This window comes from Pelophylax lessonae, assembly GCF_965119305.1.
Source record: "Pelophylax lessonae genome assembly, chromosome: 4".
NCBI classification, from domain to species: domain Eukaryota; kingdom Metazoa; phylum Chordata; class Amphibia; order Anura; family Ranidae; genus Pelophylax; species Pelophylax lessonae.
The window spans coordinates 549,402,689-549,474,777 of NC_138771.1; positions in this window are offsets into that span (position 1 = coordinate 549,402,689).

A 72,089-nucleotide genomic window follows, 5' to 3' on the forward strand; every position below is an offset into this window, starting at 1 on the left:
CATATTTGTTGTGTTGATTCTGTATCTGTTGCCTTCAAATTAATCCAGGAAACAGTTACACTGGTATATAAGTGTCAAGAGTATTACTATTCTAATATGTCTGAACCTGTAGTGCCCAACGGGTCGGAGATGTCTCAGGGTCTAGGGAGTGCAGAGGAGGTGCTATTACCAAGCAGCCCTCATGGGAGTCGTGCTACATTTGGGGGCTCATCCAGGATCCTCTGTGCCACTCCAGCCCTGAGCGTACCCCCCTATGAGCCAGTCCCTGGGAGGGCTATGAACCTGACCCTCGCCAGAGCTTGGGGCCATTTCCAAGGAGCCCAACTAGACCGGAGCATTGCATTAGAAGTCACTGGAAGTGAGTGTACTGAGACGGAGATTTGAAGATGGGTGAAAGCCTTAGCTCCTGACCAGAGGACCTACCTACTGAAAGCCCGTGCTGATTATGAGTTGGATGTTGTCCAAGTGCTCATGGAATAGCGAGAAATTGTGCCTGAATGCTTCCAGGTGAATGATATAATGTTGGATGGGAAAATCCCAGCTCGGGTGTTCTTCCCATTGGAGAAGAAAGAAGTAGTGGATGGAGGATCACCATCACTGCCAGTTAGTCCTAGCTCTGCGAAAAGGAATGTTGATGGGGCGGGAGCTCCCCCTGCTTCATTCTATGCGGATATGAGCCGATTATTTGACAGCCTGGTGCAAAACGGATCCAATGGTGCTGGACAGAGCTATCGGAGATTACGGTTCTTCTCAGGCTAGCTGCCCACCCTGTTGGGGGAAGAAGACTTTGAGAGCTGGATGAGCCAAGCCACCCAGGCAGTTGATGAATGGAGTGTACCTGAAGCAGTGAAGAGACAGAGGCTCAGTGAGAGTTTAAGGGGCCCTGCGGATAAAGTAATCAGAAATTTTCGAATGGGCAATAAGAACTGTACTGCTCAAGACTATTTGGATGCTCTGTTTGATGAGTGGAGAAAACCACAGATTTATTGTATAAGTTCAATCATACCCATCAGCAACGGGGGAAAAGACTCACAGAATATATCTCCCGAGTAGACAAGATGCTGCATCAAATCCTGTTGAAGAAGGGTATTGACCCTAAGGAGGCCGATCGGGTATGGTTAGATAGGGTGTTGCAAGGGGCCCAGCCCAACCACCCCATTGTTCTGAAGTTGCTGCTGAAAGGGGTCCGAAACACCCCTACGTATCCTGAGCTCATGAGAGAAGTGAGAGAAGAGGAAGCCCTCCTTGAAGAGAAGAGTCAAGGAGTTAGGGAACTACTGAACAACGAAGGTCGGAAGGAAAGGGCTGTGGCCCATTTGGTCCGAGTTGAGCATAGCCTCCCAGATGATGAAAGTGAGATGGAGATCAATGTGGGTCACCATGAGGATTCGCAGGAAAATAAGAAATCCGACGAAAACACAAATCCCACTGACCTAATGCTCAAAGTGGCAGGCTCAAACTCAGATGTGTCAGACTTTGATGCAAGTCATGGAAGCCCAAGGGAAGATTTCAGAGCCAAAAAGGAACTTTAAAGGACTGAATCTCCCCCCTCTTCGAAATAGAGGGTGTTTTGAATGTGGGGAAATGGGACTTTTCCAAGCTAAATGTCCGAAGTGAGGCTTGAGTCCTGAAGTGTTAGAAGAGTTGTTGAAACCCCCTGCAGAAGTTCTTCTTTGCAAAGAAGGCTGAAAACGTCAGGGGACCTCAGTGAAGGAGCCAATTGAGTGTCAAATGTTCAATCAGAGCTCCAGCAATAGTGAAATTGGTCACGGTAAATGCAGGGTGGGGATCAACCCTCCTCTTGTATCTCAGCCAGTCTATAGGGGTTGTGTGGGTTGGGGGAAGAGACACGGGAGGTCAGTACATCCTCTCCACCCAGGAAGAAGAAAAGGATTTGGTCCCCAGAAATGAGGTAGGTGGAGGTACAGATTGCTGTGTTGCCCGGGAGGAGCATCCCGAAAAGTGAGACAAGGCCCAAGCCCAATGCACGACAGAAATTGTTTACCTCTAATGAGAAGCAAATGCCTAAGAAGCTAGTGGGGCCGTCCCCTATAGTACCACATCAAGTGGAAGGTATTTACACCAAGGCCCTGTTAGATACCGGAGCTCAAGTGACATTGTTATGCTGAGAAATCTTACCACAAGTATCTAAAGCATATCCTGCTTTGTAAATTGGAAGAGTTGAAGATCTGGAGCCTTGGACCTCAGAAGTTTCCTTACGATGGATATATTCCAGTGAAAATTTCCTTCCATCCTGCAATGGTAGAGAAGATAGAGGTGTTTGACACTTTAGCTGTAGTGTGTCCACAAGCTCCTGTGCAAAGCAGAACTCTCTAATTATTGGAACTAATACTGATTTGGTGAGAAGGATGCTCACTCCTTTGGCTCTGAAAGGCTCACCTGCAGAAGAAGTGCACCCGCAGAGTACTTCAGGAACAGAAGGCCCCTGCCGAGGGGGTAGGGAAACTGTGGTGGTTGGACACTCGGGAGCGGATGTTGCAGCCAGGAGAAAGGGCATGCATGAAGGCCACTGTAAAATTGTTTTGGGACCAACCGGGTCCCTTTGTGATGTTGGAAGGTGATCTGCTGGGAGAAGATAGCGGATTAGAGCTGGTCCCAGAAATAGTCCCTACCATGGCCTTGTGGCGAAATAGCGGAAGAGTTCCTGTCAGTGTTCGCAATGTTACTGAACAGCCAGTCAGTGTGAAGCCCCGAATGGTGTTGCCACCCCTATATCTCCAAAGGAACTGGTTCAGAAGGGAAGTGGGGTGGAGGAAGCAGAAGACCCCCAAACCTGGCGCCCGGCTGTCTCATTCAAGTGGGGGGAGCGGGTGAAGAGCCAGCTATCCAGGTGGGAGAAGCTGTTCTCTAAGAATGACTATGATGTGGGTTGCGCTAAGAGTGCCTAGCACCGAATTCGGCTCAGTGAAGACAAACCCTTTCGGGAGAGAGCCAGGAGGATACCATTAAGTGATCTGGAGGATCATAGAGAAGAGAATTGTCTGAATTGAAGAAGTCTGGTGTTATCTGGGAGTCTCGTAGTCCTTATGCTTCCCCTATAGTGGCGGTCCGCAAGAAGAATGGGACCAACCGAATGTGCATTGATTATCGCACTCTGAATCGCAGGACTATTCCAGATCAGTATACTGCTACCAGGATAGAAGATGCGCTGCAGTGCCTATCTGGAGCCAAGTGGTTCAGCATACTGGATCTGAAGAGTGGTTACTACCACCCTGATGATAGGGAGAAGACTGCCTTCATTAGACCATTGGGTTTCTATGAGTTTGACCGAATGCCTCAAGGGTTGGCGGGAGCCAAAGCCACTTTTCAATGCCTAATGGAAAACACTGTGGGTGATTTGAATCTAATCAAAGTCCTTGTGTATTTAGATGATATCATCGTGTTTGGGAAAACATTGGAATAGCATGAAGCTCGTCTGGAGAAGGTTTTTCAGAGGCTTTATGAAGGATTGAAGCTGTCTATGGAGAAGTGTCAGTTCTACCAGACATCAGTCACCTATTTGGGCAATTTTGTATCGACTGCAGGAGTGGTTACCGACCCTAAGAAGCTTGACACTGTCACTACTTGGCCAAGGCCTAGAACAGTCACTGAACTAAGGTCATTTCTGGGATTCTGCTCCTATTATAAAAGATTTGTCAGGAATTTTGCTCAAATAGCCAGACCTTTGAATGAGTTGTTGCCGAAGGAGAAAGGAGAAGGGGAATCACAATCAAAAGTCAAGGAAATACCCCAGAAGGGGCCTCGAGGATCAAGGGAGTCCATTCAAGCTCAGTGGAACCCTAAGTGGGAACACCTGTGTTGACCTATGTGGATCCCACAAAACCGTACGAATTGCATGTCGATGCTAGTCAGGATGGGCTAGGTGGGGTGCTGTACCAGGAGAATGAGGGGAGATTGCGCCCTATCGCATATGTGAGTCGCAGTCTAACTCCTTTAGAGAAGAACTATCCTATACACAAATCGGAGTTCCTAGCCCTTAGGTGGGCAGTAGTGGATAAATTATGAGACTATCTCTATGGGGCCTACTTCGTAGTCAAGACTGATAACAATCCACTAACTTACCTGTTGACCACTGCAGAGCTGAATGCTACTGGACACCGGTGGTTGGCTGCCTTATCTGAATTTCAGTTTAGTCTGAAGTACCGGCCTGGAAGAGGGAATCTGGATGCTGATGCATGGTCTAGGCGCCCTCATCCCACTGACAAAGGAGAACATGAGTGGGTGCATTTGACCTCAGAAGGAGTGCAGGCTATCTGTCAAGGGGTGGAGTATCGCCTGAAGGGAGCTCCGGGAGCTGAAATGGTGGGGGTCTCCCCCTCAGTAGTGCCACGATGTTACTGTGATCTGACTCAAGTAAGGAGTTCGGAACTCCCTCAGCTGACAAAGGAAGATTTGAGGAGGTAACAAAAGGAGGATCCCTTGAGTGCTCTGGTGAAGAAAGTCTTGAGTCAAGGAGACCCTAAAATCTTATTGGAGCGTTCCATTATAGGGGCTAAAGTGATCCACAAAGGTTGTGAGAAGATGAAAATGAATGAGAGGATCATTTATCGTGTCAATCCGGTGGAAGAGTCCGACTGAGTTTGCCAGTTGCTGTTGCCTGAGAAGCATCGACTGACTGTCTTAGCCTCTCTCCATGATTCCTATGGACATCTGGCACACGACAGAACCTTCCAATTAGTTAGAAATTGATTTTACTGGCCTTTCATGAGGAAGGAAGTAGAAACTTGTTGCCATTCCTGCATTCGATGCATTCAGAGGAAGAATTTACAAAACAGAGCTGCTCAGGGGTAAAGTCCTGGGAAAAAAAGTGTGGGAACTCACCCAAGATCGCCCCCCCCCCCCCCACTGACATTGCAAAAAAGTACCTAAAATGCCAGTATTCTGCGCTAAACAGTGCAAATATCAATATTTAAACTATAAACATGTAGATAGTGCTATAAGCAATGTGTTAGACCCGTTCACACTATGTCGGATCCGACTTCGGGGCAACCTGTGAAGTCGCGTGCAGCGCGACTTCGGCGCGACTTGTACGGACTTCATAAAATGAATGTCTATGCAAGTCGCTCCAGGTCTCCCCGAAGTAGTACAGGAACCTTTTTGTCGCTCCTATTAGAACCGTTCCTGTACTACACTATGGGACGCGACGGACCGCGACTTGTAGGATTAGTGTGATTGGGCTGTTAAAGTCAAAAGCCATATTTCTCCATTTACTTAAAGGTCAGATTAATATAACCCAGCCAGCACGGAGTCCCTCCTTACATCAGAGTCTGCAGAATTCCGTCTTACAGTGCAAGGGAACTCTGACATAAAGGGGAATTCTGCAGATCATGCTCTAAAAGAGAACTCTGATACAAGGGAAGGGCTCTGGTGACCAGAGACCACCTTGTATCAGAGTCCACAGTGTTCACCTTTGCATCAGAGTTCCCACTTACTTTAAGGTCTGCAGCGTTGCCCTTTACATCAGAGTTCCTCTTCACATCAGCGTCCACAGAGTTCCCTTTTGCACTATAAGGGGAATCCTGCAGACTAATGTAAAGGGGAATGTCGATAACTCTGATGTAGGGAGGACTCTGGTCACCAGAGACTACCTTCAGCAGAGTGAATGCACTAAGGAAGGGGTGGGTCCTGATATATGGGGGAACCTTTATATCAGGACCCCCTAGCTGGCTCCACTGACTTGGACTTACCTGGCAGGGGGGCACTAATGTGGGCACCTGGGCGATTGCCCTATATCTCTATCAACTGTTTAGCAGCCAGCATCTCATTGATTTTGGGTGGGGTGGGGGGGGTTTATCAACAGGATACTGTATGTCCTAGGGGGACTTTGGAAGGAGAGATGACTTGTGCTGGGGGTGGGGGGGATGGGGGTGGACTGATTTCATATCCAACCCCCCTCCCCCAGCAAAAGTCATCTCTTCTTCCAAATCCCGCCTAGGACATACAGTATCCTGTTTGAACTTAGAACCCCCCCACACACACACACCTCATTCCCTGCAAGTATTCATTTTTAGCTTGTCTCCCTCACTCTCCTTCCTTGAGTTTTATCTTCCAATCCAAATCCCTCTGACCCCCCCCCCCCCCCTGCAAGTGTCACGTATAGTGTGTGTGTGTCTGCTCTGTAATAATCACAGACCCGAGATCCGCACGGAACATGCACAGCGATCTCTTCCTCCCAAGCTCTTCCTGTCTGTACTGTATACATCAGAGCCGAGGGAGGAGGGGGCAGGTTCAGTGACAGTCTGCTCTACAAGTGTAAAAGGCGGCTGGGGGAGGCGGATGCTGGGGTGCCGTACAGAGCAGAGATTGTAGAGTGTGGGACATCAAACATCCCGCAAAAGCTACGAGGAAACCAAACTTCTCTGGCTTCTCCGGGCACTGGGTCTGCCTGCAGGATGCGGCTGCTAATGGGAACGGCGTTCCTGCTGTGGAAAAAGAGGAGGAACGTCGTTCCCATGCGTTCCTGCAGGACTCGAGCCCTGGAGCTGCTGCTATGGGCTATTTGCGAAGCTAAGGACCCATAGAGTTGGTGTGTATTGACTTCCTGTGTCTTGAACCTGATCTGGGTGGGCGTAATAATGTCTTAGTTGTGACAGACCATTACACTAGGTACGCTCAGGCTTTCCCCATGTGAGACCAGAAGGCTAGCACAGTTGCTAAACTCTTAGTTGAAAAGTTCTTTGTCCATTATGGTCTACCACGTTTGCACTCTGATCAAGGCCAGGATTTTGAAAGCAAATTGATCAAGAAATTGTGTGAGTTATTAAGCATACAAAAGTCAAGGACCACCCCGTATCACCCCCCCAAGGGGACCCTCAGCCTAAAAGGTTCAACCGCACCCTGTTGAATACACTGGGGACATTACCAATAGAGAAGACACAACATTGGAGTGAACATATTGCTACGATAGTGTATGCTTACAACAGCACAGTGAATGATTCTACTAGGTACTCCCCTTACAAGTTTATGTTCGGAAGGGAAGCCCATTTGCCTGTAGACCTGGCTTTTGGAACATCCCCTGATCACAGAATTCCTATAAGGGCTATGTTGATAGACTCGGAAAAAATCTGAAGCAGGCCTATGAAGAGGCTATGGAGGCCTCTGCAACTAGAGAACAAAGGAATAAGAGGAATTTTGATCTGAAAGTGAGAATGCAGGATTTACAGCCTGGTGATAGAGTCTTGTTGAGGAATCTGGGGTACCAGGTAAGCATAAGCTAGCTGACCAGTGGCGCCCGCAACCTTTCATCATCCATAAGAAACTGCAAGGTTTACCTGTGTATCAGATTTATCCAGAGGGAAAAGTTGGGCCCATGCAAACATGGCACTGAAATCACTTGTTGCCCATCACCAATGCTGTTAGGGTACCAGCTGTATCTAATGAGAATGTCCCGAGAACCCCCAAATACACGGTCTAAAACACAGCGGGCCTCTAAGTCTTTGAGTCTGTTAGAGGAAGGAGAAGACAGTGAGGATAAGGTAGTCATTTTTGATTGGTGGTGGCCTTCTCCAGCAGGGGACTCTGTTCAGAATAATCACGTTCCTACAGAAGATTGGGATTTACTACCCTTACCTGAAAGGAAGAAACCTCCTGTTATAGTAGAGGAGGAGAAGAGACCTGAAATTGAGATTGATAAATATCTGAGTGCCCCAATATGTGAAGATACCTCAGTTGCTTCCCCATCCTTTAACTCGGAGGTGTTACCTAACGAAGATCTGAGTTCCCCACTTATAGAGAATATGGGAACTATCCCGGTACATGAAGACTCAGCTTTTCAGATAGCTGGAGACTCAGAGAGTGCCCCTGAGGAATCAAGGGAACCTCAGCCAGGCTGCAGTTCATGGGGACTGGAAGCTGAACCTGAACCCAATGAGGGGATATCTTTGAGACTCAGGAGAGAGATTCATCCTCGGAAAAGACTGACCTGTGATACTCAGGGAGACACTTCCGAGGAAGAGATCATAACAAACCCAACATCCTACTCAAGCAATAACCTCTTCCATTGGAGTTTCAGTGGAAGAAGACCCTGTTCCCCCCCGCTGACACTATTAGGTAGGCCAATGATTTGTTGTTGGCCTATTGTGAGAGTGACTTGGTTCTTTCCAATGGCTTGCATAGTCAGCTATTGGAAGGTTACTTTTTTGATCAATGATCAACTGTTTTGAATTCTACACATGACTGTTGCTAGTTCATTCTATGGTGTTATATAACTTTGTAAATTGTTCTCGCGAAGAGTCCCTTCATCTTTGGGGACCAAAGACATTCAAGTGTGGGGAGGAGGTAGCCAGGTTGAAATATGGCATTATAGTATTGACTTGCGATTTAAGCTTGGATTAGTTACTCCTTTAAAAACTGTGGAAAAGAAGATGGGTCTCTCCCAGGGAGCGGTGAACTGGATTATGGGGGATGTAGTTTGAAAGAAGGCGGAGACCATGCATTGATGGATTGACTGGACCACACTCCCAGGGAGCCTTGAGAGATCTGCGGAGGATCATGGGAGGAGAGATAAATTAAGGGCGGGGCGGGATGCATGATCTCTTGCCTCGAAGGACTCCTGGAGGCCTAACTTGTGGAGAGAGCACATCCAGAGAGAGAAGAACAGTGGAAGTCACGGTGAGGTGACCGGTCCAGTGCAGGGAATTGAAAGGACAGAGAGCGGTGTGGAGGTAGAGAGAGGCCTACACACTGAGAGTGCTGAAGTTGCCTGTGACGCAGAATCAGGGAGAGAAAGAATCCTGTGAAGGGCTGTGACGATCACTGCTGGACACTGTTGCTACAGTAAAGTGCCTGGTGATCTGTGGAAAATCACAAGTATATCTACAGTATATCTGCAAACAGCATACATTTACATTAGGATCTGGATAACACCTATACCCCTTTTGTGGATTACAAATATCAATTAACTAAGTGATTAGAGCTCCAACTGCCAGAGAAGAACCGCAAGGCCTTGCTAGGGTAGTGACTCCATTCATTAATCCTTAAAGGGGGCCCCCATATTTCAGAGTGTTTATGCCAGTAGTTTAGATTTAATCTTTTTGACCTAGATGACATAACAGTTATTGCTGAGTGTATAGAGTTCAATTTGCTTAATAGTGAATAATACATTATTGCATCATAGTCACTCTCACTTACTACATATATATGATAAAATATATATTGTTAATTATCTGATTTGAGTTGGAGTTTGTGTCTCAAGTCCCACATTCATTATTGGGACTTGGGAGATCAAACTCTCCCTAATTCCTGATTGCATATTTGTTGTGTTGATTCTGTATCTGTTGCCTTCAAATTACTCGAGTAAACAGTTAGACTGGTAATGGTAGAATAGTATTACTATTTTAATATGTCTGAATCTGTAGTGCCCAGCGGGTCAGAGATGTCTCAGGGTCAAGGGAGTGTAGAGGAGGTGCTATTACCAAGCAGCCCCCATGGGGGTCGTGCTACAAAAAAAATTGTGACAAAAAATTACAAGTTCAAAAAACGTGCCATGCCTTTTACCTTAGACTATCTACTTTCCAAAAAGAGGTAATTTTGGGGGTATTGCTACTATCCTGGCATTGTAGAGGCTCAAGAACTGAGACAGACAGTCAGTACATTAGTATTGATCAATTTTTAAATAAATATACCATAGTTTGTAGACTCTATAACTTGCACACATACTAAATACTATACACTGATTTGGGTTATTTGTACCACAAAAATGTAGCAGAATACATTTTTGCCTAAATTTATGAAGAAAAATTATGTATTTCCTAAATTATATAACAAAAACTAAGAAAAATATGATTTTTTTTCAAAAATGTTCTATATTTTCTTCTTTATATAATAAAAAATAAAAAACCCAGTAGTGATTAAATACCACCAAAAAAAGGCTCTATCTGTCTTAACCACTTCAGCCTCGGAACGTTTTACTCCCTTCCTGACCAGGCCCTATTTTGCAATTCGGCACTGCGTTAGTTTAACGGACAATTGCGCAGTCGTGCAACGCTGTACCCAATTAAAATTGATGTCCTTTTTTTCCCACAAATAGAGCTTTGTTTTGGGGGTATATGATCACCTGTGCAATTTTTATTTTTTGTGCTATAAACAAAAAAAGAGCGACAATTTTGAAAAAATAAATCGCAATAAGCGAATTTTGATTAGTTTGCGCAAAAGTTATTGCGTCTAATAACTACGGGAAAGATTTATGTCACTTTTTTTTTTACTAGTAATGGCGGCAATCTGAGATTTTTTGCGGGACTGCGACCTTGTGGCGGACAGATCAGACCCCTGTTTGACATTTTTTGACACTTTTGGGGGACCAGTGACATTACTACAGTAATCAGTGCTAAAAATATGCACTGTTCCTGTAATAATGACACTGGTAGGGAAGGGGTTAACATTATGGGTGATCAAGGGGTTAACTGTGAGCCTAGGGGAGTGATTATAACTGTGGGGGGGGCGAGGCTTGTGAAATGATCATAGAGACCTTTAATCCTATTTACTGTAGAAGGATCACATGGGCTCTATGATCATTCCAGGAAGAAGAACGGTCAGCTGTGTTTACAACAGCTGACTGTTCTTCTCTCTCAGCGGGGAACGATCACGGGTGTCAGGCGGCAATCGGAGCCACCTGCCCGCTGCGTCGGCTTCCCCGCTGACGAGCGGTGGCGGGAGCGCGCCGGCGGCGGCGCGTGCTCACCCCCTGGCCTCCCGAGAGCGTGCGCCGTACATGTATGGCCAATTGCCTGGGAGCGGCTGCCTGCCCCAGTACATCTGCGGTGGGTGGTCGTAAACTGGTTAAAAAGGATAAAAAAATGTCATTTGGGTACAGTGTTGCATGACTGAGTAATTGTCATTCAAAGTGTGACTGTGCTGGAAACTTTAAAATGGCCTGGGCAGGAAGGGGATGAAAGTGTCGGTACTGAAGTGGTTCAATTGAATTTTCAGCTTGTGGTGCTCAAGTACAGTTTAGATCCACTTTAAATGTTCTTTACATTTCAGGGATATACTCTGTTCATTTTCTTTGTTCACAGGAAACAACATGCACACTTCCAGTGTCACCACAAAATCCCCTTTCAGTCAGCTGCTACTATGCTGCACTGTCAGTACATCTTGTATGTATGGATGATAACTGCTGAGTGACAAGCAACAAACAAAATCGGAGTTTACTGACAGAGAGAGAATGAACATAAGGTGACTTTAAAGTGAAACTCCACTTTTGTTGAAAAAAAAACATTCCCCTCTGAGTGATCCCTGTACATTGCAGGGATTGTAACAAACTTTGTTGCAGATTCCTTTTAGTATTCTGAAGAAATCCTTGTGTGTTTGTCTGCGTCCATGTAGAAAGTGAATCTAATGGGAGCGGTTTCATAATTATCAACCAGCTGCTGCGCTTGTGCTGATAAAGGATGAATCAAAAAAAATCAGTGTGATATATAAAATAATAGTGGCTGGTGCTCTGTGCAGTTAGAAGTTAAATACCTAGATAATTATAAAGTGACCAGTGCTAGGTGGGGGTTAAAAAGTGTAAAAACTAGTATAACTATAAAAAATATAGTATGACTATAAGAAATTAAAAGTGACCAGTGCAAATGACCATTAGCGATGTCATATGACAAAAGATATTGATAAATATATTGCACAAAGGCCATTGCAGCTGAAGACGTCGATGACGAAATGCGTACGGCGTGATTACGTCACTTCCTATTCCGGATACTCCGTGGAACGCAGAGCGTTCCAGCACCTACGAGAGCTGCTGGCTCACTAGACGTTCCCTTTACATGCTGTATAACGCCTAACAATATGTGAGTACCCTATATTATCTACAAAATAAAGCTTACATAAACAGGATTGCGCTATATGTCCCCCTCTTGTCTATTCCCTGTATACTGTGGCTGGAGTTACACCTATCATACAACACTAAGGCGAGGATATACATCCACCTCCTCCCCCGGTTACTATTCATAAGAACACAGGGATTCAGGATCACTTGAGACCTCCAGGAGAACCATCCCATACTGTGGTTACAGTTATTTGACCCCTGCCTAACACCCCTGTGTGGGGTTAGGCACTCTGGTGAGTGCACTCTTAATTAGAGCCACCTTGAGCACCCACCGTTTTTTGGCACGTTTACTGCATGCAATTAAGTTGGAGCACCATTTGAAGATTTCTCCACTTTTAAATACGGTCTATTATCTCTTATACACATAATACCTGGGACTACATTGTGCAATATATTTATCAATATTTTTTGTCATATGACATAATTAATGGTCATTTGCACTGGTCACTTTTAATTTCTTATAGTCATACTATATTTTTTACAGTTATATTAGTTTTTACACTTTTTTAACCCCCACCTAGCACTGGTCACTTTATAATTATCTAGGTTTTCAACTTCTAACTGCACAGAGCACCAGCCACTATTATATTATGGATTCATCCTTTATCAGCACAATCTATATTTATTTATATATATGTTATGTAATCAATATTTATTCAATTGCATTATTTATCACTCAGTCACCTTACTAGGCCATTCACTGGGCCTAGATCACATCACTCAATCACTTTATCTATACATGCATGGAATGCTTCGAGTATATATTTATTGATTTATATTGGTCAATTTTATATGTATGAATCACTCAGAGTTTATGGTTTATAATTTTATTGATTTGCATTACATGTCTATTGATTTATACCATTTATAAAGTTGCACCACCAGTCAACACATATCTATTATATTTTCCACCTATTTACAGGCAGCGCCACTTCCCTTCCCCTTTAATTTTTGCAATAGGACTTGTGTCGCAATTGTACATGCTATATATATACAGTGGGGGTTGAAAGTGTGGGCACCCCAGGTAAAAAATTGTATTAATGTGCATAAGGAAGCCAAGGAAAGATGGAAAAATCTCCAAAAGGCATCAAATTACAGATTAGACATTCTTATATGTCAACAAAAGTTAGATTTTATTTCCATCATTGACACTTTCAAAATTACAGAAAACAAAAAATGGCGTGTGCAAAAGTTTGGGCACCCTGCAGAATTTATAGCATGCACTGCCCCCTTTGCAAGGCTGAGACCTGCCAGTGTAATGGATTGTTCTCAATCATCGTCTGGGAAGACCAGGTGATGTAAATCTCAAAGGTTTTAAGTGCCCAGACTCATCTGACCTTGCCCCAACAATCAGCACCATGGGATCTTCTAAGCAGTTTTCTAGAAAACTGAAACTGAAAATAGTTGACGCTCACAAAGCTGGAGAAGGCTAAAAGATAGCAAAGCATTTTCTGATGTCAATATCCTCTGTTCGGAATGTAATTAAGAAATGGCAGTCATCAGGAACAGTGGAAGTTAAAGCAAGATCTGGAAGACCAAGAAAAATATCAGACAGAACAGCTCGCAGGATTGTGAGAAAAACAATTAAAAACCCACGTTTGACTGCACGATCCCTCCAGAAAGATCTGGCAGACACTGGAGTTGTGCTACACTATTCCACTATAAAGAGATACTTGTACAAATATGGTCTTCATGAAAGAGTCATCAGAAGTTAACCTCTTCTACGTCCTCACCACAAAAATCAGCGTTTGAACTTTGAAAATGCACATATAGACAAGCCTGATGCATTTTGGAAACAAGTTCTGTGGACCGATGAGGTTAAAATTGAACTTTTTGGCCGGAATGAGCAAAGGTACGTTTGGAGAAGAAGGGGCACATAATTTAATGAAAAGAACCTCTGTCCAACTGTTAAGCATGGGGGTGGATCAATCATGCTTTGGGGTTGTTTTGCAGCCAGTGGCACAGGGAACATCTCACGAGTAGAAGGAAAAATGGATTCAATACAATTTCAGCAAATTGTGGATGGTAACTTGATGCCATCTGTGAAAAAGCTAAAGTTAAAGAGAGGCTTCTACAAATGGATAATGATCCTAAACACACCTCGAAATCCACGGGGGATTACATCAAGAGGCGTAAACTGAAGGTTTTGCCATGGCCTTCACAATCTCCTGACCTCAACATAATTGAAAATCTATGGATAGACCTTAAAAGAGCAGTGCACGACAGACAGCCCAGAAATCTCAAAGAACTGGAAGACTTTTGTAAGGAAGAATGGGCAAAGATACCACAAACAAGAATTGAAAGACTCTTGGCTGGCTACAAAAAGCGTTTACAAGCTGTGATACTTGCCAAAGGGGGCAGTACAAGATATTAACTCTGCAGGGTGCCCAAACTTTTGCAGACACCATTTTTTTGTTTTCTGTTATTTTGAAAGTGTAAATGATGGATATAAAATCTAACTTTTGTTGACATATTATAAGAATGTCTAATCTGTAATTTGATGCCTTTTGGAGATTTTTCTATCTTTCCTTGGCTTCTTTATGCACATTAATACACATTTTTACCTGTGGTGCCCAAACTTTAGATCCCCACTGTATATATTTTTTTGCTATTTTATTCCCTACGAAAGTGGAGTTACCCTTTAACCTCTTCTGGACCATCCGCCGCCTCTTTACTGCAGCAGGGCGGCCCTCCTGGGCAAACCGACGTAGACCTTCGCGGGGAAGCCAATGCACAGGGCAGGTGGCTCCGATTGCCACCTGACACCCGCGATCGCTCCCCGCCGAGAGAGAAGAACGGTAAGCTGTTAAACACAGCAAACCGTTCTTCTCCCTGGAATGATCATAGAGCCCCTGTGATCATTCTATATAGGATCACAGGTCTCTATGATCATTTCACAAGCTCCGCCCCCCACAGTTAGAATCACTCCCCTAGGCTCACATTTAACCCCTTGATCACCCACAATGTTAACCCCTCCCCTGCCAGTGTCATTATTACAGTAACAGTGCATATTTTAGTAAGTAATGTCACTGGTCCCCCCAAAAGTGTAAAAAATGTCAGTTAGGGGTTTGATCTGTCCGCCACAATGTCGCAGTCCCACTAAAAATCGCAGATCGCTGCCATTACTAGTAAAAAAAATAAAAAACCAATAAAAATTACATAAATCTTTCCCGTATTTAGTAGACGTGATAACTTTTGCGCAAACCAATCAAAATACACTTATTGTGATTTTTTTTTACCAAAAATATGTAGCAGAAAACAAATTGGCCTAAAGTGTAAAAAAAATTTTGATTTTTAAATATATTTGTTTTTTTTAAGAATGTTATATAGCAGAATGCGAAAAATATATATATTTTTTCTGAACTGTCGCTCTTTTTCTGTTTATAGCGCAAAAAATAAAAATCACAGAGGTGATCAAATGCCACCAGAAGAAAGCTCTATTTGTGGGAAAAAAAAGGACATCAATTTTATTTGGGTACAGCGTCGCACGACCGCGCAATTGTCCATTAAAATAAAGCAGTGCAAAATCGCAAAATATGGCTTGGTCATTAAGATGGAAAATCTTTCAGTCCAGAAGTGGTTAAACAATATGTATCAAGCTGCAAATATAGAACTGCAAAGCAAGCAATTTAAATTTTACCAAAAAAAGTTTTCATTTGTTTACTTTCCTGTAAATTAGAATGTAAGCAATGCATCAAGTGTTAAACAGGCATGTAATTGAATAACTTTAAACATGATGCCTACTTCCTTTGGAACGTGTGAAAATGACATCATTGTCTATCACATATTGGACTGGTTACAGAACCTTTATAATCATGTTGAGGTCAAGGACGGCATGTATCCCGTTTGGCTTTCAGAGCTAGGATGATGTTGCGAATCAGATGACGGACTGATGAAAGGAAAACAGTTTTGGTGAAAGCTTTTCTGCTAAAAACACTTGGAAGGTGTGAGAGCTCCCTTCTTCAATCAATTCCCTACTGTGAGCAGCAAACAGAAGATGAGAAGGCAGCCGTGCTGTTATTATGCCTCCTAAAGCATCACAACAAACACAGCATGCTGTTCTGCATTAGTGAATAATGCATGCTGCCAATTACTGACTGAAAAGACACTTGTCTTGGAGCAATGACCTAAAAATGTAATGCTATCTAATTAAGTTACCGTTGCATCATTGGCAAGAAAATGTTTAATTATTTACTTTGCTTGGGCTGGTGATGGCAGTTGGTTGACACAGCAAACAAGCAATTTTTGGGGATTAATGCAATTATTATTTCACTGTGTACAGAGTAGGTTCAACCACAGCAAATACTTTAAGACTTAAATACTCCATGCATTGGAAAACTTGAGCTGATGTTTTAATTTCATACGGAGAGTGGGTGGGTTGTTGCTGTAGTACATAGCCCATTTGGTGCAAAGGGAAAAATCTAGTGAGTTAAACACTTTAAGAATAGGAACTGCACTTGAAAATAATCATTTATTTTTAGTGGCAAAGCTTGATCATCAATAAGCAACCTAGGTAGAAGCCTAGACCCAGTGGAAGTTCAAGGGCTTAGCTACAACCTTTATGCTCCTGCAGTAAACCACCAATAGTAGTTGGTCAAAGCTGTGCAGCTGTCTGCCACTTCACAAGGGAGGATTTACCTGTAGTCAGTAAAGGGCCACACTATAAGATTTTCTGAAGACTTTTTCCTTCAGATTTACCTTTTCTATGTAGTGCACGGGCCTGCCAGATTGCATACAAATTGAAAGGGTTTAGGTTTGACCACATATTATATGGTTTTGGTAAGTCTAAAGGAAAAAGTCTTCAGAAAATCTTATAGTATGTATGGCCCATTAGTGTCTGATTGGGGCCAACCATGCCAACACAGACAGCTCCAATGGGCTGGATTCTCTGTGCTTATTGCAGTCCTTATTAATGTCAGTGAGAGGGATAGGGGGTGTGCAACGTTGCCACCTGCTCTAATTTATGACTATCTAGTGGTCACTTGGCATTCCAATACCACCACACACTGTATTCAACTCCAATTTAAACTAAATAAAAGATAGGCTTCAGGTCAGATCCCAGCCATGCCTCTCAGTGGTCAGTCATAACCAGTTCCAATAAGGCCAGCCATACACAGTGCAAATTTCTTTCCTGCAACCAAGGGTGGCAGGAAAAGAAATCTGATTGATTCCACTCACCGACACAGACAGTGTTAAGGCAGGAATCCACCCTATCCGGCCATTGTCTTTTCCTGCCGGTGGGGGGGGGGGGGGGGGTGGAGCCGTCCCCATGGAAAAAGACAGTTAACATCGCTAGCTGCTATAGCAGCTGCTAGCAACAAATGCAAGTGAATCTGACAGGCTGGTTGTACCCAAGTGGGTTGGTCGATCAACTTGGTAAATGCAGCCTGCCCATTAACAGTTTGAATCTTGACCGGTTACTGATGCTTAGACACTAGTTTAATGGAAATTTGAAAAGGGCTGGATCAAGTCCCCTCACTCTTGAAAATGAAAAAATACAATATTTAACTATACACATTTTAAGTGTGAAGTGTTAGCAATGCATTACTCAGTGAACAGCTCTTGTATTCTCCCTACGTCTAGTAGAACTAAAAGGCAAAACATCTTTTTCCCATTTTGGATAGAGTAAGGGAGGGTTATAACTCCTTTAAGGTTTTTTTTTTTTTTTTTGCAATCTGTATTCCATTAGGAGGATTTCCTATTACTTCCTGTACCATAGCCAAACAGGAATTGAGAGAAAATCACTCCAAAGTGAGGGAATCCCTGGTTGTCACCAGGGTCACCATTGGAAGATTTCCCTTCTATTCTTGTTCTGGGAACAACCCAAAACGTGGCATTTTCTTTACTTTCAATTTTGATGATAATGGTAAACAGGACATATAGAGAGGGTGAATCTCCCTAACAGGGACACAGACAGCAATAAAAATCTAAAACTAACAAAAACGTTTTACTTTTAGTTAAACTTTCAGTTTTTTGCATGGCCATAGAAAGGTCAATGTTTTCCAATCTGATAAAAATTTGAATAAAAAAACAGCATGCAGATGGTTACAAATATCACACTGATGCCCCAGTATGCAAACAATCACTATTCGATAATTTGTTATGATGACCCTTGATCTTTATGTGGAAGCAGTGGTCTCTCTGCAGAGGTTAGACAAGCTCAGAGTCTAGCTAGAACTCTCCAATCAGTAGGGTGTTCGAGCTTTGTAGATTGGAGAGCTATAGATCTGACAGGGCAGAGCAGGGGACCTTTGCAGAGAATTGTTTCTATACAGAGAACAAGGGTCCTTCATTGCAGCATGCTGCCAGGGGACAGGCTTTTCTTTTTAGATTTGACTGCTTTCTAAACAAAATGAACTGTGAAACTTTGAACACCTTTTGATTTGATGTACCTGAAAAATAATGATTGAAACTGAAAGTTTATAGGGACTTTAACATTCCAGTGTGTCTCCCACTAGTAGGAGGGAAACTGTGCCACCATACTGATTGCAGTTAAAACAAAAATAATGTTCACTAAACTAAGGTTGCTATTGCCCAAACTAATGAAGTAAACAAATGGACTGCAGTCATACAAAGGGGATCTAATGATCCTACAATAACAGTAAGATTTATGTACTCTGTTAACCACTTGCCGACCGCCGCACGACTATTTACTGAGGCGGTCAGCCCCTCACAGGCAAAGCGACGTAGTTTATACGTCGCTAGCCTGTGAGGGTCTCAGGAGCGAGCACGCGCCGGTCACTCGCGATCGTCGGTGGAGAGGGAGAAAGGCAGGCGGCTAATGTAAACAAGCCGTCTGTCATTCTCCCCTGTGTAGAAATAGTGATCATACGGTTCTACTATGTAGGACCGTTGATCACTGTTCCTACACCTCAAGCCACAGCCAATCACAGTTAGAATCACTCTCCTAGGGACACACATAGCCCCTCCCTCTCAAAAAAAGTTAACCCCTTCACTGCCAGTGTAATTTTACAGTAATAGTGCATATTTATAGCACTGATTACTGTAGTAATGTCACTGGTAACCCCAAAAGTGTCAAAAATGTCAGTCATGGGTCCGATCTGTCCGCTGCAATGTCGCAATACTGCAAAACTGCAAAAAAAATTGCAGATCGCCGCCATTACGCGTTAAAAAAAAACAACAAAAATTACAAAAATCTTTCCCTTTGTTAGTAAACGCGATAACTTTTGCGCAAACCAATCAAAATACGCTTTTTGCAATTTTTTTTTACCAAACATATGTAGCATAAAATAAATTGGCCGAAAATGTTAAAAAATTTTGATTTTTACATTTTTTTTGGGGAATTTCATATAAAAAAATTTGAAAAATATTGTTATTTTTGCAAAATTGACGCAGCAAAACACTGCAGCCATACAAAAGTCAGAATTTCCTGTCAATGTTTTTTCTGTTTCATTTTCAATGATTGTTATTGCGTTTGAAGGTTGGAACAAGAGAAAGGAATACAAAGCATATTGTACAGAAAACATAAGCTTCCATGGTTCCATGACAATTAAACATGGTAAAAAGGAACAAGCGTGGTATTCCTCATTCACACATAGATACCATAGTTGCCAATCGTATGACCGAATGTATCCAGATACCAGATGTGCCCTGCGATCCTTCTATCACCTGTCACCAAGGAGCCCCGGAATGGCACAGACCCCCTCCCCCCCTCCGAACTGTGAAAACCAAACATGGCGTGAAAGAAGGAAGGGGGACATTGCAGTGAAAATATTGAAGGGGTATGGCATCCCCTCCAACCACAACATTATCTAGAACAATGAGGAGAGAAGAGGGAAAAAGGAAGAAACAGTAGGAAAAAAGAAAAGTACAAGAAAGGGATAGTAGAAGAAGAAGAAAGTATCCCAGGAGAAGATGAGTGCACTCTATAAGGCTTTGTTACTGGAACCATCTCAACTTACAAGTTACAATGGGTCAGACAGGTATTTGATCCATGGTTCCCATGTCTTGTCAAACTGGGCTCTTTTGTCCAAGAGGGTAGCCGAGAGACCCTCATTGATCATGATCCATGTTAATTTGTGTTTCACCAGATCAAATGGAATGATTGGTGATGATCATGATCTGGCAATTGCCAGCCTGGCTGCTGTGAAGATAAAAGCTATAAGTTTTCTCGCTCGGTTTGGCACCCCCACAGAGGATGTTTTTCCTGTTTCAATGATTTTTATTATGTAGCTGAAATCATGAAACATTAAAATACAGTACAGTTCAAATTAAAACAAAATGGACAATGATAAAATTACAGTGGAAAAATATCACACAGCATAGAAATACTTTTGATTAAAATAAAATGTGAACGTGGAATGGTAAAATCAGCAGGTTCATGTTCAAAGGTAGCAAAAGATTTGTATATATAATCGAACCTGTGTCCAGTGTATTTGTATGCAATGTCTTATACTGTTCGCAGAAAGGTGAGAGAGCATAAATTAGGCAGAAAAGCAGAAAGTAGATGAAGACGTGAAAAATCAAGGTAGGATAAAAAGAAGGTGAGGGGGTTTATTGTCCCATTTCTTTCAGGATATTGGTCCTAGAAGCATTATATAGATAACAGAGCAGTGGGGCTTGAATCTAGGTGTAGATAAGTAAGCCAAGGAGTCCACACTTTAAAGAATGTTATCTTTTTTTCTGAGAAATCACTGCTAAATTTAATTTGATATGGTTCTGTTTATCCAGTATTCAACTTCTGTAAAACTCAGATTTGGGGATTTCCAGGAACTAGTTATTTTTTCAGTTTAATAAGACAGAAATCTATTTATTAGGTTAATGGGGAATTCATTCAAATGGTCTATCAGATAGTGACTCATCAGGGTTGTTTTGCAAGATGTGGTGAAGGCCTGAGTTACATAGTTACATAGTTGAGTTGAGTTAAGACACCAGTTTTCAGTTTTTGAGTTGAGTAAAGACACCAGGTTGAGTAAAGACACCAGTCCATCCAGTTCAAGCTGTGTGGGAATGTAGGTGTAATTTGTCTCTACCACTTCCCATATCCCTGTATCTTGTGTTCAACAAGATGCTCCATCTAAGAATTTTTTTTTAATCAGTGACATTACTCCACTAATTGTGGAAGGAAGTTCTACATCCTTACTGCTCAAATAGTAAAATACCCCTTACGCGGTTTAATCCCCTTGCGTCGGCACCTCCTGGCCCTTTAAGGGGTTTCAGATTCTGGAAGGCGGGGGTATGGTTTATGATCATGTGACCAGCATGATTGGCTGTCACAGTGGTCACATGAACGGAAAGCTCCCCCATCACAAGTAGCGATCGGGAGCTTTCCATTAGCCATCTGTAACTGTTTGGGGAGTCCGCAGGGCGCGGTCTCTCAGAACAGCTTCATTTACAATCTGGTACACAAATATGCTGCATTAAGGCCCACCCTCCTAGAGGCCGCATATTTGCGTACTGTTGATGTGCAGGGGTTAAGGTTGAACTGATTTTTGTCCAATTTCAATGAGTGGCCACTCATTTAGTGGAGTTGATAATGTTATAGACTGTGATCCAGAGGTGGCTTGCCCAAAGGCAGGACCACCAGAGGGGGGATCATGGTCCTTTTCAAGTGGCAACACTGGAAGCAGGACAGATTGAAAGAGGGCGCATATTTTGTTACTCGGGCTGATGTCAAGTACCATCTGAAGACCTTTTTATAATATATTTTCTATTTTCTAATGCTAGAATATTTAAATACTTTTTAGCTGTGGATATCTAGATATTGTCCCAGTCAGAATCTGTTAAAACGTTTCCCAGCTCCTCTTCTCATTTTATTATGTATTTAATTTGAAGAGGTAGAGAATGTAACAAGGAATAAAAAAGGGCTGCCAGGCCAGGTGTGTGAGGGCCTGTAAAGTATCTAGATTCCACTGTATGTGAGTGAGTATCAAAGATGGGGTACAGAGTTTAGGTAGAGATGTGACATAATTATCAAATTGGATATAGTTGAATATCTATTGGAATAAAGATTATGATAGTCTCTAAAATATTAAAAGGGTATGCCTCGTTTAAAGGTTAAAAATTAGCAAATTGCGTTGAAGCCTTGTCCAAGCCACCATTTAAATGCCAGAGGGTCCTCTATACCAGGAGGGAATAGCGGAAACCTCAGGATGCCAGCTAGAGGGAGGTGTGGAGAAAATACATTTCCAAAATATATTACAGAGTCCTAGAACTTCAAGGAATGGAGGAGAAAGTGGTTCAGGCGGGTCGGTCAGAGGTTTGGTGGGATCCAGATGAGAGAAGAAATTGCCACTATATTACAGTCCATAGTTTTGAGTAGAACCAATAGTAAAACCAAGGGAAGTTCAGTTTATGTATGAAAGAAGTTTGAAGCTTTGTAAAAGCCTTTTATAGCTGGTACGCCTGACCCACCTTGTAGCCAGGGCTGGTGCTACCACTAGGCAAACTAGGCAGCCGCCTAGGGCGCACTGCCACCTAGGGCGCAGCCATGGCCAGTGCCACATTCCTCTCCTGTTACCTCCTCATCCCTAGTAGATGTCACCTCTAGAGAGGGGGGGCCCTTTGTATATCAAGGGGTGTGTAGGATTAAAGAGGGGCAGTGTGTATATGAAGGGGGGTGTAGGGTTAAAGGGGGGCAGTGTGTAAAGAAAGGGGGGTGTAGGGTTAAAGGAGAGCAGTGTGCTCAGGAAGGGGATGTAGCATTAAAGAAGAGCAGTGTGTGCAGGAAGGGGGGGGCAGTGTGTACAAGAAGGGGTGTGTTGGGTTAAAGGGGAGCAGTGTGTATATGAAGGGGAGTGTAGGATTAAAAGGGGGGAGTGTGTATATGAAGGGGAGTGTAGGGTAAAGGTTGGCACTGTGCATATGAAGGGGGTGTAGGGTTAAAAGGGGGCAGTGTGTACAGGAAGGGGGGTGTAGGAATAAAGGGGGGCAGTGTATACAGGAAGGGGAGAGTAGGGTTAAAAGGTAGGCATTATGTACAGAAAGAGGGGCAATGTGTACAGTCTTTTTTTGGGGGGGGGGGGTGCAAGTAGTAGTAGTCTTGCCTAGGGTGCAAAGTAGTCTAGCACCGGCCCTGCTTGTAGCCTGTGTCTAAATAGGGTCGATTTATTCACTCTGGGCCTTACCTGGCCCCTGATTAAGTATAGTATTTTGAATAAATTGAATGGTATGAAATAAAACAACTACTGGCAAAAACCGAAAGTAACAGTAGCTTTGGAAGTAGAGGCATCTTAACTGCATTTAGTCTGCCCAGCCAGGGGATACTGAAACAGTTCCAAGGGTCAAAAAGGTTATGAATTTTGTAGAAAAGGGCAGGGAAGTTGGATTGATACAATGTGTTATATGTATGAATAGGGAATATTCACAAGTAGGGAAGTGTGTAGTCATGGTAAAATAAAGTTAGTTTCAGTATGTTGTCAGGTTTGTGATTTTAGAGACATGTCTTTGCAAAGGATTTTTTTATTTTTTGCCCTTAGAAAGCAAGATATTAATACAAAATTGCAAAACAAATGGCAAAGACATATGGGGACCAAAACATTTGATCTGTGGATAAAGCCAGTTTCTTGTCTATTCCTGTGAGCTCAATGCCATGGATACCCCTATTCTGGCAAATGTAGATTGCCAAGAATTCCATGACAAACACACAAAGTATCAGGGACAGTGGGTATCTCTGCCTGGTGCCCCTTTCTGGATCAAAAAGCTGGGATGCAAACCCCAGGCTGCAGAGTGGAGTATAGTCCAAATATGCATGAGATAAATTTCTTACTAAAACCCATTTGCTTAACACATAGAACATTTAAGGCCAGGAGATAGTATTAAATGCTTTTGGAATGCTGTCTTAGAGAAGGAAAGCCTTGCAAAGTTTTGCATGACAAGATAGATATACTGTTTTCCTTACATTTTGCCCTACTTGGCTTAAGGGTGTGAATTTATTCAGATCTCTATATGTTAATTGGCCTAAATGTTTTTTTGTCCTGGAAACTAAAATTTTGGCAAATAGTTTGACATCAATTTATAATAATGACATTGGTCTAAAGGTTGACCAAAGTTGTTTGTTTTTTTTTTTTGGGGGGGGTTGGGTGTCATAATTATGGGGGCCCTAAGCAATTCTGAAGAAAGCATTTTGTCGTCATTAAAAAGCTGGATAAGTTTGGCGCTAGCACATATCTATTTTTTGGGAGAAAAGGAAGGAGAACTCACCTGGGCGCTGCCACTTTTTAATTTTCAATTTTCAGTTTTGACAGCTTGTTTCACCTCAGTGATGTTAATATCTGCTTCTAAGATGGAATGAAAAAATCTGGGCGAATGGGTAAGTGTAATATTTTAAAAAAGTTGTTTAGGAGTGATGTACTGTATTTAGTATCTGTGGTGTGGAGTATGGTTTATCCAAAATTGTCTGACAGTTCTGTAAAATTTGGTTACTTGTGTAAGTAGTGCAAGTTTTGAGGTGTATGGATGGTTGTTTGGGATAAAGCAACTTAATTTGTTCCTGAGCAATGTATTGACCTTATTGTATAGAATGTTTGGTCCATCTTATATGCTTTTCAGCTTTGTCAGTTAAGCAGATGTTATAGGCAGTTCAAATATTTGTTTTTGAGTTGTTAAAGATTGTGGTGTCGAATTCTGTTTCAAGTTTAGTTATTAGTTAAGTTAGTAGAGCAGTTAATTTTTTTTTTTTTGAGCTGCATGCTGAATTATATGACCCTGCATGACAGTGGTTGAGAGGAGATTGAGGTACCATTTCAGAGGAAATATGCCTCAAAAGACATCAGTGAATCACAGAGAGACCATGGGGAGGGTTTAGTATGGGTTAAGAGCAGAGCGTTATAGTTATACCTACAGGGTCTTCATGATTATGGATGAGCGAGTTGGGCAAGGTAAGATTTGCAAGAGGTTCAGCGAACCAAAGCAAAAAGTCTGCTAACCTTGAACATAGCGCAAACCCTATTGGTTGTTTGTTTGCAAACAGAGATATGTGAGGACCTCTAATTTTGCAGGAGTACTGTTACAGATCCATGGCCAGTAAACACCTGTTATTTAGCAGAGGTATCGCTACCACCTCAAAATGATAGACAACTGGTTGATGCTTGTTTAAGAACAACATGGCCAGTTTGTTCAATGAACTATGAACAGCCTGGGTTTGGGTTGAACTTATGATTAGCCCAAACCCAAAACTTATCATGATCTGACCATGTTACTCCTAAGATCATAGCATGCGTATAGTCTTGGGCCAGTTTATGTATTTCCTGCCAAGGATCCAGGAATTTGCACTGTGTTAGCATAGTGTTATAAGCTTTGATGACTGGTCAAAGCATAGCATTGGTATTAGGGCTCTTTCACACGGCCGCTCCGTTTTTTTTTTCCGCTGCGGCACTTTTTTTTTTTTTTTTCGCAGACACGGATGACACTTGTGTCATCCGCTCCGTATGTCCGCATATCATCCCATCCGCTTGCGGATGATATACGGACATAATGCATGTCTATGGGGATTGCGGATGTCAGCGGATGACACCGCTGACATCCGATTTTGCTTTCTTTCCGTTTTTTAAACAGAAGAAAAATAGGTTCTGTTACGCTTCAAAAAACGGAACAGAACTGAAAGGACAAAAATCGGATGTCAGCGGATGGTCATCCGCTGACATCCGCAATCCCATTGACATGCATTATGTCCGTATTTCATCCGCAAAAAAATGGGGTGAAATACGGACATACAGAACGCCCGCGTGAAAGAGCCCTTAGGAGATTTGTTTAGTTAAGGGTTTAACACTAGTTTGGAATTTCCACACAGGATGACTCCTGGTAAGCCCCCAACAATGGCAATATAAGACATAATTTGTTTGTTTTATTGTTGGAAAGTTAAAAATTGTGCAAGCATCATTATGAGGGAAGTGATAAAGTCATTACCTTAGAGGAAGTTCTCTGGAGAAAAGTTTTTAATTCTTTGCCAGGAACTGGCTGTGTAGTTGGAGGGTTTTATCCCCACCCTAAGTCTTCTTCCCTGCAGCCCTATCGATCACTTGTTGTTACTTGTTTTACTAAATGTAAGCATCCATTAACTGAGAAAGGAGAAAATGGGGTAAGACTGGGAAGGCTCACTTTGCTCTGTGCAATGATGTTCTCTGCTTCTTGTGCAAATATAGGGGCATTATAACATACAAAAAGGAGGTTTGAAAAGCCAGTAACCTCTGGGCTGTGCAACCAGTAGAGCTGAAACCAAGAGGTCATAGAGAATCCTAGGTCCCACTGCAAAGTCTGAGGGAGACCTATAAAAGCCACATGACACATATTTTTGAAAAATCACAGTATAGGGAAAAAAACTATAATTCTACTTTAATCTGTGTCTTCTATTTACGGGACCCAAGATTCAGATGGTTCCCCCATTTATGCCTTGGCCGAGTTTGCTTGCTTAAAACCTGTAATGTGTAGCTTTTTTTATCTCTACTAGGTTTTAGTGGAGACAATCAGATTTAAATTTCCAAGAGAAGTCTGAATCTAATTAGTGGCTGTGATAAACCTGTTATCAGCTTTCTGAATGTGAGAGTCTTCAAGGAGGTTGGAGAGGCTGGGTGTGTTTAAGAATGCCTTTTTTTACATCAATGGCCTCGTTCACACCGGTGGCTGGCTGGCAGTAAAAACAGATGTTTGAGCTGTGGTTTTACTGCCCCCAACTGCCCACCTAGCTGCTAAGAGCCGCCACCATACATGATACATTCAAGTAAATACGTCTGTGCTGCAACCGCAAATCTAATTGTTGACTTGCAGGTGTGGCAAGGTATTTAATAGAAAAGTTCTGTTCAGTTGTCAAAAAAACAAACAAACCCAAAAACAGGCATTCAGAAGGTGGCAGTGTCAGTCCCTGAATACCTGGCAGCTACTGTACTACCATCTTCTGAAAAGCAATTCACCACAGATTGCTTTTAAGAGGGGTGGTAGTAACTGCCATTGGTGTACATGAACCCACAACAGGTAAGCAAAATAGGTTCCTGATCAAAAGGCAGTAAGGAGTAAGTGCACTATGCATAAATTCATGAAAAATGAATGAGTTGGTAAGCTGTGTGCCCTGTATTTACTTTAAGGCCTCATTTTCAGGTTTGACTGGACTGTACCTTTACAGTAAAATCACTAATCATATTTGATAGCATTCCCTGACAAACATTAAAGATGATAGCTGCTGTTACTTGTAACCTTGATGGGTGAAGCACATTTGTATTTACTCTATTGGTCTTGCCCTCACTTACGTTTCATTTTCCTGGCAGGTGTATTGGTCATTTCCATCCAGAGCATTAGGTAACAATGTCTTTATCGAGACTCATACTTTCATAGCATTAATGGCTGCTTTCTAATTTTAGCAGGGGGTGTCCTAAGATGAGGAAATGAGCCCTTCCTTCCTCACTCTTTGTTCCGAACACCACCAAAGATGTGATTGTTCTAGCTGCTGGAGGATGTCCCGCGTCTGCAGTGAGGAAAATTCATGCTATCAATTTTATGACATCAAAAAGCTAAGTTCCCCCAGTGTGTTTCCAGACATTTTCTTTTAATGTCTGTTATTATGGTCATTTTCAAAAAATATATTTTTGCCTGCTGAGGAAATGTAATTGTAAAAAGGGGATGTACTGTAATTCTAAAAGAGATTAAGCCTTCCTTCCTGACATTGGAGTTATTTTAAGTGTATCTTAAAGTGGTTGTTAACCCACACTGCTAAATAGATATAATCCTCTTTCTTTCTCAAAGCTAGGTGCTCCTGGAACTGTGTTTTATTAAAAAAATGCAGTTTCTACCTGTTTTCAGAGCATCAATCGGCCGTCACATGACCCGCTGCCTCTCTCCTCTTCCCGCCTGACAGCTGCAGCGGGCGGGGCTGAGATTCCCGCGCTGACGTCAGTCAGGAGAGGAGGAGAGAGCCGGCCGGTCACATGTAAAAACTCTGAAAAACAGGTAGAAATGGCATTTGTGTAACCGGTTGCCGACCGGCCAGGCAGAGGGACATAGGGGTACGTCACTCGCCTGTCACTGACTTGTGAGCCAATTGCGGGCGGGCGCGTGCCTGTCCCGGCTCGTTCACTGACAAGTCAGTGCGTGTGACCGGCAGACCCGATTGTCCACCGGTCACTCACGATCGCTCCGGTGAAGGGAGAAAGGCGGACGGCTTATGTAAACAAGCCGCCTGTCATTCTCCCTGGTGTAAAAATGAAGATCAGACGGTCCTACTATGTAGGACCGTTGATCTCTGTTTTTACACCAATAGCCATGTCCCTTTACAGTTAGAAACACGCCCCTAGGACACACTTAACCCCTCCCTCTCCAATACAGTTAACCCCTTCCCTGCCAGTGTCATTTTTGCAGTAACAGTGCATATGTATAGCAATGATTACTGCAGTAATGTCACTGGTAACCTCAAAAGTGTCAAAAATGTCAGTCAGTCAAGGGTCCGATCTGTCCGCCGCAATGTCGCAGTACCGCAAAAAAATCGCAGATCGCCGCCATTACGCGTTTAAAAAAAAACACCAAAAATGACAAAAATCTTTCCCTTTGTTAGTAAACGCGATAACTTTTGCGCAAACCAATCAAAATACGCTTTTTGCAATTTTTTTAAACAAACATATGTAGCATAAAACAAATTGGCCGAAAATGTTAAAAAATTTTGATTTTTACATTTTTTTGGGGGGGAATTTCATATAAAAAAATGTGAAAAATATTGTTATTTTTGCAAAATTTACGCACTTTTTTTGTTTATAGCGCATGATCAAAAAATCGCACAGGTGATCAAATACCACCAAAAGAAAGCTCTGTTTGTGGGAAAAAAAGGACGTCAAATTCGTTTAGGTACAGCGTCGCACGACCGCGCAATTGTCCGTTAAAGTCACGCAGTAAAAAATCGCTAAAAACCTCCTGGTCTTTTAGCAGCCAAATCCTCCGGGGCTTAAGTGGTTAATAAAACACAGTGACAGGAGCCCCTATTATTGGCAAAGAGGATGATATAAGATATGAAAAGGTTTTTCAGCAGCAGGAGGGTAGGGGGGTGGGCACCTGACACAGGAGCGGAAAGCAGGGGGTGGAGGACAGAGGGAGACAGTGGAGGACAGTCACAGGAGAGCTGCGGATGACGTTGGCACATAGATTGACCACGGTGTCAGGGCTCAGCAGCCATGATACACCGTGGTCAGTTTACAAGGGGAGGGTAGAAACTGGCAGGATCAGCCAGGTATTTTATGTGATACAGGGTGCCAAATTACACAGCACAAGCACTGTGCTGTAAATGATGTAATAAATGATGTAAATAAATACTCAAACTGATAAAAGTTCAGCACTAGTCACATCCAGCAGCGCTCAATATGTAATAACATATAAAAGATCATATAGTCCTCATAAATGAGTAAAATAGTCGCCAAACTCAGTCAATGTTCATAACATAGCCAGATAATCCATATGTCAGACAAGCTGTTCTTGCTGCTTGTCTGTGGATCCAGAAGAGAGAAGTTCTTGTGGGCAGTGAGGTCCCTAATTGGTACACGTATGTGGAGGTCATCTGATACTGGCAGAGGTATCCCGGAGTGTCAAGGGTCCAAGCAACCAATGCTTACAGGCGTATTACCATAGTGTTTCTGGTGAGTGCCCATCCTTAAGGGGTCACGTATGGTGTGGTGAAGGTGAATACCGGATTACATACATTAGGCACCGGGGATTACTAACATATGGATTATCTGGCTATGTTATGAACATTGACTGAGTTTTTGGCGACTATTTTACTCATTTATGAGGACTATATGATCTTTTATATGTTATTACATATTGAGCGCTGCTGGATGTGACTAGTGCTGAACTTTTATCAGTTTGAGTATTTATTACATCATTTACAGATTGTTTTTTATCACAGCGGCTGCGATCAGCAAGGTTTTAAACAATTTATATTTATCATTGTGTGGTTTATCCCTTGCAATAAGAAGCGCTGGGCGAGTGTTTTGGAATTTTTCTCTCTTTTTCAACCACTTTTTTACAAGCACTGTGCTGCATACTACGCATTAAAGGAACAGGATCTTTATTTTATTTTTTAGGGTAACAAAAGCGTTAACTTTTTTTGAAAAAGAAAAATAATGCTAATAATATTATGATACGCAAGAGTGTTGCACAAAAAGAGCTTCTATTCACATGGGCGCTCTCCTTACATGCAAAGGCATTGAATTATTACCAACAGAAACCAATAAGGTGCTTGTGTTGATTTCCTAACCTTTCAGACACATGTAGTATTTATGTAGACATCTTTTAATCATACTGTACTCCCTTATATACTGTGCATCCACAATGTTCCTTTCTTTCTGCTCTTCTTTAAATGATCATATATATTTTTTAGTACAATTCGTAACTTATATCTAAACCAATTTGTTTTTTTTTTTGCAGTTTTTATAGGCCAGAACTAGGGAAGGGAAGGGAAGGATTGGAACCCATGTAATAATGCACCAGTCGACCTTTCTTGATATGAGCATCTACAGATCACACTTACTATATTATCAATATTATCATATTAAGGGGAGATGCAGGCTTCAGCCCGAACTGGGTTTCCTCTTCCCACCTGGAATGCAGACAAACCAGATTTTTTTTTTTAACAGCCAGAGGTAAACTGTAATATTACTCGATGCCAGGGGTCTACAAACTTTCTACACAAAAGGACCAGTTTACTGTCCTTCAGTTTTGAAGTGATTCTTTAGGAAATAATCCAAATTAAAAAAAAACATGTTATACTTACCTGCTCCTTGCAATGGTTTTTTCCAAAGCAGCCCAGATCCTCTTCTTTTTGGGTCCCCTGCTGTTGGTCCTGGCACCTCCCCCGCAGTAAGTGCCCCCAGTAGCAATCCTCTTGCTATGGGGGCATTTAAGCAGGCTCGCTCCCCAGCCATGCTCTGTGTGTGTGGATTCACACAGAGAGCTCAACTCAGCTCTGCCCCCTGCTCTCCTCTCATTGTCTTACTGGCTGTGATTGACACCAGCAGGAGCCAATGGCTTCCGCTGTTGTGTCAGCCAATGAGGAGAGAGAGAAAGACCTGGGAGAGCCTTTGCTCTCATGCATATCGTTGGATAGAGATGGGGCTCGGGTAAGTATAGGAGGGGGGGGGGCTAGGGGGAGCTGCACCCAGAAGGTTTTTTACTTTGATGCATAGAATGCATTAGGGTAAAAAATCTTGAGCCTTTAGAACCTCTTTAAGGGGGGGCAGGGTTGTTGCCATTGGTAGTAAAAAAAGGTCCCAACATTAGTGGGATTAAAAAATGCCCCATCTTTGTGTCAGTGGGAGGAATAGTGCCCCATCATTGGTGTCAGTGGGAGGAATTGTGCCCCACCATTGGTGTCATTGGTCCCCATTGTTGGTGTCATTGGGGGGAATTGTGTCCCAATGTTGGTGTCTTAGGGAAGACGTCCGCCTCTTCATTGATATCAGTGGAGGGAATTATGTCCCATTGTTGGTATCAGTGGATGAAAAGAGTGCCCCAAGGGCCAGATTAAAGCAAGCAAAGAGTCGCATCTGGCCCCCAAGCCGCAGTTTTGAGACCACTGCACTATGCTAAAATAACCAACTGCCAAGCTCATTTTAAGCAACTCTCTAAACTCACAAAGCTGTGCTAAAAATAAAAAAAAAGCAGGTAGAGTGCAAAGAACCAATCACTATTATTGTTTGTGTTCCCCTTGTAGTTGATCTTTCCCAATATTACTGACTTACCATGTCTTGTTCTGCACAATATCTCTGTACCGGGCCGGACTGGCCTACCGGGATACCGGGAAAATTCCCGGTGGGCCGCCGGCCCTGGGACCGCTTTAAAATAGGGCCACCCGGCCCGCAGCGCCGCTTTAAGTATTGCCAGTGTTCCCACTGCTGTGATTGGGGCCGCTGCACTGCCCCGCCCCCGGCCCCTGCTGCACTCCCCTAGTCCAGAGTGACGGACGGTCCATGACCACGGGGCGGCTGCGCCTGCGTGGCGGTGCATCACCTGAGCTGATTGCCTGTGGATGCAGACTGCTGCGGACGCTGATGATCCCTTCCACTGTCCCACACAGACGAGACCTGAGACGTCACGCGCCGGCGCCACTCCAGCAGCATGTGATCGCAGGTGAGAGGGGTCTGTACTTGGAGGGGGGGCTTACTGAGGGGCTGTACTGAGAGGGGGGCTTACTGAGGGGTCTGTACTGAGAGGGGGGCTTACTGAGGGGCCTGTACTGAGAGGGGGCTTACTGAGGGGTCTGTACTGAGAGGGGGCTTACTGAGGGGTCTGTACTGAGAGGGGGGCTTACTGAGGGGTCCTTACTGAGAGGGGGCTTACTGAGGGGTCTGTGCGCTGGCAGGGGGCTTACTGAGGGGTCTGTACTGAGGGGTCTGTACTGGAAGGGGGGCTTACTGAGGGGTCTGTACTGAGAGGGAGGCTTACTGAGGGGTCTGTACTGGAAGGGGGGCTTACTGAGGGGTCTGTACTGAGAGGGGGCTTACTGAGGGGTCTGTACTGAGAGGGGGCTTATTGAGAGGTCTGTACTGGGAGGGGGGCTTACTGAGTGGTCTCTACTGGCAGGGGGGCTTACTGAGGGGTCTGTACTGGCAGGGGGGCTTACTGAGGGGTCTGTACTAGGTGGGGGGGGGCTTACTGAGGGGTCTGTACTTGGAGGGGGGCTTACTGAGGGGTTTGTTCTTGGAGGGGGGCTTACTGAGGGGTCTGTACTGAGAGGGGGCTTACTGAGGGGTCTGTACTGGGAGGGGGGCTTACTGAGGGGTCTGTACTTGGAGGGGGGCTTACTGAGGGGCTGTACTTGGAGGGGGGCTTACTGAGGGGTCTGTACTAGGTGGGGGGGCTTACTGAGGGGTCTGTACTGGCAGGGGGGCTTACTGAGGGGTCTGTACTGGCAGAGGGGGATTACTGAGGGGTCTGTACTGGCAGGGGGCTTTCTGAGGGGTCTGTACTGGGAGGGGGGCTTACTGAGGGGTCTGTACTGGCAGGGGGCTTACTGAGTGGTCTGTACTAGGTGGGGGGGCTTACTGAGGGGTCTGTACTAGGTGGGGGGCCTTAATACAATGCTGATCCCTCTCCCCCCCTAATACAATGCTGATCCGCCCCCCCTCCCCCTAATACACTGCTGTCCCCCGGCCTCCTCCCCCTAATGCAATGCTAATCCCCCAAAATTTTGGGGGGTTGGGGGGCAGCAGTGTATTAGGGGGAGGGGGATCAGCATTTTATTAAAGGGAGGGGGATCAGAATTGTATTAGGGGGAGGGGGGATCAGCATTGTATTAGGGGGAGGGACGTTGCGCTGAAAATGACGTTGCACTGGTATAATGAGGCAATGCTATGGGGCTGGTATGTCATTTTTTCCAGGGCTGGTTTTCATACCCAGTCCGGCCCTGTCTCTGTATTGAGGTGGCCATTTTGGTAGGAGCAAAAAAAAACTAAAGTTTTCAGGGCACTACTTCTATAACATTAGTAGATGTATATTAGGAGCTGCGCCAGACATATATTAAACAATCTATCACAGTAATACAGTCCATGAACAATCTAATGGAGTAGAACTGCAGGTAGAAAGAAAGGACCCGATCCAATCAGCCAATCACCAGTGAATAGTGAGAGAGATGAGTTACACCCTGTGCTGACACCTGTAGCCTCTTACCGGAACTTTTGACCCTCCTGTCACAGAGTGGTCAAACAGGCATAAGAGCAAACAGCGCTCGTCGTAAATGATGGTTCCTAGTCACATTCCTCACATTCCTTAGCAGGGAGAGAGAACTTCACAATTCACAGATGTACAATGCATTCACAGGACCTCACAGAAGTATCTTTCACATGCAGGCTCAGAAAAAAGACAGAGGGGCACATAAATGTATTAAAAAGTAATGCACTTACATAGTAGACATCATATAACAGCATCAATGTATAAAACCGCGATGACGTCAGCACAGGCTGACGAAACGTGCGTCGTCAGCGTGAGACCGTAGATTCCGCATTGGTGGAACGCTGGCGTGAAGCGGTGTTCATTCATCCAGCTACCGTGATTATTCATGACTGTACAAAGCGAATTTATCTTGGAATTGTAGTAAGTGCATTACCTCTTAATAAAAGTTTGATGGTATTAACGTACTGCACCATGAGAGCTTTTTTTGCTTTCCTATATATCCCTACTGAGATCCTGTATCTGGTCTGAATGTCTACCCCGGTGAGGGAATTTGGAGCGGAGGATCTGTATATTTATTGGATCAATATGTCTGTGTGACCCCCTATAATCAAGGGGTCATATACTTCTGGTAAGAAGTACCTTGTAAGAGCACTGGGTGAAAGTTTGGAGGTGGAGGCTTCTTATCACTTCTATCAAGTCCATGTTTTTATCAGAAAAATTGTTGCTGCTGATTATTGGACATTTTTATTGATATTTTTATTGATATTAAGCAATTTCAGAGACTATTTACACTCCTATTTATTTATTTAATTACTCTACACTAGCACTTTATTGTTTAACACATATGTGTCGAGCGCAATATACTCACTAATTTTAAATTGTCACAGCTTTTGTAGCTTTTTTGTTTGCAGCTCACAGTGGGGAAGCAATTCCTTAGAGATTAAATTCAATGTGTTTATTTATGTTCACTAATATTTATATGGCTTATTAGCCTGATTATGATTACTTAGCCATTCATTTGCGCAGTTTCATTTGGTTCACACCATTTTTTTCTATATTTATTAGAATTGCCCACACCAATGATGTCTGGTGGTACCTACATAGGCTGCAGAAGCTTCTCTCATCCTCCATCCTGCTGTATTGTGGTCTGCACACATCACCACCTAAAGAGTGGAAGAGTGGAGGACACACTTCACCTGTCTACATGCTACCCCCCGCCACACACAGTGGTTCCTTGTTCCGGCTTGTATGCCACTACAGGACAAACAAGCTGGCAAAAGGAATCACTGTGTGAGATTGGGAAAACAGGTATTCGAGTCAACCATCTGGGGAGCTGCATCTCAGTGGTGTTTTTAAACACAAGTTGGAAACCGGAGTAAGTATATAGCCTCTCCCTTCTGGAGGCATTACTATTTATTGTTTTGACTCTATTGGCACTTTTCCACTGCAAGTACCGGCTAGTACCGGCTCGGCTCTACTCGGCCCTGCTTGGCCCAGTTTGCTTTTCCACTGCGGTACCGCATGGTATAGTGTCGGAACGGTTCGGTACGGTACGGTATAGGTTTGCTTTTCCACTAAAGTAGTACTAAAGTTAAGTGGGTGGGATAACAACGGGGTGGGTGTGATTCTCTGACCAATCAGTGGCTAGTAGTGACTGCATGCAAAGGATTGTGGGATATGGTACCAGTTTGGTACCTGTTGGAACCACAATCGAGTAGGTACTGTTTTTTCAGAGCCGTACCGTACCGTACCGTTCGGTTCCATGCAGTGGAAAAGCAAACCTATACCGTACCGTACCGAACCGTTCCGACCCTATACCATGCGGTACCGCAGTGGAAAAGCACAAAAGCGTGCCGAACTGGTACGGTTCCATGCAGTGGAAAAGCGCCATATATGACTGGGTCACTTTAGGATAAAAGCCATCTTCAAGGAGAAGTATGGACAAAGCTCTTTTGACCATTCTTCTCCTATGGATCACAGGAGTGCAGTTCGTTTTGCAATCATGTGACCCGTTTTTAGCCACTCAGCCGGTCCAGGCTTGGGAAAGATCCTGACCATACAGTATGGACAATATCTACCCAGAAGCCTGGACTAGCACCTGGCTCAGCCTCTCAGCGATCTGCTGAGAGCCTGACCCAGACACTCCCTCCCCTTCCACAGCCCAGTGCTCCGTGAGCGATGGAAGGGAGAGCAGAAAGTCGGTGAATGACAGAGTGGAGAGGGAGAACTTAGCAATCAGAGGTGTTTGATCACTCAGGTCTCACTGCAGAGCCAGGGGAAGCCAGATGCAGCATCCACCTAGGTAAGGAAAAAAGTTTATTTTTTTAAATCCAAAATTCTCTTTTAAGTTAACCTTGTCAGCAATGCTGTGATAGATTTATGAGTTGGTGGGACCATCTATTTCATGCTGCAAAATATAAGTCCACTATGTGAAGAAGAGAGCAAACTTGCAATTTTATACTTTGTATTAAGAACTGCTAGCAAAAAGCTGTGTCAGGTTTGTTTACCTACATGCCATTTAGCTATTCACAAAAGCCTAATAGCATGAAGAAACTGGATAATGATATCTGCCAGCACTGTCAAGTTCAGGCAGGATTGTTATTTTCTACATGTGTTAGGGCTGTGATTATATCTCTATTCTCTGGAAAGAGGTAAACTCCTTTATTGAGATGTTCTTAAGAATTCCAGGTATGCCCAACCCTAGATTATACAGTTTGGTCTTCAACAAGCTAATGATTTTTATATATCAGAAAGGACCTGTTGACACTCTTTGTTCATTCTCACAGAGGTATCTTAATTTAAAGTACACGTAAACATTAACAGTTTGCCATCATAAAACATCATCGTATTTAAAAAACCCTTTTTTTTTTTAAATACTCTTTTTTCATCCTTGGTTGCATTTCAGGTCTCCTGCAGCCTTTTGCAACAACTTTCTGTCCACATGCATGTACTTCACTGATGGCTGCATGGCATTTCTCGATATGGGATTCCTGATGGTGACAACAGCAGACCACACCTGTGTAATGTAGTTTTAAACAGTCACTGGAAGACTTCATTGAAAAAAAAATGTCACCAGCTGACAACGCAGGAGTTTTCACACTATAACAGGAAGGATCTGAACCCTAAAAATATTGAAAATGCATTTTGAAATTATATTATTGTGTTAAAATGTATGTACATGAGATTCTTAGTGAATTTACATTTACTGAACATGATATCAATTTGATAATATCTACACTATATTGTCAAAAGTATTGGGACACCTGCTTTACTCGGACATGAACTTTAATGGCATCCCTGTCTTAGTTTGTAGGGTTCAGTATTGAGTTGGCCCATCCTTTGCAGCTATGACAGCTTCATTTCTTCTGAGAAGGTGGTCCACAAGGTTTAGGAGTGTGTTTATGAGAATGTCTAACCATTCTACAAGAAGTGCATTTTTGAGGTTAGGCACTGAAGTTGGATGAGAAGGCCTGGCTTGCAGTCTCCGCCCCAATTCATCTCAATGGTGTTCTATCGGGCTTAGTTCAGGACTCTATGCAGGCCAGTCAATTTCCTCCACCCCAAACTCGCTCATCCATGTCTCCATTAACCTTGATTTGTGCACTGGTCCAAATCATTTGGTGGAGCGGGGATTATGGTATAGGGTTTCAGGGTTTGGACTTTGCCCCTTAGTTCCAGTGAAGAGGAATCTTAAGGTGTCAGCATACCAAGACATTTTGGACAATTTAATGTTCCCAACTTTGTGGTAACAGTTTGGGGATGGCCCCTTCCTGTTCCAACATGACAGCGCACATGATGAGTGAGGCAAGACATGGATGAGTGACTTAAGGTTAAGGTTCACGTGTATGTAAAGGCAGGCGTCCCAATACTTTTAACAATCTAGTGTATATAAAATGATCTTATTCTGTATGCATTATAGGGAAGCCTAGTAAAATCCAGGGTCAGTGAATCACTTTTGCATGTACCATAGGGGATGAATAGTCTGTACGGGCCCTTTCACACGCGTGGCTAGGGGGTAGAAATAGGCAGTTGAGCCAGTTTTACCTCTTCTCGAACCGCCCACATAAATTCTACCTTTACAGCTGGATGGTGCTGTACACATGCTATGGCAATTTTAATTGATACCGCCTGCCAAACGTGCCACTGCCTATTAAAATTGATAGGAACGCACCACAACTGCCAGCCAAACACTTGGCTTGCATTTGAAGTGCAGTTTTAAAGCATGCTCCTATGAGGGATATCAAGTCATTGATCCCCTCTGAGAGTGATTGAAAGCGATATTAGACCTCCTTTGATAAGCAGTCCTGTATGGTGGTGGCTGGAGCACAAAGATTGGTGAAGGTGTCTTATCACGTTGAATTTCACAAGTGGATGACCCTTAAAGATTATTGTGGGACTTTTTTGTGGACTTGTTTATATTTAAATTTACATTTGATTTTATGATTTGGGCACACAACAGCGCAACACTTTATTTATAAGTAGTGTTGAGCGAACACGGACTGTATTATTCGTGTTCGTACCGAATAATTGGATTTTTGTTACCCGAACACGGACACGGACACTTTACTGTATGTTCGGGTAAAAAATCCACGTTCGGTCGTTTTATTTCCGGGTTTTGCATGTTTTGGCGCTCTTTTCATGGCGGGCTTTCAACAGCCAATCAACAATCGTTTAACTGGTGTGCCTTAAGCTATCCCAGCCATGCCTGCAAATGTATGAGTAGCTGTGATTGGCCGTCTGAAGCATGTGACCAAGTCTTTATAAGTTCGAGGCAGCCGCAGCGGCGTCATTCTGCTGCTTAGCTCAGGGACAGAGCACACATACGTGCTGGCTGCTGATTAGGGAAAGACAGGCAGGGAAAACGAATTGGTGTCCGGATAGAATTTAGGGTCAGGTCGGAGTGTTTAGGCAGGGCGAGTTGTAGGCATTTTAGGGATAGAGTCTGCTGAATTATAGGGTCAGTGTGTTCTACAAACTACAATAGATATTGCTGTGTGGTGTGGGATAGGAGATAGGCAGGTGTCAGTGATCCACATCCATTTTTCTGTGTGTGGGCTGCAGTGAACACAATCTTTTTGGGGTGCAGTGAACACAATCCTTTTGGGGTGCAGTGAACAAAATCTTTGTGGGGTACAGTGAACACAATCTTTGTGGGGTGCAGTGAAGACAATCCTTGTGGGGTGCATTGAAGACAATCCTTGTGGGGTACAGTGAACACAATCTTTGTGGGGTGCAGTGAAGACAATCCTTTTGGGGTGCAGTGAACACAATATTTGTGGGGTGCAGTGAACAAAATCTTTGTGGGGTACAGTGAACACAAACTTTGTGGGGTACAGTGAACAAAATCTTTGTGGGGTAAAGTGAACACAATCTTTGTGGGGTGCAGTGAAGACAATCCTTGTGGGGTGCAGTGAAGACAATCCTTGTAGGGTGCAGTGAACAAAATCTTTGGGGGGTACAGTGAACACAATCTTTGTGGGGTACAGTGAACACAATCTTTGTGGGGTGCAGTGAAGACAATCCTTGTGGGGTGCAGTGAAGACAATCCTTGTGGGGTGCAGTGAACAAAATCTTTGGGGGGTACAGTGAACACAATCTTTGTGGGGTACAGTGAACACAATCTTTGTGGGGTGCAGTGAAGACAATCCTTTTGGGGTGCAGTGAACACAATCTTTGTGGGGTACAGTGAACACAATCTTTGTGGGGTGCAGTGAAGACAATCCTTGTGGGGTGCAGTGAAGACAATCCTTGTGGGGTACAGTGAACACAATTTTTTGTGGGGTGCAGTGAAGAAAATCCTTTTGGGGTGCAGTGAACACAATCTTTGTGGGGTGCAGTGAACAAAATCTTTGTGGGGTACAGTGAACACAATCTTTGTGGGGTACAGTGAACACAATCTTTGTGGGGTGCAGTGAAGACAATCCTTGTGGGGTGCAGTGAAGACAATCCTTGTGGGGTGCAGTGAACAAAATCTTTGGGGGGTACAGTGAACACAATCTTTGTGGGGTACAGTGAACACAATCCTTGTGGGGTGCAGTGAAGACAATCCTTGTGGGGTACAGTGAACACAATCTTTGTGGGGTGCAGTGAAGACAATCCTTTTGGGGTGCAGTGAACACAATCTTTGTGGGGTGCAGTGAACAAAATCTTTGTGGGGTACAGTGAACACAATCTTTGTGGGGTACAGTGAACACAATCTTTGTGGGGTGCAGTGAAGACAATCCTTGTGGGGTACAGTGAACACAATCTTTGTGGGGTGCAGTGAAGACAATCCTTTTGGGGTGCAGTGAACACAATCCTTGTGGGGTGCAGTGAACAAAATCTTTGGGGGGTACAGTGAACACAATCTTTGTGGGGTACAGTGAACACAATCTTTGTGGGGTGCAGTGAAGACAATCCTTGTGGGGTACAGTGAACACAATCTTTGTGGGGTGCAGTGAAGACAATCCTTTTGGGGTGCAGTGAACACAATCTTTGTGGGGTGCAGTGAACAAAATCTTTGTGGGGTACAGTGAACACAATCTTTGTGGGGTACAGTGAACAAAATCTTTGTGGGGTGCAGTGAACACAATCCTTGTGGGGTGCAGTGAAGACAATCCTTGTGGGGTGCAGTGAACAAAATCTTTGGGGGGTACAGTGAACACAATCTTTGTGGGGTACAGTGAACACAATCTTTGTGGGGTGCAGTGAAGACACTCCTTGTGGGGTGCAGTGAACAAAATCTTTGGGGGGTACAGTGAACAAAATCTTTGTGGGGTACAGTGAAGACAATCCTTGTGGGGTACAGTGAACACAATCTTTGTGGGGTGCAGTGAAGACAATCCTTTTGGGGTGCAGTGAACACAATCTTTGTGGGGTGCAGTGAACAAAATCTTTGTGGGGTACAGTGAACACAATCTTTGTGGGGTACAGTGAACAAAATCTTTGTGGGGTACAGTGAACACAATCTTTGTGGGGTGCAGTGAAGACAATCCTTGTGGGGTGCAGTGAAGACAATCCTTGTGGGTGCAGTGAACAAAATCTTTGGGGGGTACAGTGAACACAATCTTTGTGGGGTACAGTGAACACAATCTTTGTGGGGTGCAGTGAACAAAATCTTTGGGGGGTACAGTGAACACAATCTTTGTGGATTACAGTGAACACAATCTTTGTGGGGTGCAGTGAAGACAATCCTTTTGGGGTGCAGTGAACACAATCTTTGTGGGGTACAGTGAACACAATCTCATACTTCTGAAGATTTGAGGGTGCTGCCTGTTTCATCCTCCTCCTCCTCATCCATCCTTTTAGGGGTACAAACAATAGTAATTGGGGCCTAGTGTGCTTCTGTACGTGTGAGATACATACACTTTTTTTGATCATATTTCCTATTCCGCTATTCAATAAAAACCTTTTGGGATCAATTAAATTGCGGGATAGTCTGTGTCGGTACGTGTGAGATCCACCTTTCCAAGTTTTTGGGGTTCATCTCATACTTCTGAAGCTTTGAGGGTGCTGCCTGTTCCATACTCCTCCTCCTCTTCCTCCATCCTTTTAGGTGTACAAACAATAGTAATTGGGGCCTAGTGTGCTTCTGTACGTGTGAGATACATACACTTTTTTTGATCATATTTCCTATTCCGCTATTCAATAAAAACCTTTGGGGATCAATTAAATTGCGGAATAGTCTGTGTCGGTACGTGTGAGATCCACCTTTCCAAGTTTTTGGGGTTCATCTCATACTTCTGAAGCTTTGAGGGTGCTGCCTGTTCCATACTCCTCCTCCTCCTCCTCCATCCTTTTAGGTGTACAAACAATAGTAATTGGGGCCTAGTGTGCTTCTGTACGTGTGAGATACATACACTTTTTTTGATCATATTTCCTATTCCGCTATTCAATAAAAACCTTTGGGGATCAATTAAATTGCGGAATAGTCTGTGTCGGTACGTGTGAGATCCACCTTTCCAAGTTTTTGGGGTTCATCTCATACTTCTGAAGCTTTGAGGGTGCTGCCTGTTCCATACTCCTCCTCCTCCTCCTCCATCCTTTTAGGTGTACAAACAATAGTAATTGGGGCCTAGTGTGCTTCTGTACATGTGAGATACATACACTTTTTTTGATCATATTTCCTATTCCGCTATTCAATAAAAACCTTTGGGGATCAATTAAATTGCGGAATAGTCTGTGTCGGTACGTGTGAGATCCACCTTTCCAAGTTTTTGGGGTTCATCTCATACTTCTGAAGCTTTGAGGGTGCTGCCTGTTCCATACTCCTCCTCCTCCTCATCCATCCTTTTAGGTGTACAAACAATAGTAATTGGGGCCTAGTGTGCTTCTGTACGTGTGAGATACATACACTTTTTTTGATCATATTTCCTATTCCGCTATTCAATAAAAACCTTTGGGGATCAATTAAATTGCGGAATAGTCTGTGTCGGTACGTGTGAGATCCACCTTTCCAAGTTTTTGGGGTTCATCTCATACTTCTGAAGCTTTGAGGGTACTGCCTGTTCCATACTCCTCCTCCTCCTCGTCCATCCTTTTAGGTGTACAAACAATAGTAATTGGGGCCTAGTGTGCTTCTGTACGTGTGAGATACATACACTTTTTTTGATCATATTTCCTATTCCGCTATTCAATAAAAACCTTTGGGGATCAATTAAATTGCTGAATAGTCTGTGTCGGTACGTGTGAGATCCACCTTTCCAAGTTTTTGGGGTTCATCTCATACTTCTGAAGCTTTGAGGGTGCTGCCTGTTCCATACTCCTCCTCCTCCTCCTCCTCCTCCATCCTTTTAGGTGTACAAACAATAGTAATTGGGGCCTAGTGTGCTTCTGTACGTGTGAGATACATACACTTTTTTTGATCATATTTCCTATTCCGCTATTCAATAAAAACCTTTGGGGATCAATTAAATTGCGGAATAGTCTGTGTCGGTACGTGTGAGATCCACCTTTCCAAGTTTTTGGGGTTCATCTCATACTTCTGAAGCTTTGAGGGTGCTGCCTGTTCCATACTCCTCCTCCTCCATCCTTTTAGGTGTACAAACAATAGTAATTGGGGCCTAGTGTGCTTCTGTACGTGTGAGATACATACACTTTTTTTGATCATATTTCCTATTCCGCTATTCAATAAAAACCTTTGGGGATCAATTAAATTGCGGAATAGTCTGTGTCGGTACGTGTGAGATCCACCTTTCCAAGTTTTTGGGGTTCATCTCATACTTCTGAAGCTTTGAGGGTGCTGCCTGTTCCATACCCCTCCTCCTCCTCATCCATCCTTTTAGGTGTACAAACAATAGTAATTGGGGCCTAGTGTGCTTCTGTACATGTGAGATACATACACTTTTTTTGATCATATTTCCTATTCCGCTATTCAATAAAAACCTTTGGGGATCAATTAAATTGCGGAATAGTCTGTGTCGGTACGTGTGAGATCCACCTTTCCAAGTTTTTGGGGTTCATCTCATACTTCTGAAGCTTTGAAGGTGCTGCCTGTTCCATACTCCTCCTCCTCCTCCTCCATCCTTTTAGGTGTACAAACAATAGTAATTGGGGCCTAGTGTGCTTCTGTACGTGTGAGATAAATACACTTTTTTGATCATATTTCCTATTCCGCTATTCAATAAAAACCTTTGGGGATCAATTAAATTGCGGAATAGTCTGTGTCGGTACGTGTGAGATCCACCTTTCCAAGTTTTTGAGGTTCATCTCATACTTCTGAAGATTTGAGGGTGCTGCCTGTTCCATACTCCTCCTCCTCCTCATCCATCCTTTTAGGTGTACAAACAATAGTAATTGGGGCCTAGTGTGCTTCTGTACGTGTGAGATACATACACTTTTTTTGATCATATTTCCTATTCCGCTATTCAATAAAAACCTTTGGGGATCAATTAAATTGCGGAATAGTCTGTGTCGGTACGTGTGAGATCCACCTTTCCAAGTTTTTGGGGTTCATCTCATACTTCTGAAGCTTTGAGGGTGCTGCCTGTTCCATACTCCTCCTCCTCCTCCTCCATCCTTTTAGGTGTACAAACAATAGTAATTGGGGCCTAGTGTGCTTCTGTACGTGTGAGATACATACACTTTTTTTGATCATATTTCCTATTCCGCTATTCAATAAAAACCTTTGGGGATCAATTAAATTGCGGAATAGTCTGTGTCGGTACGTGTGAGATCCACCTTTCCAAGTTTTTGGGGTTCATCTCATACTTCTGAAGCTTTGAGGGTGCTGCCTGTTCCATACTCCTCCTCCTCCATCCTTTTAGGTGTACAAACAATAGTAATTGGGGCCTAGTGTGCTTCTGTACGTGTGAGATAAATACACTTTTTTGATCATATTTCCTATTCCGCTATTCAATAAAAACCTTTGGGGATCAATTAAATTGCGGAATAGTCTGTGTCGGTACGTGTGAGATCCACCTTTCCAAGTTTTTGAGGTTCATCTCATACTTCTGAAGATTTGAGGGTGCTGCCTGTTCCATACTCCTCCTCCTCCTCATCCATCCTTTTAGGTGTACAAACAATAGTAATTGGGGCCTAGTGTGCTTCTGTACGTGTGAGATACATACACTTTTTTTGATCATATTTCCCATTCCGCTATTCAATAAAAACCTTTGGGGATCAATTAAATTGCGGAATAGTCTGTGTCGGTACGTGTGAGATCCACCTTTCCAAGTTTTTGAGGTTCATCTCATACTTCTGAAGATTTGAGGGTGCTGCCTGTTCCATACTCCTCTTCCTCATCCTCCATTTAGGGTAGGAAAAAATTTAATCGGGCCTAGTCTGTGTTTGTACGTGTTAGATACACAGTTTTTTATCCTATTCCGCTATTCAATACACACCCTTTTGGTGTAAAAAACATTAAATTGCGGCATAGTTTGCATATTTGACTGTGAGATACACCCGTGCGATACTGTTGTTTTTTTTGTTCTGCTATTCAATAAAGACCTTTCTAGGGCAAGATCTTAAATTTCAGAAATATGAGGAGAGCGTCAAATAGGGGCCGTGGCCGGGGTCGTGGTGCTGCTGCTATAGCTCCTGTTGCAAGGAGAGGACGTGGTCGATCTGTGCCAGCTACACGCACAAGTGAAACACCTTCCTCAAGTGTGAGTAGGCGACAGAACCTGCAGCAGTATTTGGTAGGGCATCATACGCCTCTAGAAGTGATGAGGCCAGAACACAGAGAGGCGATAGTAGATTGGTTTGCTGCTGACAGTGCCTCCAGTTCCTTCACATTGTCTCCCACCCAGTCTACTGCAGAAAGGTCAGAGTTGGCACCTGCAGCCAATGTCCAACCGTCTTTCACCTCACCCCCTTGCAAATCAGGCAAGCAGTCTGAGCCCCAAGCCATACAGCAGTCTCTTATTCTTTTTGAGGACTCTGTCAGCAGGGTTTCCCAGGGCCATCCACCTAGCCCTGCCCCAGAAGTGGAAGAGATTGAGTGCAGCGATGCCCAACCACTTATTTCTCAAGATGAGTACATGGAAGGACCATCACAGCACGTCTCCGATGATGACGAAACGCAGGTGCCAACTGCTGCGGCGTTCAGCATTGTGGAGACCGACAGGGAGGGCAGGGGTGAAGACTGGGTGGAAGATGATGTGGAGGACGATGAGGTCCTCGACCCCACATGGAATGAAGGTCATGCAGGTGACCTGAGTAGTTTGGAGGAAGAGGCGGTGGTCGCACAGAGCCACCAGCACAGCAGAAGAGGGAGCAGGGTGCAGAAGCGGAGCGGCCGTGCCCTAGACACTACGCCTGCTACTGCCCAACGCAGCAAGGGAACGAGCGCACCAAAGTCAGCTCAAAAGAGTTCTCTAGCGTGGAAGTTCTTTAGAAAATGTGCTGATGACAGGACACGAGTGGTTTGCACCCTGTGCAATCAGAGCCTGAAGCGAGGCATAAACCTTCTCAACCTGAGCACAACCTGCATGATCAGGCATCTAAGTGCAAAGCACGAGCTGCAGTGGAGTACACACCTTCAAAACCAAGAAACGTCTCTGGCTCATCCTGCTTCCTCTTCTGCTGCAGTCTCGGCCGCTCCAGCCACCTCTGTAGTCATACCGGCACCTGCCGCCCCGCAAACAGACGATCTGTCAGCAACACCACCACCTGGGTCACCAACAACCATCTCCACAATGTCCCGTGGAAGTGTTCAGCTTTCCATCTCCCAAACACTTGAGAGGAAGAGGAAGTACCCCCCTACCCACCCGCGATCCCTGGCCCTGAATGCCAGCATTTCACAATTATTGGCCTTTGAAATGCTGTCATTCCGTCTGGTGGAGACGCCCAGTTTTAAAAAGCTTATGTCAGTGGCTGTCCCACAGTACGTCGTGCCCAGCCGCCACTACTTTTCCAGGCAAGCCATCCCTTCCCTGCACAACCAAGTGGGGGAAAAAATCAGGTGTGCACTGCGCAACGCCATCTGTGCCAAGGTCCACCTAACTACCGATACGTGGACCAGTAAGCACGGTCAGGGGCGTTATATCTCCCTAACGGCACACTGGGTAAATGCAGTGGCGGATGGGCCTGAGGCGGATAGCAATTTGGCGCATGTCCTTCCACCACCGAGGATTGCAGGGCGCTTCAGTTTGCCTCCTGTTCCTAACTCATCCTACTCCGCTACCTCATCCTCTACCGCCTCCTCATCTGGACAGCGTAATACCTTCACCACCAACTTCAGCACGGCCAGGGCTAAACGACAGCAGGCAGTTTTACAACTTGCCTGTTTGGGGGACAAACCACACACCGCGCAGGAGTTGTGGAGGAGCATGAACAGCAGACAAATGAGTGGTTGCTGCCAGCGAGCCTCAAGCCCGGCCTGGTGGTGTGCGATAATGGGCGAAATCTCATAGCAGCTCTGGGCCTAGCCGGTTTGACGCACATCCCTTGCCTGGCGCATGTGCTGAATTTGGTGGTGCAGAGGTTCCTTAAAAACTACCCCGATATGTCAGAGCTGCTGCAGAAAGTGCGGGCCGTCTGTGCGCACTTTCAGCGTTCTCACCCTGCTGCTGCTCGCCTGGCAGCGCTGCAGTGTAACTTCGGCCTTCCCGCTCACCGCCTCATATGTGACGTGCCCACAAGGTGGAACTCCACCTTGCACATGCTGCAAAGACTGTGCGAGCAGCAGCAGGCCATAGTGGAGTTTCAGCTGCAGCACGCACGCGTGAGTCGCTCTGCGGAACAGCACCACTTCACCACCAATAACTGGGCCTCCATGCGAGACCTGTGTGCCTTGTTACGCTGTTTTGAGTACTCCACCAATTTGGCCAGTGGCAATGACGCCGTTCTCAGCTTAACTATCCCACTTCTATGCCTCCTTGAAAAAAAAATTCGGGCGATGATGGAAGAGGATGTGGCACAGGATGAGGAGGAGGAGGAGGAGGATGAAGAGGTAACATTTCAAAGGCTTTCAGGGCAGTCATTCGCAAGGGGCTCCGAGGGTGGGTTCCTGCACACACAAATGCCAGGGACACAATTGTCCAGCAGGGGCACAGTTCTGGAGGATGGGGAGGAGGAGGAGCTGGAGGAGGAGCTGGAGGAGGAGATGGAACCATGTTCACAGCAGGGTGGCACCCAGGCCAGCTCATGGCCATCACTGGTGCGTGGCTGGGGGGATACAGAGGACACGGACGATACACCTCCCACAGAGGACAGCCTTTCGTCGCCTCTGGGCAGCCTGGCACACATGAGCGATTACATGCTGCAGTGTCTCCACAACGACCGCCGAGTTGCCCACATTCTAACTTGTGCTGATTACTGGGTGGCCACGCTGCTGGATCCCCGTTACAAGGACAACGTACCGTCCTTAATTCACTCACTGGAGCGCGATCGCAAGATGCGCGAGTACAAGCGCACGCTGGTAGATGCGATGCTGCTGGCATTCCCATCTGACAGCGGGGCCACAGTGGAAGCACAAGGCAGAGGAGGAGGAGGAGGAGGAGGAGGAGGTCGCCAACGCAACCAGTTCACCGCCAGCACCTCAGAAGGCAGGGTTAGCATGGCCGAAATGTGGAAAAGCTTTGTCAGCACACCACAACAAACAGCAGCACCAGCAGCTCAGATGGAACGTCTTAGCAGGAGGCAGCATTTTACCAACATGGTGGAGCAGTATGTGTGCACACGCCTACATGTAGTGAATGAGGGGTCTGCCCCCTTCAACTTCTGGGTCTCCAAATTGGGCACATGGCCTGAGCTTGCCCTTTACGCCTTGGAGGTGCTGGCGTGCCCTGCAGCCAGTGTATTATCTGAACGGGTATTTAGCACGGCTGGGGGCGTTATAACAGACAAGCGCAGCCGCCTGTCCAGAGACAATGTGGACAAGCTCACGTTCATTAAAATGAACCAGGCATGGATCCCACGGGACTTTTCCGTACCTTGTGCAGAATAGCAATGGATACCGACCTTACCCACCCATTGTTCCATTTTTGCTCTTTCTCACTCTTTTGGGGTGTACCCTCATTTAAAATTTGTGAAAAGAAGCAGTGTTGGCTACCTCGTCCTCCTCCTCAGGGCCAGATTAACGTAGGGGCTATTGGAGCTGCAGCTCCAGGCCCCTACCTTTTATATAGGCCCCGGGTTGGCCATATTCACTGTGACCGCTCTTCTGTCACTTGTAAACACAGAAGTCTGGCTTCTATGCTCGCTTCCCCAGGCAGCACCCTCAGAACCTCCCCACACAGCGCGAAGGCCTGACAAGGAGGGACAGTTGCCGATGCATGGATGTGTTTATGGGCTTCAGAGACAGCATCCCATGTTGAATTAGGCATGCATGGCTGCACCCTTCCTCCTCTGGGTGCATGCCAAGGCACGGCCCTTAAGGCCCTTCAAAATCCTCAGCACCAAGACCATGATGCTCTTAATCCGGCCCTGGTCCTCCTCCACCACCGCTTCCACCTACACCGCCCATAGGTGTGCGCAGCCTATTGCATTAGGGTGTGCACCCCAAAGTTGAAATACACATGCATGTGTTTGCCTACATGTACATGGCCCCGATACATTACTCTCCCTGCTGGCAAAGAGAAATAGAGCAGAGCAGGTCCGAGGGAGATCTTTCCCATCTCCTCACTGGCAAACAGAGCGATAATGCTATGTGCCCTAGGTGATTAGGGTGTGCCCAGGTACACCCGGCACACCCTGTGCGCACGCATATGACACTGCCACATCCACCACCACCTCAACCTCCCTCCTACTCCATATGGGCCTCGTCCTTCAGAGATGAGGAACATTGTTTTATTTTTCTGTTTTTTTTTTGTTGTTTTAAGTTATTTCCCTATCCACATTTGTTTGCAGAGCACTTGCCATGCTCTTAACTACGTTTTGCTGCCATTTGCAGCACTCTAGCCCTTTCCATTGGTGTTTTAGAGCCATTTTAGTGCCTTAAAGTTCGGGTCCCCATTGACTTCAATGGGGTTCGGTGTCCGGGAAAAGTTCGGTAAAAGTCCAGGACACGGACCCGGACTTTTTTTTAAAGTTCGGCCGAACCCGTCGAACACGGACATCTAGGTGTCCGCTCAACCCTATTTATAAGATGTTCCTGGTATCACAGTATTCTGATATCCTTGAGTGCTGCTGTTTCTTCATTTTATTTATTTGTTTTGCGCTGAATTTTATTTCAACAGTAAGCACAGATTTATTTTTACTATTAACATTTATTATGATGCAGCTTGCTAATTCTTAGATGCGATGGCTGCATATGTTTTCTTTTATTTATTTTCACCTGGTGATCTGTCCAGTAAGTTTGTTGTTTTGAAGAACAAGCTGTCCTGCAGATGTAGCCGTTAGAGGGATGAGACAAACCATTTACCACTGTCAATGACCAGCTTTTATTTATTTTTGTAAAACCTTTATCCCAAAAAGAACAAAATACTGTTGCTGTAACTGCCTATAACGTGTGAGCTGGGGTTTTGTTAGTCTATCTAAATCTGCTAATACAGTTAACACTACCCTCCCCTCCAAGATTGACAATGCTGTTAAAAAATTACGGTAAGTAGCTGATAACAATTTTCCATGACTAGGGGATTAAAGATGATTTGTCTCCATACTGCTCTGACCATCACTCTCCTCCTCCATTATAAATAACCACATGACCACAGGTTGGAGTTAAATGGCCATAGCAGCCTTTTATTAACAAACTGTATACATAACAGGTAAATAACACGTTAAACCCAGTTTTTTACTGGGGCCTCAAGGTCCCGGTAGGCATCAAAGAAGGAGGTACCTGCATCCGACTTAATTAGGCCTCCAGCCGCCACAGCACCGGCTCGGAGACAACCAGTCGCAGGTACCAACATACCAACTACTGGGAGCCGTACCTCAGATGGGTCCCTACCAAGTATAAGTTTGCACCATCAGGGAGCCGTACCTCAGACGGGTCCCTACCAAGTATAAGTTTGCACCATCTGGGAGCCGTACCTCAGACGGGTCCCTACCAAGTATAAGTTTGCACCATACTAACCTACCAGGACCTTGTACCCCGCTTGCTGCCATGACAAAGAACCACGCCAAAAGAAGAAAGCCCCTGTTAAAACAAAAACAAGGGCAGTGGACCGCACAACCAAAAGTCAGAAAAAACAAGAAAATACAAGAAAATGGGAGGGAGGGTGGGAAATATTCTCCAATGCAGCTTTCCTCTGACTGAAGACTTCCTGAGGCACCTAGCTTGACCTCTCCCTGTAGCTCCACCCTTTCCTGGCCAAAACAGGAATTAAAAGTCCCACCACTTATATTTTCTATTGTACTGGGCTGAAAACTCCTCCTTGTCCCAAACCCCTTTAACCCCTGTCATGCCGGCCCTCCATCCATGTCTCTTCTCTCCTTTACTCCGGGCCTCTCTTTTTCCTGGCCCTATCTCAGCATACAATGAGATATACCTTTCAGAATACATGGGAGGGAGAACACATGAAAAGAAACACTAACAATCAAAGAAAAGCTGCTAAAGAAAAAAAAATGTACTGTATGTCTTGTCCCAAACTTTGCAGAACTTGCTGACCGAATGTCTAGCTTGTAAAGTCGAATGAAGGCGCACAAGAACTTAAGCTAGCTGTCTCACATACTGTATATCTTCCACCGAAATCCTTGTGTATCTGCCCCTAAGACTGACACCCCTCTGGTCAAATGATCTTGCACCTGTTCCAGAGCTGAAAGGCTTCCTGCATGCCAATCTAATCACCCTGGTAAACCAATAAAAAATAACTGTTGAGAACCTGATGGCAAAATGAAAAGATCGTCCACTTTCTGCATGTTGTTAGAACTGTGCAAGTACACTGTTAGCAACTTGACCGTGTGTAAGGAACTGAAGTCTTCCTGCTGTGTACTCAGTGACTCTCATGCAAATGCTTAGAGGGACAGCCCCCAGTTTTCCTGGAATCTGGATACCAACCTCTAGCGCTGATTGTAAAATTGTCCAGGATATTGGCTAAAGCTGGGAACACAGGGAGAAATCTTTTGTTGAGCAAACAAAACAAACTTTCTTCATATCCTCTCCTATGTAAAGTTCATGGATGATCTTGTGGCTTTCACCAAGGTCTGATCCACCTTGGATAGAAATCCCTGCACCTCTAGTCTGGCCGATTCAATAGCAAGGCTATTAAAAAGTAGTCTCACTGGATTAAGGGGCTGCCCTTGACATAGGCATAAAAGATCTTGTTTGACCAGAAGCAAGATTGGTGAAGCTGATGATGGGGTAGCAACAAAAAGCAAGCCCTCCTCGGCAGGTGGAAAGCACCTGTATGGCATAAACATGTTCTGTCCAAATTTTCTGAAGAATTTTTATAATCAAGGACACTGAGTCTTTGCGTTTGTACCTTGTTGCAAACACCAGAAGCTGCACATCCAGTGGACTCTCTATAAGAACTACTGCTGGAATGCCCCATAAAGCCAATAATGGTTGAAGTTAAGTACTCATTGTTGGAAAATAATCTGCCTAACTGATCCGTTAGTGAATTCTGCTTTTCCATCAAGTAGACTGCCGTTAACTGTCTGTAAGTGGATCTCCACCCAGTGAAAAGTTTCTGTTGTGAAACATAACAGAAAAAGACACTTGGTGTCCCATTGGAGGGCAATGTAGGTGTAGCCCTGCTCCCAGGGGAGTGGCTTAATGCAAGTATATCCTCTTCACTTCAGTTGCCCTGAGTCTGCTCCAACCCAAATGACAATATTGGTTCAGTCATGTTAAATGATCAAGATCACAAGAGATTGCAATAAAAGATCAAATTTACTGTTCTTTGGTTTGAAGTTAAAAAAAGTACAGATGTCTCTCACCCAATACCGGGAGCTCTGCTCCACTCTGCAACCAGGCCCCGCTCTGCTCAGTGACTCTCTCGTCCTGTCAGACGTCCTTCTGCTCGGTCACACTACCGAGATTCCTGTACCCGCACCACTCTTCTCAGCTCCAGTGTCCACTACTAGGCCTCCGGCCTACTCCTCTGCAATCCGCAGCAGCTCTTCCCCTTCTGCACATCGTGCTGTCCTCGAGGCAAGAGAGTGAAAGTTGATCCCGCCCCCCTTTATAAAGACACTCCAAGCAGGCTCCGCGAGTCACATTGCTCCCTGTGAGAAGAGTCCTTTCGCATAGCAGTCTATGGTCCTCGCTCCTCCTGGAACTACATCTCCCATAATTCAAAGGTCAGTGTCTTTGCAGAACTTTAATAACAAACAACAGTCCGAACAATACTAGCCCTGTGACCAGACTACATCGGCTACTGCTGTCTTGCTGTCAATCTTTAACTTCACTCGGGCCCCCTTAAATCAAGATCTACAGTCAGAGCATCTATATTCCACCGGGCTCCAATGACCTTGCACCTGTCTCCTCAGACTGGAGGGAGACTGGCATCTAACTTTAGAATTATTCTATCTCATGGGCTAGAAGGCACCACTGGAATCGCTGCTGTAAAATGTCACAATGGAGACAATGCAATCCCTTGCTGACATAAATGCTGTCTCCATGACTCTTCATGTGCAGATTTTCATTTTGGATACTTTTTGAAGTTTTGAAAAACCACTTGACTTATTTGGGTATTAAAAACTACTCCGAGATTCTGCGTCGATTTAGATGGGGTTAACTGCATTCCCTGTTTATTCATTAGTCAACTGAACTTGAAAAAGAACAAAATGTTTGAAAAGATTCTTGGTGCTGTGCCAATTCTAAAAATGGCAAACACCTGAACTGGAAGTGACATATGGTCACTGAAAAACTCAGATGTCTCTGGTGTTAATCACTGATCAGTACATGGAAGTATACATTGGCTAGGTTGATTGACACTAACTGGTCTTCCTGCTAAACTATCCCCATGACTGTCTGCACTGACTCCATCTTGAACCTTTTGGTGTATATGTACCCATTTGATTTCTTCAAACCCAGACAGTAGGGAAAGCTCCTGATGCCTTGGATATTAGAAAGAATGGGGAGAAACTCCCGGATTCTGTTCTTCTGGTGGCACCAGCACTATGAACTTGTTGCAATATAATTCTGTTATGTAATCTTTCAATCATTTTTTCTTCTTGAAATCTGTTGGTCATAAATTAAATGATGTTGGTGGTCAAATTCTCAATTGTACTCCCACCTAACTGTCTTCCGGACCCACTGGTCTTTGATGTTTTTCACCCAAGCCCTCTAGAAGGAGGCTATCCTGGCTCCCACTGAAAGAGATTGGTTGGGCACACCTTCAAAAGACTTTCCAGATGTCTTGCAGCCTGCTCTGGATTTGATTCTATGTAAAGAGGAACTTTGAGCTTCCTTCACTGTGATCTGGTAAATTATCTGGTAAGTCTGGCCTAAAGGATTTGGCCTCCTGAACCCTTCTGAAGTTCATCTGACTTGAGCGAAAAGACAGCTGCTTCCTCTTAGACTGTAGCTACAGTCTGGACTTTTCTCCTGTCACTCGATTGATTCTGTCATTTAGCGATTTGACAAAAAACAATCTCTGAATAGTGAGGCTTGTGTGGAAGCTTCATCCACCCTCCAGTGGTGCAACCACAAAGCTCTCATGACTAAATGTGCCAGCACTTGTACTAGGTCTATTAAAGCCTCTGCCAAAAGTCAGGTTCAACTTCTCCAGAACCATGCCCACTTCTGCAGGTTCCACTTTGAATTAAAAAACATTTCTTAATGATTTAAACATCAAATTTAGCACTGTTGCTGGTCAACAGGCAAAACCTACCACGGTATAGATTCTCACCAAGTCAGAGAGCCAGTTCACCACAATTTCTGAGTTATAGAGGTTTCTCTGATTGCACATCTTTGAAGGGTTCTGGTGCTTTTTTAATGTATTTTGCCATGTTCCAGATGCGTTGCATACAGAAAAAATGCAACTTGTTCTACTTTAGTTGACTGTACTGGAACTCCCTACACTGGTGTGAACTAGGCTATTGGAATCCATGGTAAACACTGTTCATGCGTTTTTGATGCAGAATAAAAATGCACTGGACTGCATCTAGTGTGATCCACCCCTAAGTCCAGTTTTTCTGCTTTTTTAGTGCTTTTTTAATCCATAAGATCTCTAAAGGTATTGAAAGGCAAAGACACTTGTGCACCGGACGCTGGAGGGCCCCATCCACTCCTGGAAGTATATTGCCTAAACATGCATCAGCCAGCTTCATTGGATAAAGCTTAGAAAACCTTTACTGTAAATTGGTTTTCTTATCAGGTCTCTCCCATTTTTCATCAATGAGCTTTTAACTCTGTCATTATGGGAAAAGAAGGCCCTTCCTTTTTCACATTTGTAAATATCTGCATGCTTTTTGCAGTGGTTGGGCCTGGGTAGTAAAGGGACCAATGAGATTGAAATAAAATGTATTCTCTTTTTTTTGTCTTGCCTGTGGCATGTATATTTGCCGCATACTTTCTGCTACAGCCTCCTAAATATAGGCTTTGAAATATGCACATCCGTTTCCCTATCCATTGTCACTTGAGGCTATCCATGCAAATTAATTTCCGTCAGTGCATGCAGGACCAGGGCCTTTTTTCAGCGGGAATGCGGGGGAACGCAGTTCCGGCACGTCCAGAACTGACTGTTTGTAGTCGCAAGGGGTGCTGAGGAATGCTGCAGGGTCTATTGATCGGTGGATCCATTCTAGCTGAAGGAGATCTTTTTTTGCAGGGAGGTCTATTATTGCTGATGGGGGGACCTACTGTTACTGGGGGTAGGTCTTATATTGCGGATCAGTTGTTGCTGGGAGAGATCTACTTTTGAGAGAAGGGTTTATTGTTGCTGACTAACAGAGAGTCTATTGATGCTAAGGGGAAAATATTGTTGCACGTTGTCCGTTGTTGTTAGGGGCATCTATTGTTGCTGGCAGGGGCCCTATTGTTACTGGCTGCAGGGGATCTACTTTACTGCTTTTCTTGTTATCATTACCAAAATTCTATACAAATTACTTAGCAAAACTAAATGATATGTAGTTCTGTATTCTCTAAAAGGGCAGTACTGGGAGGTGGGTAGGGGGATTGGACCTAAGGAATGGTGCTCGGAGGTGGTTGGGGGCAGAGAAAAGGGGTGACTCGAAAAGGGGGAGTTCCTGCAAATATTCTCTAAGAAAAAAAAAAACCCTGTGCAGGACCAACATTCACCCTGAGCTGGACAGAGTATTTCCAATTGCGCTGATATAAACACATGTTATGTTATTATATTTTCTGGAGTGTTTGCGTTTAGAGCTTTTGCTCCTAAAAAATGCAAAACACCATACTTTGAATTCCTTGAGCACGCTTTTAAAACATGTTCCACATTGCTCCCTAGTCTTCTGTGCCATTGACAGGTGTGGTGAGCTTATATCTGCTTTTATCCACTTATTTCAAAAGCAGTAGCAGGTGTGCCCGGGCAGCCCTTCCAGAGGCAGGCAGAAGACACAGAATCTGAGACAAAACCAGTCAGACTGTCAAACCTCCAGGAGCACACAGCACAGGTGGGGAGCAAACAGCAATATGTCTTTACCTCACAGGAGAAAACTGGCAGGACTGCAGATAGAGAGGGAGAGAAGCCAGTCCTTCTGCCTTCTTCTAAGACTGTTTACGCTGTTGCTTGGTGACTGGCGATCGCTATCCCATGCTGCCCTGTCTCCCTGCCCCCTGTGACATCATCCACCACCGCTCTCAAAATGAAAACAAAACAAGTAGAATGGTGTGACGCGCTGCCTATATAAGACAGGAAAAATCCCAATGGAGAGGCCAATGGTGACATTGCAGACCTTACTAATACCATCTACCATACCACACCTGTACAATATCCATGCTAAGCAACATTTCTCAGGACCCGGCACACAGGACACCCAGTTTCAGAAAGGTTGACTTCCAACTCCAGGAGAGGATGAACCTGGAGGGGTAGGTGCAGCAGGGGGGAAATAAAGTACTTGCAGCAACCAAAGTACTTACCAACTGCAATCAACAGGTGACCATAAACAAAAAAGAACACTTCAGTTGGGGAGGGGCTTCATTTTATTTAGCAATTAAGAGGTGGTCCTGTGGGTTCCAGAGGAGGCGTTAACCCATTGTGTGCTGACGTGAGGTAGGGCCAGGAAGAATGAAACTGACACAACTGATGCAGCCGTTCGCAATTCTTCATCGATGCAGAGAACGGCTGCATCAATTGCCGATGACGTCATCCCGGCACGCTGTGCACTGGATCTCCTAGAGTAAAACAGCAAGAGGTGGATAAAGCCTCCTTTCCTTCCTAGTTGGGTGCTTTCACAAAGGTGGAGCCGTGGGCATTAGCCAGCCCTGTTTTCTCGCCTCCCTCCGCTGACGCCACCCCTAGTTGCCGGTGTTTGGCCTGTCTTACAGTCATGGGAGCCCCAAGCATCCCGACTCTCGGACGGAACACTGGACGCTGCAGTGCTCAGTCCTCCTCCTCAGTGTGTTACAGACATCATGTACATTAACTACTAGTAGTTCCCTATGACTGAATTTAGTTTTGTGCATATGCATTCACTACATTGTGCATGGATTTGTAAATATCAAGTAGGGGAAGCTCATTTTAAATTTGTCTTAAGGCTTAATTTTTTCCAATTTTTACTCCAGATCCCTCAGGTAATTTTTTTTTTTTTTCCAAAAAGCTTTATTGAACAAAATACACATTAGAAAAGTTTACAACAGTTGAATCATTCCGATCAACATTCTCGGTGATCCAATAATAACTAAGGTATTAATAAACCACAATTACATAGTATCATAAAATTTGTATTCCTTTTGTAGTCTAAAGTATGGTTTTTTTTATATGCAACTTTAGGGCCTTAGACATAAAAAGCATTTGTTTAAGGTATGTTAGCCTAACATTGAAAGAACAAATACACTCTTTGAATCTAAGTGGCTGCCTGCAATGTTAGAGTAACAGACATTAAACAAATGCTTTTCCAATTTAAGGCACTAAAGTTGCAAATAAACGTCTCTCTGCTCTCGAGCACAGCCACCCGCCGACTGCATTGTAAGCTAAAAAACTTTTTTATCCACTTCCCGTTCGCTATATGTTTATAAATGAAGAGTGGTATCTCGGACATTGCTGCAGCTGCAGCAATGACCAAGGTATCTTTATTAGGGCCTGCGGTTCTCTACAAAAGTAAAAGTAATCCTAGATCAGCTACATTGGAGGCCAGAGGAGCGATCTGGGGTCTACTAGACCCCAAGGGGTCGTTAATCCCTTGTAATAGCATTAAAATTGATTTAAAAAAAAATTAAAAAAATAAATAAATAAAGGTACAGAGTTAAAAAAATTTTAAGAAAAAAAAAATATTTTTTTTTTTAAAGCACCCCCATTACACTGTGCTCACGCACAAATACAAAAACGGATGTAGGTCCCACACGAATATGTAAACAGTGATTGGACCACACATATGAAGTATCACCGCAAATGTCAGAGCGAGAGCAATAATTCTAGCATCAGACCTCCTGTTATATGACCGCAGAGTGGTGCGGCTCTCAATCTGAGACAACGTCATATTACGGCGCCCCAGAACGGCCTCTCTCACTAGCCCGCGGAGGCACGCAGTGCAGCTATCATGGCCGCACCGTGTTGCTAGGACACGGCGCGACCCCGATCTTGGTAAAGAGCCAATGACATGGCTCTTTACCCATGTGATTGGCTGTGTCCAATCACAGCCGGTCACATGTAAATGAGGAAGTGCCGTTTATCTGCTCTCCTTCCTCACACTGTCAGATTGTGTGGCGAGGAGAGACGATCAGCGGCTCCTTCATAAAGGGGAGTCTAGGACAGGTAATCAGGGCACTGATCATCAGTGCCCTGATTATAGAAAAGTTAAAAAACAGTACCATCAGTGCCCACAATCAGTGCCCACAATCAGTGCCCATAGTGCTGCCAGTCAGTGCCCATCAATGCCTGCTCATCTGTGCTGCCCATCAGTGTCCATCAGTGCCGCCTATCAGTGCCCATCAGTACCACCTCTCAGTGCCCATCAGTGCCACCTATCAGTGCTTATCAGTGCTGCCTATCAGTGCCACCTATCAGTGCCCATCAGTGCGGCATATTAGTTCCTCCTCATCAGTGCCACCTCATCAGTGCCCATAATCGCCCCTCACTAGTGCCCATAAGTGCCACCTCATCAGTGCCCATCAGTGCAGCCTCATCAGCGCACATCAGTGAAGGAGAAAAATTACTTATTTTCAAAATTTACTGACAGGAAATAAGAAAATATATATATATTTTTTTTTAATTTTCTGTCTTTTTTCTTTTTTTTTTAGTAAGAAATAAAAAATCCAGCGGTGATTAAATACCACCAAAAGAAAGCTCTATTTGTGTGAAAAAAATTATAAAAATGTAATATAGGTACAGTGTAGCATTGTGCAATTGTCATTCAATTGTGACAGCACTGAAAGCTGAAAATTGGCCTGGGCAGGAAGGGTGTGAAAGGGCACTGTATTGAAGTGGTTTAAAAAAATGCTGCGTAAATATCGTGTGACATAAAAATATGTAATGCCCACCATTTTATTCTCTATGGCCTCTGCAAAAAAAATTAATAAATATATATATATATATATATATATATATATATATATATATATATATATATATATACACAGTATATATATACAGTGCCTTGCGAAAGTATTAGGCCCCGTTGAACTTTGCGACCTTTTGCCACATTTCAGGCTTCAAACATAAAGATATCAAACTGTAATTTTTTGTGAAGAATCAACAACAAGTGGGACACAATCATGAAGTGGAACGAAATTTATTGGATATTTCAAACTTTGTTAACAAATAAAAACCTGAAAAAATGGGCGTGCAAAATTATTCAGCCCCTTAACTTTCAGTGCAGCAAACTCTCTCCAGAAGTTCAGTGAGGATCTCTGAATTATCCAATGTTGACCTAAATAACTAATGATGATAAATAGAATCCACCTGTGTGTAATCAAGTCTTCGTATAAATGCACCTGCACCGTGATAGTCTCAGAGGTCCGTTTGAAGCGCAGAGAGCATCATGAAGAACAAGGAACACACCAGGCAGGTCCGAGATACTGTTGTGGAGAAGTTTAAAGCCAGATTTGGATACAAAAAGATTTCCCAAGCTTTAAACATCCCAAGGAGCACTGTGCAAGCGATAATATTGAAATGGAAGGAGTATTAGACCACTGGAAATCTACGAAGACCTGGCCGTCCCTCTAAACTTTCAGCTCATACAAGGAGAAGACTGATCAGAGATGCAGCCAAGAGGCCCATGATCACTCTGGATGAACTGCAGAGATCTACAGCTGAGGTGGGAGACTCTGACCATAGGACAACAATCAGTCGTATACTGCACAAATCTGGCCTTTATGGAAGAGTGGTAAGAAGAAAGCCATTTCTTAAAGATATCCATAAAAAGTGTTGTTTAAAGTTTGCCACAAGCCACCTGGAAGACACACCAAACATGTGGAAGAAGGTGCTCTGGTCAGATGAAACCAAAATCAAACTTTTTGGCAACAATGCAAAACGTTATGTTTGGCGTAAAAGCAACACAGCTCATCACCCTGAACACACCATCCCCACTGTCAAACATGGTGGTGGCAGCATCATGGTTTGGGCCTGCTTTTCTTCAGCAGGGACAGGGAAGAGGGTTAAAATTGATGGGAAGATGGATGGAGCCAAATACAGGACTGGAAGAAAACCTGATGGAGTCTGCAAAAGACCTGAGACTGGGACGGAGATTTGTCTTCCAACAAAACAATGATCCAAAACATAAAGCAAAATCTACAATGGAATGGTTCACAAATGAACATATCCAGGTGTTAGAATGGCCAAGTCAAAGCCCAGACCTGAATCCAATCGAGAATCTGTGGAAAGAACTGAAAACTGCTGTTCACAAACGCTCTCCATCCAACCTCACTGAGCTTGAGCTGTTTTGCAAGGAGGAATGGGCAAAAATGTCAGTCTCTTAATGTGCAAAACTGATAGAGACATACCCCCAGCGACTTACAGCTGTAATCGCAGCAAAAGGTGGCGCTACAAAGTATTAACTTAAGGGGGCTGAATAATTTTGAATGACCAATTTTTCAGTTTTTTATTTGTTAAAAAAGTTTGAAATATCCAATAAATTTCGTTCCACTTCATTAATGTGTCCCACTTGTTGTTGATTCTTCAAAAAAAAAAATTACAGTTTTATATCTTTATGTTTGAAGCCTGAAATGTGGCAAAAGGTTGCAAAGTTAAAGGGGGCTGAATACTTTTGCAAGGCACTATATATATATATATATATATGATGTAAAAAGAAAAGTGCGCTGGTCTGTGATATCCTGCTCCCAGATGAAAAATAGTACGTGATAAATAATGAGTGGTGCGCTATATCAATAGATTATGTGTATATTCCAAACAATAACAATCAATAAATAAATGCAACCTCAAATATAAACAAAATATATTGGTGCAAAAATGTATATGGTGTAAAAAGTCCCAAGACACAACCGTGTCAATAGTAGGACCACCGACAGTGGTATATTGGTGACAGGTGATAGTTAATTCAAATTGGTGACTTGAAATTCCCTCCACCTGCTGGAATTCCTCCTTACCGGACGGAATAAAATAAGTGCTTTTCTATGGTGAAAATAGACGATCCTGGTGCTCAAACCAAACAAAGTGCTCCCCACCGTGCATTCACAAGAGCCCGTCAGGCCTCTTACCAGATAAATAGGGATATCATGCACTGCTCACTGCTCTCAGATCCAACCGATGCTGGCAGCCACAATGGATGTAGAAGTCATATACCACTCTACTGTTCACAGTCAGGTAGATTTCTATGTCCAGACAGTGCTCATGGCCACTTGTTGTAGGTGATTAGGAGGATCGTTTCACTCCAGCATTACATGTAAAAGAATAACTGCCCATGGTGCATTACCCTTGATATTACTTTATTAAAATACAAGATTGCACTTACATGTATGAGGAATAGACTTCACATAGGGATTACAAAGCGTTAAGGGATTCCTAAATATTGCCTGGGTCCGGCTGCAGCTTGGATCCTAAGCGACGTGGTGACGGCACGCCTCCTGTCTGACGCGTTTCCGCCGATTGGCTATCTTCAGAGAAGCAAAAGGTGGCGCTACAAACTATTAACTTAAGGGGGCTGAATAATTTTGAATGACCAATTTTTCAGTTTTTTATTTGTTAAAAAAGTTTGAAATATCCAATAAATTTCATTCCACTTCATTAATGTGTCCCACTTGTTGTTGATTCTTCAAAAAAAAAAAATTACAGTTTTATATCTTTATGTTTGAAGCCTGAAATGTGCAAAAGGTTGCAAAGTTAAAGGGGGCTGAATACTTTTGCAAGGCACTATATATATATATATATATATATATATATATATATATAATGTTTGGGGGTTCTAAGACGTTTTCTAGAAAAAAAATTATGTTTTTTACATGTAGGAGAGGAATGTCAGAATTGGCCCGGACTGGAAGTGGTTATTATCTATTTATGACACTATGATGGACCACTTTTTTTTTTTTAATTTAATCTATGTTATCTGGTGATGTTTAGATGGATTTAGAAGGCCACTCGTTGGATATTTTTTACATTGTTTTTAATTGTATGGAGTTACAAATAGAGCGCTTAGCTTTTACAGCCAAACAGTCAACAGTACTGATAAGACACACACGATGGGGAAGAGCTCATTGATCATACTCACTTTGCCGCTTTTCTGTGTGTCTGCCATGCAGAAAGGCTTGGAGAGCCATATGTGGCCCCATGGTTTTGAGTGAGGCATCACTGTTGTATATATCTGCTATGGGCCCTTAAAAAAGCATGCACCTGAAGTCTAATTACAAGTACAGTATCTCACAAAAGTGAGTACATCCCTCACATTTTTGTAAATAATTTATTATATCTTTTCATGTGACAACACTGAAGAAATGACACTATGCTACAATGTAAAGTAGTAAGTGTACAGCTTGTATAACAGTGTAAATTTGCTGTCCCCTCAAAATAACTCAACACACAGCCATTCATGTCTAAACTGCTGGCAACAAAAGTGAGTACACCCCTAAGTGAAAATATTCAAATTGGGCCCAATTTGCCATTTTCCCTCCCCAGTGTCATGTGACTCATTAGTCTTACAAGGTCTCTGGTGTGAATGGGGAGCAGGTGTGTTAAATTTGGTGTTATCGCTCTCTCCCTCTCTCATACTGGTCACTGGAAGTTTAACATTACACCTCATGGCAAAGAACTCCCTGAGGATCTGAAAAAAATAATTGTTGCTCTACATGAAGATGGCCTAGGCTATAGGAAGATTACCAAGACCCTAAAACTGAGCTGCAGCACGGTGGCCAAGACCATACAGCGGTTTAACAGGACAGGTTCCTCTCAGAACAGGCCTCCCCATGGTCGACCAAAGAAGCTGAGTGCTTGTGCTCAGCATCATCTCCAGAGGTTGTCTTTAGGAAATTGATGTATGAGTGCTGCCAGCATTGCTGCAGAGGTTGAAGGGGTGGGGGGTCAGCCTTTCAGTGCTCAGACCCTACACCGCCCTGTATAAAATTGGTCTGCATGGCTGTTGTCCCAGAAGGAAGCCTTTTCTAAAGATGATGCACAAGAAAGCCCGCAAACAGTTTGCTGAAGACAAGCAGACTAAGGACATGGATTGCTGGAACCATGTCCTGTGGTCTGATGAGACCAAGATAAACTTATTTGGTTCAGATGGTGTCAAGCGTGTGTGGCGGCAACCAGGTGAGGAGTACAAAGACAAGTGCTTTGCCTACAGTCAAGCATGGTGGTGTGAGTGCTATGGTCTGGGGCTGCATGAGTGCTGCCGGCACTGGGGAGCTACAGTTCATTGAGGGAACCATGAATGCCAACATGTACTGTGACATACTGAAGCAGAGCATGATCCCCTCCCTTCTGAGACTGGGCTGCAGGGTGTAGTATGGTAAGCAACGGGTTAAGTTGCTGTCTGCAAAATGTTACAATTATGTATATGTCTGGGAGCTAGGTGTGGCTGAAGTTTTAGTTGCATGCGTGATGTTCAGTGAATAAAGAAGCAACCTGTACAGCCTGGTCTGTGTTAATACACTACATTTTGGCGACGAGGATGGCTAGCTTTCTGGATTTACCGGCTATCGGACCGTTTGATGTGTCTGGAGACCACACTAGTCTCTCACAGCGCTGGGACAAGTGGAAGAAGGGATTTCAGCTCTATGTTATAGCCACAGGAGTGACTGCACCTGCTCAGAAGAGAGCCATGCTGCTGCATCTAGCTGGACCTCAAGTTCAGGACATTTTTGAAACCCTGGGAGCAACAGGGGATGATTCAGACTATGAGACAGCCATGAAAAGACTGAGTGAGTACTTTTAGCCAAAGAAAAATATTCCCTATGAAAGATATAAGTTTAGACAGGCTGTGCAAGAACCGGGAGAAACCACAGACAGTTATGTGACTAGGCTGAAATATCTGGCAAAGTCTTGTGATTTTGGGACTGTAACTGAGGAGATAATCAGAGATCAGGTCATAGAGAAATGCACATCTGTGCACCTCAGGAGGAGATTATTGAGAGAACCTAGTCTCACACTTACTAGTCTGCAGGAGATTGCAAGAGCCATTGAACTGTCTGAGCTCCAGGCTCTGCATATTGAAACCAAGGACACTGCATCTGTCAATACAGTCTCCAAACCTACCTATAATAATATGAATATCTGGAGTAGGAAAGAGAGTTTTCCAAAGAGGACTTTACATATAACCTGCAGTAAATGTGGCAGAGAGGGACACACAAGTCAGGACTGCACTGTGGTACAGAATAAAATGTGCTATGCTTGTGGAAAGACAGGTCATTTTGCAGCTGTGTGTAGAAGTACAACCAGAGATAACAAAACCAAAGGACCATCAGCACAAGTAAATGTTATAGCTGAGGATAAAGAGAGTGCTCCTGACTGTGAATTTATATTCTCCCTGTGTTCTCTGCAAGCTGGGACATTAACCATTAAGATTGGAAATACAGATGTGTCAGTGTTGATTGACTCTGGAGCTACATGCAATGTTATGGACTTAGCTTCTTGGCACAGTCTTAATAGCAGAGAAAACCACCTTAAATTGTGTAACACCACTAAACAGATTTATACTTATGGCTCCAGTACACCACTACAACTTAAAGGCAAATTTTATACCTCTGTTCAAACACATGAGACTGGTCCTCCATTGCAGACCGAATTCTATGTTGTAGATGGCACAGGGTCGCCTCTGCTTGGTCGTCAAACCGCAATGGCACTAGGGGTGTTAAAGATTGGCCGTGATGTAGGCAGCGCAAGAGTGAATATGCTGTCTCCTGCTATTTCTGCATTGAAAGAGGAATTTAAAGATTGCTTCTTTGGGTTTGGAAAATTAAAGGATTTTCAGTTGGAGCTTCACATTGATCCACATGTAAAGCCTATTGCACAGCCAGTACGCAGACTTCCTTATAGCCTGAGATCACCTGTTGAGCACAAACTGGCAGAGCTGCTAGACCTTGACATTATTGAACCTGTGGAAGGACCCACTCCGTGGGTATCGCCGTTAGTTGTTGTACCAAAGGGCACAGATATTCGGATTTGTGTGGACATGAGAGGTGCTAACCAAGCTGTGCAGAGAGAGAGACATCCAATTCCCACTATTGAAGATGTTCTACATGCAATGAATGGGGCAAGTGTCTTTAGTAAACTGGATTTGAAATGGGGTTATCATCAGATTGAATTGACCCCAGCATCTAGAGTCATCACTACATTTGCAAGCCATAAAGGTCTTTTTAGATACAAGAGGTTGATGTTTGGCGTATCGTCAGCACCGGAGGCCTATCAACATGTGATTCAGCAAGTGCTACATGGTTGTGAAGGCACGCATAACATTTCTGATGATATAATTGTGTGGGGAACAAACACACAGGAGCACGATGAACGTCTCCGTGCAGTGCTATATCGCTTGAAGGAGAAAGGGTTAACATTAAATGAAAAGAAGTGCACATTTCAAATGAATAAAATTACTTTTATGGGCCATGTGCTGTCTGACAGGGGCATTGGTCCGGAGGACTGTAAAATTAAAGCTGTGTCTGATGCAAGAAATCCTGAAAACCCTGCAGAAGTACGCAGTTTTCTTGGGCTAGTGAATTATTGTGCCAAGTTTATTCCAGATATGGCGACTGTCAGTGAACCTCTGAGATTGTTAACTCGCAAAGCAGTCCCTTGGAAGTGGGGCCTTTTGGAACATTTGAGGTGCATTTGATGAACTTAAGAGACGGCTGACTTGCGCCACAACTTTGGCTTATTTCAATCCTACTGCACACACCCAAGTTATTGTCGATGCTAGCCCTGTGGGGTCAGGCGCCATCTTGGTTCAGAGACAATGCACAGGCGATTACAGGCCTATTCAGTATGCAAGCAGATCCCTTACTGATGTAGAGAGACGTTATTCTCAGACCGAGAAAGAAGCTTTGGCTGTTGTTTGGGGATGTGAAAGGTTTCACACCTATCTCTACGGCCTTGATTTTGAAATCATCACAGACCACAAGCCTCTGGAAGTGATATATTCGCCACGCTCAAAACCATCCGCCAGAATTGAAAGATGGGTTCTCAGATTGTTACCGTACCGATTTACAGTGCGGTACAGACCTGGACCGACTAATGCGGCAGATGCACTTTCCAGATTGCCTCAGTCTTCAGCACCTGTTCATAACCTAGCAGAAGAGTACATTCGTTTTGTGGCTACTAACGCCATGCCTCAGGCATTGACACCGCGGGAGGTTGAAGAATTGTCATCTGTGGATCCGGACATTGCTCGATTGAGAAAATGTGTAAGACAAGGGGTTTGGGTGGATTGTGACCCAAGCTATCACAGAATCAAACAAGAGCTGAGTATTGCTGGACAACTAGTTTCACGTGGCAATCGTATTGTGATGCCTAGAGACTTACGGAAACGTACATTACATTTAGCCCATGAGGGCCATCAAGGCATTGTACGCACCAAACAAAGATTACGTGAGAAAGTCTGGTGGCCAGGAATTGACAAGGATGTGGAACGTTTGGTTTCTTCATGTCGAGCATGTCAGTTGGTGGGCAGCAAACCTAAACCAGAACCAGTAACTCACACTGTTCTACCTGAGGGACCATGGGAAGATTTAGCCATTGATCTGTGTGACATTCCATCTGGACACCATCTTTTAGTTGTTGTGGACTATTATTCAAGGTGGCAAGAGGTGGTAGTTCTCACTAAAGCTACATCATCAACTGTAATTGAGGGGTTGGAGAGCATTTTTGCGTCTCATGGGTTGCCTAAACGGATTGTGAGTGATAATGGTGCCCAATTTACTTCTCAGGAATTTCAGGACTATCTGAAATCAAATGTTATTGAACATCATCGTACAACTCCATACTGGCCACAGGCTAACGGGGAAGTGGAACGCCAGAATCGAACCTTGCTGAAAGCTTTGCGGATTGCTCATTTAGAGAGAAGAGACTGGAAAAAGGAACTGTGGCGTTTTCTTTTGGCTTATCGCACAACTCCGCATACTGTCACTGGAGTTAGTCCTGCGGAACTTCTTTGTGGTCGCAAATTCAGGACAAAATTGCCAGACATTGGGGGTCCTCCTACGAGTCAGAAACCTTTTCGGCATATTGATGAGGAAAGGAAGATCCGGGCTGAACAGTATGCAAACCGCCGCCGCCATTGTCAACCTAGTGGCCTTCAACAGGGTGATAAGGTGTTGCTTCAAAATGATCGGTTTAACAAACTGGCTCCATCCTTTGAACCTGAGCCTTATGTTGTAAAGGAGAAAAGAGGTACTCAAGTGGTTTTAGAGGATTTAGATGGACACACAAAAGTGCGTAATTCCTCATTTGTGAAGAAATTTATTGAGTCAGAAGGTCAAGTATCGGACGACGGCGAACAGGCAAAGAGTAGTGATGATACTGCCAGTGATCCAGACTTCAATCCACAACCATCCACATTGGATTGGCCAAGAGAAAAACGAGCAACTAATCCACCGGCCTACCTTAAGGACTATGTGTATAGTCAGGAGTTTATAGTTTAAATTTCTAGTTGTTCATCCATGCATTTAGTTAATCTTATTAATACGTTGTGCATGTTATGTTTTATTCAAAGAGAGGAGGGAATGTAGTATGGTAAGCAACGGGTTAAGTTGCTGTCTGCAAAATGTTACAATTATGTATATGTCTGGGAGCTGGGTGTGGCTGAAATTTTAGTTGCATGCGTGATGTTCAGTGAATAAAGAAGCAACCTGTACAGCCTGGTCTGTGTTAATACACTACACAGGGCAATATTCCAACATGATAACGACCCAAAACACACCTCCAAGATGACCACTGCCTTGCTAAAGAAGCAGAGGGTAAAGGTGATGGACTGATCAAGCATGTCTCCAGACCTAAACACTATGGAGCATCTGAAGGGCATCCTGAAACGGAAGGTGGAGGAGCGCAAGGTCTCTAAAATCCACCAGCCCAGGGATGTCATCATAGAGGAGTGGAAGAGGACTCCAGTGGCAACCTGTGAAGCTCTGTTGAACTCCATGCCCAATGGGGTTAAGGCAGTGCTGGAAAATAAGGGTGGCCACACAAAATATTGACACTTTGTGCCCAATTTGGACATTTCCACTTAGGGGTGTACTCACTTTTGTTGCCAGCGGTTGAGACAATAATGGCTGTGTGTTGAGTTATTTTGAGGGGACAGCAAATATGCACTGTTATACAAGCTGTGCACTCACTACTTTACATTGCAGCAAAGTGTCATTTCCTCAGTGTTGTCACATGAAAATATGTAATAAAATATTTACAAAAATGTGGGGGGTGTACTCACTTTTGTGAGATACTGTATGTGAAGCCCAGGAAGTTACTCTTGAAACAATAAAAGAAAGACATATCGAGCATTCACATTCCATTTAGCTGTTCCATGACACACAAGAGAATTGATTTTTATCATAGCAAAAGAATCTGTTTGTTACAATGAGTCAATAATAACAATAATTAACATTATTATCTATTTGAAGAATGCAGCATCCCAGCATGATCTGCTGAATATTACTCATAATTATTGATTAAAATATCAATTTAGACTAAGAGCACCACAGGAAGCAGTATTAACATTACTGGCAAAACAGGCAATAAAGGTAAGTATGACGGAAGATAGGATATCAGTTACACTGAACAAAGTCACAATGTATGAAGTCACAAAATAAAACTTTACAATAAAAATCCAAAAAAAAAAAAAAAAACAAGATTAATGCATTTGTTAATTTGCATAAACATTTTACGTAGATTCATAATTGCTGTAAAGGCATCTTGTATGAATCACATATCAGATCCTCTAATCAATGGCAGAAGAAAATAGAAGAAGTAATACACTCCTTACATTAGAGATATAAAGTGTATGTCAGAACAACAAAAAAACATACACAGTACATATAAATGCAATTCATGCACATTTCCCAGTGTTTTTTTCTTGTAAAGACCCTGCAAATACAAAGAATGCTTGTTGACCTGCCAGGAATGCACTCAACTTCTAGAGCCCACTCGCACTACTGCCTTGCTGTAACCCTCCAACAACCACATTTTGAATAGACTGCTTTAATGCACATGACATGCGTCATAACATTTGTCAACATATCCTGATGTTCCTAATGGACCCAAAGCTGTGTTGTGGGCTGACAATGCACAGCTTTCTTGTGGACTTAGTGTTGTCAGCTCTGCACAATTGTCGTTTACTAAACTATTCAACCATTTCCACTCTCAGATACATTTTAAGTATTAAGGTGTACGTTTAGTAAACTGAGATAAGCCGAGATCTGGATGATCACAGCTTGTCTCAGAGCATTGCAGGTTTAAAATACTGAGAAGAGTAGTGGAGAACATAGTCTTCTCTTCTCATCTCAGTACACAAACAGCTTGCATTCACTGCAATAGAAACGGCCAGTTTAGTAACACATGATGTCACCTGATCACTGTGCTTCTCTTTGAAGATCTCCTCTTCCTACTTCTCCAGCTCAGAGGTGGAGATAGCAGGAAGAAATAGGAGATCTCTGCTGTGAATGTCCCAGTGCCCAAAAGTGAAAGTAAAAACTCTCCCTACTGCAGTGAAATATACATCAACAGCAGGTTAGAAACACATTAACTATACAATCACATATATATCTGTGTGTGTATATATATATATACTGTATGTACTGGTGTGTATGTATGTATGTATATATATATATATATATATTTTTTTTTTATTTCAGGTACTTATATAGCACAGTCAATTTACACAGCGCTTTACATATACATTGCACATTCACATCAGTCCCTGCCCTCAAGGAGCTTACAATCTAAGGTCCCTAATGCCTCGTACACATGTACCGATCGGCCGTCTTTTGTCCAGGGCTGTCCTGTCCGCTGAAAACTGCAAAAGACTGCACATGAATTTTGTCGGCCAACAACAGCCGACTGCAGAAGTGATGTCATGTGATGAATAACTTTCCGTGTGTTTTTTCTTTTCTGAGCATGCCCAGTCTTGCTAATCTGCTGTTTGTCGGCCGAATTCTGTACTGACTGGCGAACAATGAGCCGTTCTGGTGTTGGCCAACAAAAATTTTAATGCCTGCAGGACAGATTCTGTTCGGCCGAAAATGCGCTGTCGGCTGTCGAAAGCATCATACTAACAAGCATACAATCGGCCGATCGGTCGTCGGCCGAATATTTACGGCCGACGATCGGTACGTGTGTACGAGGCATCACTCACATACATACACAGCAGGGCCAATTTTTTATACAGGATCCAATTAACCTACCAGCATGTCTTTGGAGTGTGGGAGGAAACCAATCTGTCACGATTCAACCACGCCCACGGCGACTAGCTAAACGAGACGTGATGAATCGTGACTGGGCAGTATAAGGGGATAACGGAAATAAAGAAAATTCCTACTAAAGGCCCGTACACACGTACCGATTGTCGCAGAAAAGATTCGGCAGACGACCGATCGGCCAAATGTAGGCTTGTTAGTATGATGCTTCCGACAGCCGACAGCGCACTTTCGGCCGAACAGAATCTGTCGTGCAAGCATTAAAATGTTTGTATGCCGACACCAGAACGGCCGATTGTTCGCCAGTCAGTACAGAATTCGGCCGACAGACAGCAGATTTGCAAGACTGGGCATGCTCATAAAAGAAAAAACACAGGGAAAGTTAACCATTACATGACATCACTTCTGCAGTCGGCGGACAAAATTCGTGTGCAGTCTTTTGCACTTTTCAGCGGACATGACAGCCCGGGGACAAAAGACAGCCGATCGTTCGGCCGACGATCGGTACGTGTGTACGGGGCTTAAGTAATTAGATTGGTTGCAATACTTTCACAGCCTGCACTGCCTTCGGTCACCACTAGAGGGAGACTCCAGTCCAATCCAGCTGGCTGACCACACACAGGCAGATACAAATCTTACATACAATCTGATGCACTCTAAGGGTTGGGGAGCAGTCTAGCAATTACCACACACTACTAGGATTCCTCTAGCTATCCTACAAGCCAGAACCCCTGTGTTGATCACTCTTCCCACTGTCCCCACACCCACACACCACAAACGATAGCCTGTGGTCTGGTGTACAATCTGCATGCAATCTGCCAACACACAGTGCAATTGCATACAGATTGGCATGTATGTATGTACTGTATGTATGTGTGTATATATATATATATATATATGTGTGTGTGTGTGTGTATGTGTATATATATATATATTTATATACTGTATGTATATATACCGTGCATGTGTGTGTGTGTGTATATATATGTTTTCATGTGTCAGAACATGTCATTACGAGTTCTTTTAAACTTTAGTTTCACTTTTTAAATTTAGCAGTGCCTGTAATCTCACAAAATCTCGTGAGATTACAGGCAGTCCACCCAGTTATACAGAGATCACGGCAGTTCTCAGAGAAAAAACTTCTCCTCTGATCACCCTGTGAGAAGTGAAGTTCTCCGCCTTCTAAACTGGGTGCCAGAGGAGATATTTTTTTTCTGAGAACTGCCGAGAATTGAACTGAGAGAAAACTTCTCAGTTTACTAAACGTACACCCATGTGTGAACTAAACTCAATTCACTTTAATAATGAGCTGCTAATGGCCTTTTAATTGGAGTGTATTCAATTTGAGCTGTACATGCGCCACAGACAAATTGTACAAGTGTGAACATTTTAAAGTGTTGCTATGCGGTGTCAGAAGAGGCCACACTGTGGAGATTGCTAAAAAGGTTTCATTTTGGATAAGAGGTTTTATAACGAAATCCTGGAGGAAGAGCAATGGGCCCCCAGAAAGAAAATTGCACTAAAATAAATGTATCCATTATTGATTCATCAAAAGAGTTGTGTGAATCATAAGGCAAAGTGAATGGAGTTTCAAATCATTCAGCAGGTAAAAGAGATCACTTATATGTGTTTACTTTCAATCATTTTTATTGAAGAAATGTGCTTCAAGAAACAACACATGGCACAGATTGTCAAAAGCATTGGGCAGCTAACAGAAAATGATATCTAAGGGAGGTAGTCCAAAACCTAAACATAGCATTCAACTCCTCCCCAAAACAAGAGTTAAAGGGGTTGTAAAGTCAGAAGATTTTTTATCTTAATGCATTCTTTGCATTAAGATAAAAACCTTCTGTGTGCAGCAGCCCCCTCCACCCCTCCTAATACTTAATGTATATATGTGTAACGCTAACCCAATTGGTTATGTAAATAGATTGTGCCAAGTAATTATCAATACATGATACTCAAAAATTGTATAAATAAATTAATATAAACATAAATAAAATGTGAAATATGGGTCCTTATAAGTCCACTTGGACAGTCCCAGTAGGTATGCCAAATAAATCCAATGTGAATTGAATATTGATATGAACCTTCTAATACTTACCTGAGGTCCCTCTAGCGATGTTGTAGGAATGTTTCGACCATCTGGGACTCCACTTCTTATTGGCTGAGATAGCAGCGCGGCGCTTTTGGCTCCTGCTGCTGCCAGTCAAAGTCAGTCAGCCAATGAGAAAAGAAAGGGCCATAGCTCCGTGGCTGAATAGACACACAGAGCTGTGACTCGGCTCGGGGACCCCCATAGCAAGCTGCTTGCTGTGGGGGCAACCAACAAGAGGGAGGGGCCAGGAACACCTGAAGAGGGACCCGAGAAGAGGAGGATCCAGGCTGCTCTTTGCAAATCCACTGCAACAGTGCAGGTAAGTATAACATGTTTGTTAT